The sequence below is a fragment of the Pseudoliparis swirei genome, chromosome 5 (genome assembly GCF_029220125.1).
Source record: "Pseudoliparis swirei isolate HS2019 ecotype Mariana Trench chromosome 5, NWPU_hadal_v1, whole genome shotgun sequence".
Lineage (NCBI taxonomy): Eukaryota > Metazoa > Chordata > Actinopteri > Perciformes > Liparidae > Pseudoliparis > Pseudoliparis swirei.
This window is the reverse complement of record NC_079392.1, coordinates 24,289,195-24,355,305: the sequence shown is the minus strand read 5'-3', so window position 1 is coordinate 24,355,305 and position 66,111 is coordinate 24,289,195. Positions and strand designations below refer to the sequence as shown.

Here is a 66,111-nt window from a genome sequence, read left to right as displayed (position 1 = left end):
TAATCAATCATGTGAAAGAATGTCACTCTTTTCTTTGAAGAAAATATTACTTTGTTTGAAGTCACTGAAATTGTTCAAACTGTAAAGATGAAAAGTTAGTATTTTCTGTATTGGTGTTTGATGCTAGTGTTTTTACTCTCAGTGTGTTCTGAGTGACAGTGTGTGTTACCTCAGTGAGGGTTGTGCATGTTGTTTGGGTGCACTGAGGTGATTTGAGCCATGTGTTAAGAGTTGTGTTGCTTGGAATGAGTTTTGCAGGTGATGTGAACTGTTTAGCTCAGGTGACTGTTGGTAGTGCAGACTGTGGTTAGAGTTTTGCACATGTGACTCCAGTTGTGCCCACTGTCGTTTAGCAATCGAAAAAAACTGTAATAGAGAATCAGGGAGAACATCAGGATGGAGTGAGGCCCGCCTCCCGGAGAGGGCCAAGAAATACATATTTATAGCATCACAGTATCCGGCTGAATGAGATCAGACTCGATAACTGCTCCCAGCAAAGAAAGAAAAGGATTGTGGGCTTTATTTTTCCAGGTGTTTATTTGTATTTATTATTAAATAAAGGCGGCATCGGTCTCGTTAGGATCAATACTTTCTGTTACACATGACGCCTGAGGAAGAGGAGCACGGTTATATTTCACAGCTCTCAAGAAGATCATTTGGGCTTCTGTTTAGTTGTTTTTGCACGTAAACATTTAAAACATGATTTATTAAACTTTGCATATTTATTTGACTTATTTTCGTTTATTGAAAAAAAAAATTTTATTATTTTAAATCTTTTTTTATTGATTTAGCAAACATAGGAATGAAGAATAATACCACCTCCAACAAGTTTGGGTATACAGAAATTTACATTCAGTCGGACACCATGTAAAGAGTTTTAAAATACAGTGAATAAACAACCACTAACAGCAATTTCAGGTATACATATAAATATAGTACGAATTAAGACGTGGAAATATAACTACATTAAAAAAAATTAAAATTAGGAATTATTTGCCTTTTTCTTTACAAACTGTCAATAATCTTAAGAAACTAAAAGGTACACTGGATTTTTTCAAAACGATCCAACTGAAAAACCCTTTTCAAGGAACGCTGACGACAAACAGCTGCAGGCGTCCCTCCTCCGAAGCCACGCCCCCAACATTATGTTTAGTGGTTATCGTTAGTCGCCACAGCTGTTAGCCGGCAGCGTGCGGGAGACTCTTGATTGATGATTGATGAGCAATTAATGATCGGGCGAGAACAAATCTAAGGAGCCAATCGATATGGGCCGACTGAAATGACTGGACGGATTTACTATTATTACCGAGTTAGACACAGATACCAGATATTATTTTGTTGTGTATTTTTTAAAAAATATTTTATACAGTCAATCATTGTAATAAAATACAATATTATTGAATATAATATACAAAGCAGACTAAAAAGTTATAGGTAGACGCACAAATGCATATATATTCCCATCCTAAATGATCAAATAAATCAGATAGTTAATATAAAATAAAGAAATAAAAAAATATATATATACACACATCTTCCATATACATACATATATATTTTGCGGTATCCAACTATCCAATAGAAACGCCATCAGCAGCATCTGTGTGCAGCAGAGGGAGGAGGAAAGAGTGCTGGGTTGAGGATACAAACAGTGTATTTGTGTCAAAGGGAGTGATATGTTAGTGGTGTGTGTGTGTCTGTGTGTGTGTGTGTGTGTGTGTGTGCGCTCTGCAGCTCCCAGATACACAAATGTCTGACACAAGCACTAAAAGGAAATTGACGGCCCGTATGAAGGGTTAAATAACCTAATGGTGACAATGGGGAGGGGGAGGGGGGGGGGGTGTCACATAGGAGACAGTCAAAAAGAAATTGTGTGGGGGGGGGGGGGACACTGGTGAGGTTTGAGACGACGGTGAAGAGGAAAAAAAAAGAATAGTCAGCAGACCAGAGGAGCTGCAAATGAGGGAGTAATAATGGAGCCGTGCAGGTGATGTATAATGAATGAAGCTTGAGAGGGGGGAGGGGGGGATGGGGTGAAGTGGGGGGGGGAGGCTGTTATCCGGGCTTTTTTGATTGGTCCGTAATGAAGAGACGGGCCAATCGGAGACGCTCTCCGCCTGACCCGGTGTGGAGGAGCAGAGAGCACAGAAGGTTCAGCTTGATGATTAATGACGTCCGTCTGTCCCCCCCCCCCCCCCACACACACACACACACACACACACACCTCAATGTATGAGTGAAACACAAAGCATGGAGGTGCTGAAAAGGTGAAGTATTAATATTCAGTATTTTCCCACCGGTCAAACCAGTTAATTCCAGTATGTGTGTATAGCGGCGCTCATGATGAGGCCGTGCAGCGCTCTGAATGAGCATCTCTGAAACTCCAACAGCGGATGCAAAGTGCTCGTCAGCTCCATGTTTTACAGGAATTCACTTCATTTGCATGTTTCACAAACAATCAGTAAAGTAGCTGGAAGCTGATTCATTAAAACACCGGTCCACATAATGCATCACATTGTTTTAAAGTAGTTTTTGGAAGGATATCTTTGTTTGTTTCTCCATCATAAAACAACCTGCAGACATTTAATGACAGAAGAAGAAAAAAATAAGGTGATGGAAAACAATTTATTTAGGTTATAGAGCCAAGAGTAAAGAAGCTTTCTCTTTTTCTTCTCATCCCTCTTCTCATTTTTCTAGTTCCACAATAAGAGGGTAAAGCTATAGCTTTACCCTCTTATTGTGAAACTAGAAAAATATGTGTTGAAATGCCAACTGACACAACGCATTCATTCAATAACAGCGGCATGAACAATAAAGACTAAAGACTGGATTCACAGCGGACTGCCGAGAAACAAACACAGATTTACCAGAATGGGCCACTCGTTCGCTCAGTTGTCATGACGACGGCCACCAATGAGTTGTGTTGATCGTGAGTGAAGATAGTATTTTACTGAATGAACGTTGTGCTGCGGTGAAGACTTTAAACTCGTGTTCACCGAGGTAATAAATGAGGTGAGAAGTCGTCTCTTTTCTCATAGACTTCTATACAATTTGATTTATTTCTCGGCCCCCTGCTGGCCGGGAGGAAGAATGCAAGTTGTATTTATTTTGGTCGCGTCCTCGGCTCGTGTTTCTACCAGCAGCCCGAATCCAAAAACCCAACGACAGTCCTCCACCCGTCTGTCTTGTCGGCCGACAGATGGAAGATGTGATCAGAGTAAATCAAAAACCCCGACGCGCGTAAAAAGAGAAGAAGCTGCGACTCCCTGGAAACCGACTCTGTGTCGTTAGAATAGAAAATGTCTTCATGTTTTCGCTTCACTGTGGGCCAGGCGGACTGTTGTGTTGTGTTGTGCCATCGTCAAATCAAACCAGGATTCAAGGAGCTTCAGATACACAGGAACCGACTAGTGCAAGGAAGCAGGATTCAAGGAGCTTCAGATACACAGGTAATGACTGGTGCAAGGAAGCAGGATTCAAGGTGCTTCAGATACACAGGTACCGACTAGTGCAAGGAAGCAGGATTCAAGGAGCTTAAGATGCACCGACTAGTGCAAGGAACCAGGATTCAAGGAGCTTAAGATGCACAGGAACCGACTAGTGCAAGGAAGCAGGATTCAAGGAGCTTCAGATACACAGGAACCGACTAGTGCAAGGAAGCAGGATTCAAGGAGCTTAAGATGCACCGACTGGTGCAAGGAACCAGGATTCAAGGAGCTTCAGATGCACATACCGACTGGTGGAAGGAACCAGGATTCAAGGAGCTTAAGATACACAGGAACCGACTAGTGCAAGGAAGCAGGATTCAAGGAGCTTAAGATACACAGGAACCGACTAGTGCAAGGAACCAGGATTCAAGGAGTTTAAGATGCACCGACTGGTGTCGTGTGTGTGTGTGTGTGTGTGTGTGTGTGTGTGTGTGTGTGTGTGTGTGTGTGTGGGAGGGGGGGTGACTCCATGGGCACTGTGATGGATTGCCTCTCTGAAGCCGTTTCTCAAGTTTCAGGTCTCTAGTTCCCAGCGTGGAAAGTAGGAAACACACAGTTCAGAACACACAATCACGTATATTTAAAATACACATGATTTGCATTTAATGGTAAAAAAAAGTACAAAACTACCCGGCAACGCGACTTAAGCCATTCGATTTCAAACGTCTTGAACTTTTATCACGACAAAAGGGAAAGTGATGACGGAGAAGAGGAGCGGGGGATGAATGTCCCCGGTTGAGGAAAGTGTTCAGCTCTGAGAGATGGAGTCAGACTCCACCTGGTGCATTTCACTACTGCAGCCAACTGTGTGCTCCTCTCTTCTCCCTTTCATCTCCCACCTCTAACGTATTCTTCTCTCTCTTTCTTCTCCTATCCTTTGTTTCTCCCCCCCCCCCCACCTCCTTATCTTCTCCAGCCACCCCACAGAGAGCTCCGTTTTTTAGAGTGCCGCCAGTCAACAAGGAGACGGTTGGATGGCAAACACAGGAACCCGTGGAGATCTGTCTGCTGAAGCCCCTCTCAGCCTCTCAGCCCCCCCCCCCCCCACACACACACACGCTTATCTGAAATGACAGCATGTGTAGATAGACCAGCGCGGGGAACAATTTGTACAGTCGGTGGAGCTAGAAATAGAGTGGATGTGTTTCAGCCTAAGGGGCCCGATGTCCGGCTAAGGGGGGGGGGGGGCTCATTCATTTGGGGGACGGTCGGCTCTATTCATCATTATCATTTCACTCCTGCCCTCTTTCCCCTCTTTTCTTGCGTCATACATTCAGGACACACTGTCTACCCAACATGTATGGTTAAAACATGATGATGATGGTTGTTTTAAACAAATATATATATATATTTATATATAAATATATATATAATATATATATATATACATTTATAGATATTTATTTATATATTTTGTATATATATACATTTATATATATATATATATACATGTAGATATATATATATATTATATATATATATAAATATATATATATATATATATATACATTTATAGATATTTATTTATATATTTTGTCTTTATATATACATTTATATATATATATATATTTATATATATACATATATAAATATAATTATATATATATATAAATATATATATATAAATATATATATATATATTATATATATATACAACACCTTTAAAGAGGAAGGGATGTGTAAAATACCTTACACCCTCTTTCACATTTCGGTATCTGCAGTGTCGGCCTGAGATAAAACAACCCAGTCAGATTTCTTTGTGGGCGGTCGAGGTCAAAGGTCAACTAGCCCATCAGATGTGGCTCCCTCTCCTTTTGTCACATGCAGCTTCATTAGAATACACACCGCTCCTCCATCTGAGCGTCTCCAGCCTGAGGAACCACGTTTGCAAATGTGATCCATATTTAAAGAGACGGGCCGACAAAAGGGTGAATAAAGGTGTGTTCACACAGACAGCGAGAGAAAACTAACGTGTTGGTAGAAACCCCAAATACAATATATATGTCCACCTTAAATAATTGTGTAAAAATACAGAATTTACTGTTCCATGAGACGATATCTACTCCTTTACTTCCCTTGATTGTCATCTCAAATTTCAGAAGTTGCACGTTACGTAACGCCAAATAACCGAGCTCCGTTAGCTTCCACAGAAAGAGGTGGGGCTTAATAATCACAGCTCTTATGCATATTTTAGCGTGAAGAGCCCGAGGCCGTACGAATGTGCTTCTTTTTTCACGTCGATCTTTCTCTTTCTCTCAGAGTTCAACAGGGGGAAGAAAAACAAAGAGCAATGGTGCCGTTGCAGTCATGTGTGATGTCAGATGTGTTAATGTTGGAAGTCGACAGCTGTAACATCTGCCGGAATTAGCTGCTCATGCACGATTAAAGCAACACACACACACACACACACACACACACTACAATCCTCTGATCTCTAGACCTACTTTTGGGCCGCTCCACTCAAACAGAAACAGGGCGAGTTCATTTCAAACCGCGCTTCCAGGGCGAACGAGCAGCACTCGTGTTCCCTCTCTGCCGTGCACGACTATTCCCGGTGACTTTGCTTATTGCTCCCGTGTTGCATGTCGTTGTTATTCAGCTCGTCTTTTCTTTTTCTTTTTTTACTGGAGAAATTATGCAACCCTGCAAGTCAATGTGACCCCTTCCCTCCCCTCCCGGTGCACACACTGTCACGTATTTTTAAATATCTTCACGACCACAAAAAAAAAGGTATGCACAAATAATTAAATACAGCTCTTTGTGGAGTGGAGAGTCTACCGGGAGCTTTCTTCAAATAGCAGAAGTCGTGTCCATATGGTCGCCCCCGGCAACTCCATCCTCTAATGATCCCTTTGGAGGATACATATCAGGCCTCAGACGCTCGTGGTGTGTGTGTGTGTGTGTGTGTGTGTAGGGGGGAGGATACAGAGCTGTGTGCACTTTACTTTCACGCCAGCGGGGAGCAAGACAGCTTCAATAGACACCAGGAAGCAGGTAAAAGACCACTTTCACAGATCCGGGACAAAGAGGCCACGCATGTTTGTCTAAAAAGCCTCAGCATGAACACTTGGTACACACACACACACACACACACACAGACAAAGACACACACACACACCTTCAGAAGTGACACTTCCCTCCTCATCCGCCCTGTGTCAGCGTGTCGTCTCCCCTCACACGTGTAACCTTTGAAGCTCCCCGACAAAGAGTCAGATGTGTGTGTCGCGTGTGCGAAGGTCTTAAAGTGTGTCGGGGATTAATTGACGCGGCCGACTGCATGAGGGCTTAGAGAAAGGAAATGTTATGTCTCTGTCTGGAGTATTGAATGTCATGTTGATAGCGTTATAATTTTCGAACGATTGTCACGTTTATTTGAAAAACCTCAGAAGAAAAAACTGGAAATCCATCGTTTCATTGAGAGTAAATATGTCGGTGGACACATTAGTCTCGAACGTCAAAGTATTTCTTTAAAAAAATTCAAATTCAGGGGTTCTTGAGTGAAGGTCGAGAGCTGATCTTCACGTCATTAAAGTGATTGCGGAGGCATGCAGTCAACCTTTTATAATGAGATTATTTTTTCTTTTGTTGTCAATCTAATGCATTTTTTATTTATTTATTTTTATTTAATTTTGTAAAATGAAAAATATTATACAGGTGGAGGCTTTAAATAAGAATAGTTGGATTTTTGTCTCTTCCTGCACTGAGATATTAATTTATCTCTGGTATGATTTTTATTTTTGTTTAATTTTTTGAATTGTGCAAAATTAAATGAAATGTAAAAGAAGATGATATAAAAAATTAAAAAAATACAAAAATACAAAAATACAAAATTATAACAAAACAATTAAAATGTTAATTAAAATATTGGCCTTTTACCAAGCCTTTCATACTTTAATAACCAGTAGAAATATGAGATAAATCTTGAAGTTGCGCATGAAGAATGGTGTCTGATGTCTTTAAAACAACTAATTTACTTTAAACTATTTAAAATATTTTCTAAATAAACTTCCAATTAAACCACCTTTTGGTCCTGTCATGTTATTTATGCTGGTGTAATGTGAATTTACAGATTTAAAAAATCCCATTTCTATTGTTCTGTTTGACGCTGAGCATCAGTATTTAAACCATGATTTATTTAGAGAGAATGTTTGGCACGCGCGATGAATGAAAATTGAGCGATAAAATCTTTTATGGATGAAAAAAATATCGGACGGCGACGAATCAGCTTTGAGCCGATCTCAAAGACACTTCATCAAGCGGGAAGGGGAAGATCACCTCGCTATAAATTATACAGAAAACTCAGCAGATGGATGTCTGTTGTCTCACGGGGGGTTATTCATCATTTCTGACCAACCATAACCAGCTAAATATTAGAGGATTTTATTAGAGCGAGAGTGAGAGCCATGAGAGAATCAAGAGGGAGAGTTGGACAGAGAGCGATGAGGAGGAGAGACGAGGGAAAAGAAGAAGAAAGCCCAGACAGCCGATGAGTAAGGGGGGGGGGGAGGGGGGGGGGGGGTTAAAAGGCAAAGAGTCAGTGAGACAGGAGGGGCAGAAGGGAATCCACATTATGGATTCCATTCTATTCCATAATTATTTTCCATTGGGACCAGCGTTAGCCTTTGTAGTGCTGTCCTGAAACAGCCGCTGTGTGTGTGTGTGTGTGTGTGTGTTCCAGCTGTTGAGCGAGAAGAGGACCCTCTGCTGCCGGTCCAGTGCAGTCCGGCTATCAGCACGTTGGATGATGACTCGTCAGTGTGTCACAACCCCTTCAGCTGGCGATCAGCCACACAAAACACTTCTATATTCACAGTCTGATTATCTGCTGTATAGGTGTGTGTGTGTGTGTGTGTGTGTTGGTCCAATCGGGTTGACCAAAGCAGGAGCAGCTCATTAGAGGAGCTCTGCTCATGCAGCATCTCCATGCTCTGACACACACGGGCATCAACCCCACGGACCGGTTGCCAGCAGTCAATTAGTTTTGCGTAACAGTTTTCCCACTTACTGGCGAGGAGGAGGTGTGTGTAGTCGCTGCTAACACACACAACACCGCAACCTCATTTGTTATTGAAAGAGTTGGAAAAGAAGCTGATTGGTAGCACAGGAAGAACCTGTTGGTGTGCAGCGACAGGGGAAGCTTCCAGAGAGGAAGCTGCTAGAGAGGAAACTTCCAGAGAGGAAGCTGCTAGAGAAGAAGCTTCCAGAGAGGAAGGTTCCAGAGAGGAAGCTTCCAGAGAGGAAACTTCCAGAGAGGAAACTTCCGGAGAGGAAGGTTCCAGAGAGGAAGCTTCCGGAGAGGAAGCTGCCAGAGAGGAAGCTGCTAGAGAAGAAGCTTCCAGAAAGGAAGGTTCCAGAGATGAAGGTTAAAAAGAGGAAGAATCCAGAGGAAACTTCCAAAGAGGAAGCTTCCAGAGAAGAAGCTTCCAGAGAGGAAGCTTCCAGTGAGGAACGTTCCAGAGAGGAAGCTTCCAGTGAGGAAGGTTCCAGAGAGGAAGCTTCCAGAAAGGAAGGTTCCAGTGAGGAAGCTTCCGGAGAGGAAGCTTCCAGAGAAGGACGTGAACGATGGCCTGAGCGCTCACGAATGCGATTACTAAAATCAAACAGTCGTTTCCAGCCTGTCTTTGTGTCATGAAGCACGAGTTTAAGAAATACGTTGAAGTGGAAACAAACGTTTTCCTCTCATTGCTGCTGGAAGAGAGAATAATTAACGGCGTGCGCGATCGAGGGGGGGGGGCTCCTGTCTGGGCCACGCCATTACCAGACTTCAAGTCACAACTGAATTAACAAAAAGAAATGCACTCCTCAGACTTAATTGAGTTTCCGTTGTTAATTGGCTCCACCGCGGGGGGAATCCAACACTCCGAACAAAGAGTTTCCACTGAGCGCGGAACAAAAGGGAACCGGAGAACATCTGCTGCGTTTATGGAAATGACGAGTTCTGCACGAGGGGCCTCTGTTACGATCTCAGACACTTAGGAAGTAGGACCCAATTGCACGACCCGGGAGACAGAGATAAAGTATTTGTAAGTACTTTATTTTTCGGTTCTGCAGTGAACAAAATGAAAGCGCTCACGTAGTGAGGGATCAAAATTTCTTTCAAGAGCCCAACATAACCCGACCTGATCATGGCAAAAGACCAGACGAACTGACAAGGAACACTGGGAGACAGGGGAATTTAAGCACATGGTAACAAGACACAGGTGGGACCAACTGACACTGATGAGCATAGGAGACAGGTGTGATGACAGGTGAAAACAATCAGGAAGCCTGGAATGAGAAACATAAATGACCTGAACCTCTCTAGCATATCTGTCGGTGCACAACAGTACCAACTCCTGATGGCCCAGGCTGATGATAAGAGTCTTGTCTACGATAAATGAAGCAGCTATCCAGCTTCTACCAGGAATTGCTTGCCCTCCTCATTACGGACGATTTTACAGGTCCTGAACGTTGGGCACTCTCAAGGCGGACCCACAAACTCGGAGCCAGTTTCTTTGAGGCGACATGAGGAGGGAGACCCCCCTATGAACGTCCGCAACAGCCTTCATCCGAGCTGAAGGGCTGGAAACCATTGACACAATGGAATGGAGAGAGACCTCGCGTAGGGAAGGGTATTCCAGGTGGTCTGTCTTCGGAGACGAGACAATCAGACGCCCGACTGTCCATTTGACTGAGGGTGATATCCTGATGACAGGCTGTCGACAAAACTCTTTCCAGAAGGCGGAAATGAATTGTGGACCTGTCGGAAACAATGTCGATTCATCATGACCTCTGCGGTGACTTTGGCAGGATCCATTTGGATATGATTAGGTGAGACTATGTATCCTAAGAAAGACACCTCTTCTGTGTGGAACTGATTATCCAGTAGTTTCTGCAAACTTGGCGGACATGGTTAACATGAGATTAGAAAATCAGTATGTCATCCAGATACACAAACACTGAAATATTCAAGAATTCCAAAACCTCATTCACAAAAGCTTGAAAACAGCTGCATTGCACAGTCCAAAGTTGAATCCAGTCTTCCACTCATCCCCTTGTTTTATTCTAACCAAGTGATATGCATTTCTTAAATCCAACTTGGTGAATATCTTGCCCGTTGAAGCAGTTCAAAAGCAGATGACATAAAGAATCGCTCCGGCTGGAGACGATGAGCGGTAAGAGATCAATGGGACAGTCAAACATTAACAGGGATTAAAAGTTTACCTGCCCTTAATATGAGGATTGGATCTTCAGGAAACCCCAAATAAAAATATGCTGGTGCGACTAAAACAAAAAAAATGAAATTGCATGCCTCGGCATGGTCCTTATTTATAGTAATCCGTATGGGCTCAGTGCAATGGGTAACAACAAAGCGGCCCGTCAAGGCACTGGCACTAACAGGATTAGGATATAAGGCTTTACTCAGCCCCCCTGAGTCTAACACACCCTGGTCAGTGGTCAGGGAAGTGAAACTTGCCTCACCAGCGCCCGCCTTGACTGCGACTGGTCTTTCTCGCCCGGCATGAAAGCTGATGACCCGCTGGGCTGGAAAGAAACAGCAACCCTCCCAGACGGCGCTGCCTCCTGGGTCGGTAACATGAGCTGGAAAAAAATCCGCTGGCCGCGGCGCCCCCGCGGCGGGGAAGCTGGATCTGTAACATATTCGTTCGCGCTCTCTCCTCTCTTTCGAAGGCGGCGATATCGATCCGGGCCAGCGGCGAGAGGATTCCAGATCCGGTGTCTCCAGTGGAGCCAGCTGGTCCTTTATCGAAGTCCTGTCATGAAGGCGCGCGTAAGAGCCGGAAACATTCATCCGCTGTCCGCTGCTGCTGTACGAAACTCGATGGCATAATCAACCACCTGACGTTGAGCTTGACGTATTTGAAACAGTCGGCCTCGGCAGCAGGCGAGAGGTCAAAAATCGCCTCATAGTTCGCCAATGAGTAAACATAGTTTGCGTTCTAGACCATTCTGTACCAGAAAGGCTGTGCGAAGAGAGTCGGAAAAAAATCTCCGAAGAGCCAGCCGTAACGGGGAGAAAACAGCCTGACTGGGTCGCCAGCTGGAGTATTGACAGTGATGAAAAATCGTCACACCCTGTACCGACAGAGGCGTGCGTGCTCTTGTTTTGGTCGGGTTGGGTCCATAGTGTGGTTGTGTTGTTCTCATCTCAGACACTTTAGAATAGGGACCCAATTGCACACCGGGGAGACAGATAAAGTATTTGTAGTACTTTATTTTTCGGTTCTGCAGAATGAGAGAAAGCGAACATAAGCCTCGAGTTCTGGACCGGAATATTATATCCAGAGCTTCCGTCCGCGATCGTTGTCTCTCCTTTCACCGCGCCACCGCCGCTTGTTTATTTATGCTTGATTCGAGCGTACGCAGCACGTTGTCGAGCTGCTCCAGAAATTCTGGATGAAGTCTCCTTCAGGACGCCGGCTCACACGCCACGCTCTGTTTGAAGCTGGCAGAGCAGGACAATTAAGGATGTATGAGACTTCTTTCTCTTATCTTTTCTTCCGCTCTTCATCCACCCATCATTATCCTCCATGCAGCACACACACACACACATACACACACACACGGCAGTGCACGTGCCCTCGTTCTCGATGCATTTCTTACAGCGTGAACACGTTCGCAGAAGCGTAATCGGTTTAATTTTTAAAAGTTACAGGATTTGATTATTTTAACTCGGCAGAAGCGGAAGTTAAAGCATCAGGTAGGCTGTGGTTTTTGTTTGTTTTTTGAGGTGTGGGGGGGTAGGAGGGGCTTGTTATCTTGAAGTAGCGTGTAGTTCTGGATGCTGCCACCGGGGGGGGGGGGGGGGGGCCAAAGTGCAGACTTACTGGTGGCTGTGAGAGGCTGTGACGTTTCCCGCTGGCAGCTGATTGGTCGAAACTCTTTTTTATCAGTTTGTGCAAAAAATATATAAACTTGATTGGATTCATTTTTGGGGTCAATTCAGCAGCCAATCAAAGCGCTACGTTACATCTCTGAATCATTATACAACATTTATGTAAATACTGCTGACGGGAAGAAGTTGGTTGACATCAGCTTCTCCACAAAAAGCACAGTTTTTTTTTTATTGCAGTTTTTTTTTAACCACAAATCCGAAGTTTCTTGGAAATAAATGACTGTTTAAATAAATATAAAGCGTGGTTAGACTCCTCGTCCGCGGTGGCTCCCGTTCAGACTCGTGGTTTTAATGTGACCAGAACCCCAAAATATAAAATGTACCATCAAATAAAGATTGATTGATTCACCTTTATTTTTTTAATAATGTAATTACATTTTTTTTCAGAAAGCAGAAACATCTGGAATCAAACTTATGATGTTTTTATTTTCCTGTTTGCTTTTTAAACTAGTGCGTCTGCTCCATTTGGCATCCCCCCTTCATTTCTCCCGGGTCGTGTGTTTATAACTCTCTGCCGTTCACATCCGGACGTCTCGACGACGGCGACCGTCAAAAAGATGAAGCGCTCGGCAGAAAATAATTTCACTGTTCAAAAGTTCAGAACGATAGATTCACACTCGTCTCCTCTCCTCGTCTCCTCTCCTCGTCTCCTCCCCTTCTGTCACATATTTCATTCTTTACTTTTTCTTTTCATCCTTTTTTTTATGAATTTGGAGGGAGGTGACAAGGAGGGAGTGGGCGGTTGCGCTTCACCTCCTCCTCGCCATCGCTCTGTGGAGGGGAGGGGGGCGGGGGGGGGGGGGGACCAGGACCCGTTAGCTTGAATGTGACACAGGGCCCAGTTTTTATATTATTGTCGTTTTGGTTTAACAAATTCGACTAATGTTAGCGTCAACAGAATCTTAAAAAATTGACAACCGCCATCTGATCTCTGTGTGTTTAATATTGTGGCTCTCCTCTGTAAACGTGAACTATCTTTAATGGTTCGAGACGCAATCACTAAGCCTCTGAGAGTCGATTATGTTTCCCTCCATAACTCACAGCTGAGCTTCGGTGTGTGTGTGTGTGTGTGTGTGTGTGTGTGCTTCCTGAGGCATAAATAAAACAACAAGAGAAATGAGCAACAAAGAAAGAGTTGTTTTTCCTCTCCTGACGAACTGTGTGACAAATCAATTCATTAATCCGTCGATCAAAAGAAAATCAATCGCCAAACATCTTGATAATTGATTCATTGTTCGTCATTCATTATGTATTCATATTTTGCAGCTTCTCAAATGTGTAAAATTGTGACTTCCCTGTGTGAAAAGCTGAACATCTGTAGACTTTATCTGTCGGACTGAGTCGGGTCTCTGAACGTCTGATCAAGGCCGCCAGATCAATTTGAAGAACTTCCTCCCTCCACTTTTATTCAACATTCAATTCAGTTTATTTTGTATATCCCAATATCACAAATTACCAATTTGCCTCAGCGGGCTTTTCAATCCGTGCACATACTTTACATCCCTGACCTTTGACCTCTCATCGGATCAGGAGAAACATTCAAGGAATAGAAGAAAAAAACTACGAAAAAAGGGAAGAAACCTTCAGGAGAGCAACAGAGGAGGACAGAAGAAGAGATGTCATGTGACCAGAATGACGCATCACAGAGTTACATAAACAATCAATGAGTATGACAGAGTGTGTGAATCGTGTGTGAAGGCATGGACCACGATCCAGACCTCCGTGATCATCTGCAGGACTCCTTTGATCCCAAATGCTCATATCAATCTAACAATTGGAGCCTATATTCATACCTTTGACTATGAAAGGTGCTACAGGAACTATTGTAGTTCTGTAATGCAACTTCTGGACTTTACTCACGCCAGTGAAGTAACAAAAAGTTATTTTACGATATAAAACTTCTACTTATTTCAACCCAAACCACGTCAAAGTCCTTTTGTTGCGTAAGTAAACTCACAAACTAAACAAACCCACGTCAGGTTCGTTGTGAAGAGATTGGATGCACGAAAACACGTCACAGGGCGTCCTGCACGTACATTGATGAGGCGTTCAGGGCCCCTGTCTCGGTCCAGGTCACCCGCCGTTTCTCTCGCCTCGCTCCTCGTCGCCGCTCGTCTGTCACTATCTAATAAAAATCCCCAAAATGGCCCCAAAAAAGTGCCTCAGATTCAATTCCCTTCCCGCTTTGAGTCGCGCCATCGTTCCCGCCTCGGTCTGTTAGGGAGCACAACGCGCTATTCCTGGAAATAATGTACCCTTCGAGGTGGTTTTCAGCGTCACTAAAGAGACACACACACACACACACACCTGTCTGCAGGAGCACACGCTGGAATCTTCTCTCGGTCTCTTTAGTGAGGTTTTTAACACTCGGTTAAGCGAGCGCCATCCGGGTTACGGGCCCTCGTAAAGGTTTTACAGGGTGTACATGAGCGAAGGGAAAGAGGCCTTGAGGTGACGAGGAGAGGAGATAAGGGACCTGAGGAATTACTTTTCCTCCCAGATCCAATTATTTGACAAAGTTCATTAAACATCGACATATTAAAATGGCTGCTGTTAGGTAGTTACCGTTCTTATGGGGGGGGACAGGAAGCCGGTTTTGTGAAGTTCACGTGACGCCATCGTCGTGGTTTCAGTTCACGATCTTTTTCCGCCGCGTGGCAATGACCGTTTTTACGTCTTCCCGTGCTTCTCTCTCTCTCTCGACGACGGCGTGCAGCTCAAGTCGCCGACGATCTAATTTCCCATCCTAATCTCCACCGCCGGGTGGAGGAACGCGGCGTTCCGGAGGGCGATGTCTTCGCCTCGCCGCGAGACCGCTTCCTGTCCACGTGAAGAAGGTACATCGAGTTATTTCTTCTTCTTCCCCTTTTTAAATATATATATTATTTTTTTGTTATCAATTTACCCTCCGTGCACATCCGCCATCTGGCAAATGGGCCGTGGCGGGCGAATATAGCAGTTTATTTCCATTTCACTGAGTTTTTGGAACGTATTTCCACCGATAGAGAGGAAATCATATTTCAACCAGCGGCTCTCAGTCCCGCTCCTGGCGTTGATGTATCACTTCGGTCTCCGGCATTCCCATTCACTTCTCCGGTGATTGCATTTGGATTCCGGCACCTGCATATAGGAGGAAGAAGAAAAAAAAGTAAAACGCGAGAAAAAAACCTGAAAAATACAATTATACCGTTTTTTTCTTTTTAAATATGCCCCGAGGGAGTTTCAAACGGGATAATCCTGTGTGAGACGGTGTGTGTGATCGACACCGAGAGAGCATCCAGTCTTCACGACGACACACACACACACACACACTCACACACTGCGGATGTGTGCAGATGTGCAACGTCAACAATCATGCATTATAATTGACTGTAATTAGGTGTGTTTTTAAATGAGACACATTCAAAAAAATGCACCGCTCACTTACGGGAGCAAGAGGAAGCGCAAAGACCCCGGCGTGACGGCGAAGGGACGCGGTGCGTTTTTCCGGCACTATCAATCTTACAATTACATTTTTTTAAAGATGAGAAAAAACACGAGGAGAGAGCGGCGGGAAAACAAAACAGCCCGTAATCACACCCTGTCGGAGCCGCGGAGAAACGCAGCGTCGGCGGTAAAACCCGTGAACACGCTCTCGCGCTCTCAGATGACGAAGTTTGATTTGACTTTCCGCTCATTATTTCCAATCTGCTAAATGAACACCATGTAGAAGGTTTACACAGAGAGGGGGGGAGGGGTGGGGGGTACCTGTGTGTCACTATCGGTGAGCACAGAGGTGCAAAAAAGATCCGCATGTTCTACTTTAAAGACGTTGAAGTGGAGGCACGGGGACGATGGGGTTGGGTGAAGGTAACGGTTTTTATTTAGGAGGACACTGATGAGGTGGACGGGGGTGGAGAGCGTGATGAGGAGGCCCCTCCCTTCACAGAGAGAGAGAGAGACGCGGTGTCTGATGTGCTCGTTCCGTCCAGTCCGCCTGCCCAACGCGCCACAGGTGTTTCATAAGAAACCGTGAGTGAGCGTAAAAAAAAAAAAGGTTGCAAAAATAAAAAATAAAAACCGACGAGGGTGTACTCTGAGGAGGAGGAGGAGGAGGAGGCCGCGACCAAAGGAGATGACCACATTATGCAGGAGGGAGGGGGGGGAGGGGAGTATTGAAATGCATTGAAAGAACAACCCGCCTCTCTCGTGGCCACGCTGTAATTCTCCAGAGAGGTTTGAGCGACCTGGGATCGATCCAAACAATGAGGCCGCGTTGCCCCGGCGACGGGGGCCAAGGACCCCGACTTCTGCTACCAGCACCCTCAACCACAAGAACGACCACTCCACCCCCACAACCCTAAACACACACACACACACACATCCTCCACCTCTATTATTTCTCCATCGTTCAGACTGTGGGTGTCCTGTCAGCTGCAGCCCCCCCCCCCCACCTCTTCATGCAGCGCTCCAATTACAAAGCTGTCTGCACAGATTATAGAGGCAGCCCATGTGACAGCAGCTAAACACTTCAACACACACACACACACACTCACACACACATAAACTGCGCTGCTGTTCTAACCCCATCGGCCTCTGCACGGGCACATCCCCCAGAATGCACTGCTCCAGAGCAACTCACCCGACATTCACGGCGACACGAGTCCACGTCTGCAAACATCTGTCAGCACAACACACTTGACCCCGTATCGACCTACACACACACACACACACACACACAAGCAGGTGTTTTTCCGCCGCTGTCTGTCACATCCGGGAAGAAACAACAAGCCCTAACGAGAGCGCCGACACCGAATTGAAGGTGCCATCTTTTTTTAATTTTTTTTAATTGTAATTGTTGGAGAAACAATTTGCCAGACATCGGAAGCTCGGCCTCAAGAGAGAGAGAGAGAAAGAGAGAGAGAGAAAGAGAGAGAGAAAGAAAGAGAGATCATCTTCTCTCCTTCTCTTCTGTTGTAGTCTCCCTCTTTTTAATATATTTTTTTTACTCCCCCTATTTCCCACTCACCTGTCTCTTATCTCCCGTCTGTGTGAGTTAGGGCCCGACGCCCGGGGAAAAAGCTATTTACCTCCCTCGCCCCTTTTCTTGAACTCCGTGTTTCATAAATCGTGAACGTAGGGAGCGCTTAATGCTGCTGTTATCAGGAGGATGAAATCTTTCATTTCCTTTTTTTGAATTGTCGTGGCGGGATTATTGCAACGAGGAGAAGCTTTCCTTGAAATATATTACACGGACGTTTAAAAAAGACGCTCTGAGAGGCTGAATTTATGGGACTCGCGCTTCTTTAGCTTGACTTTAATATTCATAGTCAACCTGAACGGCTTCACCAGCGCTGTGTTACGGCTGGAATCTGGAGATATGACACGCATTATGACTCAATGTAGAGCAATATATACTGTAAACGAGGTGGTATGTTGTAGTCATTGAAGTCTAACTTTAGGAAGACTGTCAGTATAAATGCATAACACACTTTTTTTTTTAAAGTGTATTTATTTGCAGATAACATTTATTTCTTTATTTCATTTTTTGTTCAGCCCATTATTATCACAAATTACAAATGTGATATGATATATATATATATATATTTAGATACATATAATATATTTTATTATGTATTTTATATATATATATCATATATATGATATATATATATATATATAGATATTTAGATATATATAATGTCTAAATATATATATATATGTATATATATATATATGTATCTAAATATATATTGAGTTGTTCTTGATCCGATGTGAAAGGTCAAAGGTCAGGGATGTTTTATGTGTACAGATTGAAAAGCCCTCTGTTGCAAATTTGTAATTTGTGATATTGGGCTATAATAAATAAACTGAATTGAATTGAATATATAATATATATATTATATATATATATTATATATATATATATATATATATATATATTTCAGACCTCCATGCTCAATCAGGCAAATGGAGGTCTATGTGCTCTTTGTATCTATATTATAAAGCAGGTAGGCCGAAGCATCTTTATAGTATCGCGGGTGGATAAAGGAGTGTTTAGAAGGATTCAAGGACAATTTATTCTTATTATGCAACACAGGGACGCAAAATGAGATGCAGTTGCTACACAAGAAAGACACGACAAACTAAAATAGTCGTGTATTGCTTGGAGCGTGAGCCACAGATGCATTTTGTTGTGCGACCCTGCGTTGCATAATGACCCTAAATTGTCCTTGGATGCGTAGCAGCGAGGCTAAACAACTACTTCTCACAGGCTTCATCGGGTTTTGGTTGCTGGTTTGTCATGTGCAGTTATATGTCAGCTCGAGAATATGAAATGTTAAATAAAATAACTTTATTACATTCTTAAGGGTACACAGTTCTCTCATACAGCTCAAAGATGGTGCGATGCTTCACCTCAAAAGACACATTTGTGTTCAGGTTCAACTGGTTCTTTGTGGGTTTAATTAATTGGGGACATTGGTTGCCAATTTCTCAAAAGCCTTGTTTTATCTATATATCTCTCACACACACACACAGAGAGAGAGAGAGGTTTAATTTTTTTTTCTTGGTCCTGTTCCATCAACTGTAATCTCGAGGAAAAGCTTTCAGTCGAAAATTGAGTGAATAATTAAAAGTGCGTGCGACCCCTTGTTGCGTCCCCTTGTGGCTAAAAAGAGGTGAAGACCACGACAACCACGCGTAAGACCTGTAATGGTCAAATATAGTTCTGTCTTGTTGTGTGAAAGTAGAGCGAAGGTGATCACGAGTTTGTATGGATTTAGGCTAGCGGGAAAATACGAGGTAGACCATGCTGACTGATGGCTTTCCACACAGGTGGGGGGGGGGGGTATAAGGTCTCGAGGTCTTGATCAAGATAATGGGCTGACCGTTTCCAGATGAAGGAGTTGTCGTATAATTCAGAATCAAGGCCGGGGCTTGGAGGCGTGACCTCATTTTGCATTCGAAGGCCGTGACTGCGGCTTCGTTGAATCTGAATTCCCTGAGAAGCTGCGTCAGAACTTTCCTTCTTGCAAGAAATTAAAAAGGTATGAAGGCAACTTCTCCGGTCGTCCATCAACCCTCTCGGTAATTTAAAGCCGTGAGAGCACGGACGTCCACCTTTACGCCGCCTGGGAGCTTCGACTCGGACAGCCAATCAGATTCCCCCGGCTGCTCCCCCCTTCGCCCGCGAGGTGGATGACCGACACGTGGTCGAGCTTCGTAATGAAGGCGGCGTGCGTTGCGCTCCGCGGTTTAGCCGTTTAATTAGAGGAAGCTCAAACTGGGGACGTTCAGCGAAGGAGCTCTGCCAGAAGAAAAGAAGAAAAAAAGAAGCAAGGTGGCTCAAGATCCGAGGGGGGGGGGTCGGTGATTGCTCAGCAGATGTGCCTCGAGTCGGACCCCCGAAGAACGGCCAAAATGCCGCCTCCCCAAACCAAATGATTTACGAGCAACCCGGACGGCATCGCGTCGTTCTAATTTCCCGACGTTCTCGACACATTTTCGAAGGGAAAAGACGCCCGAGGCGCTCGAGCGTGCGTTAAATCATTAACCGGGCGAAATGAGAAAAACAAACAGGTAAAAAACTTCCGACAACCGAATTTCCCGAGTTCAAGATCTCGTTTGGTTGAGACCTCGCGGCGCGGGCACCAGAGCGACTCCACTCCCTTCACGGCGACTGACTCCCCGGTTGACCCGTAAACATTCATTTTTCTAAAGCCGACTTCTCCGTAATTCAACTCAATTCAGTTTATTTGTATATCCCAATTTCACAAATTACTAATTTGTCTCGGAGTGCTTTACAATCTGTACACATAGACATCCCTGACCTTTGACCTCACATCGGATCAGGAAAAACTCCCAAATAACCCTTCAGAGGGGAAAAAAAGGGAAGAAACCTTCAGGAGAGCAACAGAGGAGGATCCCTCTCCAGGATGGACAGATGCAATAGATGTCATGTGTACAGAAGGACAGATTTAGAGTTTAAATACATTCAATGAATGTGACAGAGTGTATGAATACTTCATAGTAGGCGTATTCCACGATGGAGACCTCCACGATCCATCAGGCAGATGGAGGTAATCAAACTACAAAGTTATTTTTCACGGACCGGCAAATGGGCTCGTGCTGCCGCCCGGGCCGGAGAGCCGAGTCCCTCCGCCGCCGGCATCGCGGCCATTAATCACCAAACTCATTAAGACAATCTGCACAAGTGCCCACCGCTCATAAACTCCGGAAGAGGCCGCAGTGACTCCTTTACCTCCGCGAGCATCTGCTTATTTACTCCTCGATACCGCCGGCCCGCCCATGCACCGAGCTCCAGAAGACGCTGTTTATCTCCATCGTCTCTGTTCTCTTGGCAACGCGGCAAACACATTCTGGTTCTTAACTCTGACGCACTTCCCCCCCCCTCGAGAAGAAAGCACTATTATCACGAATTTCTCAAAAGAAATGAGCAATACACACCATCTGTCAAGAGCGACCCTGGTTGCGTTGCCGGGGCCTGAGAGGATTGCCGGAGGCAAACTGCAGATAGTGTAGCCGCCGTGCTTATCCGTTCCATCGCGTAGAAATATGTACACGGCTAAAAAATTTAAAAAAGACGCCGCACAAAAAGGACAGCTGGCACAATAGGACCCAAATTGAAAAGACATTTTTTTTTTCTTCAGTTCAATGCGCATACGTTTCAATGAAACAATATCTCATGGTCACATTGAGGCCGTGAAAAGGTTTTTATTTTTAGCTAACGCAGGCTCCATTAAATGGAACATTTGGTGCACTCTGTTGCCTATGGAAGCCGTTATATAGCTTTTATCATCTGAAAGAGGCTCTTGGTAATAAGCGAGAGGGAGACGCTGGAGAAACTGAGGAAAAGACTCGAGGAAAAGGAAAGAGGCTTCATTTTAGAGAGCCATAATAAAAAGAGTGTGTCCTAATTGACAGAAACCTCGAATAAAATACCAACGCCGCTCCCTCAATGTTGATCCTTTGCACCTGACGGTCTACAGGTCACGTGTGTGCCACTCAAGTAACCGCGGCGATACGCACAGCGTGGAAATTGAGTCACTGCAGCGAGATGAAAAAGCCAGCTGGGGTTAAACCCCCGAAATTAAGTTAGCTAACTCCTAATCCGATGCCTCATGGGACAAAAAAAAGAAGAAAGAAAAAAAACCAGAGGTGACGTAAACACAAGAGAGCAACAGCAACCGCTGTGGCGTCGGGAGCGGATTTAAAGCCACATCAGTGTTAGAGGTGAAGATTACTCTCTGACGAGCTCAGCCAGGAGGAAAAGTTTCACTGGGACCAAGTTGACCGTGAGATTTTAGAACGTAATCATAGCCAATGGGAGATTTTGGAGGCAACAACAACAACGAGGCGGCCCAGTCATGAGAGCAAGGCCTTGTTAGCCTCACGTTGGTAGAGTGTGAGATGTTGTTTTTTATTTTTTCAACGGAGAGAAAGAACTAGGCCCAAATTAAAGATTTAGATTGTGAAATTATGGGAAGATCAGAACCAATTTAACTGTCTGTTAAACAAAAAAGCCGCAAAAATGGCGGAGGCTCCACTCAGAGCCAAGTGGACAACTTTAGGTTAGCCTTCAGGTCACAGCCAGGAGCTAGTTAGCTTAGCTTAGCATAAAGACTGGAGACCGGAGGAGACCAATGCTGCCTGGAAACACTTCGAAAGCTCCCTAACAAACACGCTGTATCTCATGTGTTGTGTTTTTTCACTAAACCGGACTATTGGGGTTGTGTTTACGATAAGCTTCCCGATGAAACGCCCCTCTCTTTTTGTATTCACGACCTCATAAGTGGTAATTGAGGTCGTCGGAAAGGGCCGAGGCCGAATCCTTTTCTTTGGAGGCTGATAAGTTGGAAGTTTCGTTGAAAAGAGGGTTTTTTTAATCGTAGTTTCAAAATCCGTCTGAGGATAATGTCGATTGGCGTATTTCATGCGTCGCGTTACCCGCTCGCTAACTCGCTAAACTGTTCAAGACGACGACAATAACGTTAACGTTGCGGTTGTTCAGCGGTTTACCCGCCGACCGTCGACGGTGTCCGGCTATTCCTTTTGTTTGGGACACAAAGACACAAAGAGAGCCCATGTGGGTTTTTAGCATGATGGCTTTGCTCCAGTGACAGTTGTAGCTTAGCGTCCTCATTAGCGGGCCACCGTGGGTTAAACGCACCTGGGACCTTCATGGCGGCAGCCAACAATTCGCCCGTGTGAGGTCCACTTGAGGGTGAGAGGTTTGGCAGCTGGAATGTTCAAGATGGCCGCGGTCCAGAATCTGAGGCACCTGGCAAGATGAATTGCCGAGCCAGCGATTCTGATTAACAACTCCGCAAACCTCCCGATGGTATATAGATCACGGCCGTTAACAATTACGACGCACATATTACCGCCGCTCTAAATCACGATTTAATACTCCATCAGACCTGACAAAGGGGAACATTAAAAATAAACGCTGAAAAAAACACGAAACCTGCAGTATGAACCAACGTTGTGGTGTAAGTGCAACGCCCAAAATGTGTGTGAGTGTGTGTGTGTGTGTGCAGAGCTGATTGTGGAAGGTGTAAAGGGGTCCAGTCCAGTCATCCCCAGCCCCCTGCGCAATTTTCTTGGAGGTTGGGTTTCATCAGATTTTGTATTTCAGACCTATTGATTACCTGCAGTGAGAGGCACTGTGACAAAACCTCAGCAGGAGTTCTCTATCTGCAATAAACCACACACACACACACACACGTTGGGTCTGCTGTGTTATTGTTTTCCCTGGTCATGAAAGAGAGATGCATGGATACGCTCACTATTTAAGGGGATGCTGGTATTGGTTCTTTGATGGGATTATCCAATCTGCTGTGAATCAGATCAGTTTACCGCAGACGTGTAACATTCAAAGATGTCCTCTACTTCATCCTGTATGCTTCATTTGAAGTTTGCAAACGTCGAAGCTGATCGGTAGCTCAGTACCTTTCTTTCCTAATCGTTTCCTTTCTGACCTTGACCTTTGTGTCTCCCGTGAAGAAACAGGTACAAACATGGAGTATTTTAACCGGACAGATTATTGGGCACACGGATTGGATATAATCTAATTTAATGTCATGTTTTATGCTCCTAAATATTTATTAGGACCATCCATAGATGGAGACAACAAGACTTAACTTTCATTTTTGGGTCGCCAGTCAACAATTCGGACGGAACGTGACTTCCATCTAGTGGCGGGAAGGCGAAACGAGCTTTAAGTGGTGTTAACGCCACTGTCGTAAAACAATAACAAAATGCTTTACGGCGATTTGAGAATTTTTTCGAAATCAACATGGCATCCTCGTTAATTTGCAGCGAAACTCAGAGCAGGTAAATACTAAGTACATATGAATTGTGTGTATCCATTAAGACCAAGCCAACGGCCCGAACAGTCGTGTTTGAACGAGCTGTCTCCCGTTAATAAAACACTAAAGACGCTGTAACAAGATGTCAGCCTCCCTTTCCGCTGCAACGTGTAAACTCCGTGTGAACTCCGCGTTTCAGGGTGAGCTCGGTGCTCAACAGAGACGTGAAGCAGTACGGGAAGAAGCACATGTTCGACTGCAACGAGGAGACGTGCTGGAACTCAGACCAGGTACAACTACAGCTCTGGTGTGGTTTATTTAAGCTAAAATATGTACAAGAAAACCCACATACAATAGTTTCATACGAACAGGAAGTGATGAATACTCAAACTGCGACTTTAGAATGCAACCTAAACTATACGTTTATACTTAAACTTCTACAAAAGTGCACAATTTTTTGTTTTAATTCCATCCACAATTTGTTTTTGTATTTTCTAGCTTTTTCCCCGCATTGCATTGTGGGAGACTAGTGTGCATCTTTTATTCATTCATATATTTATATATATATATATATATATATTTACACGTGTGGCATTTATAAAATTTTACATATATATATATTTTTTTATTAATTCAACAATTGTACAATTTTATAAATGGTCAATAAGCAATGGTAAAAAAACTTTTAAATACATATTTAATACAAAAAGGAATATTCTTAGCAAAGTTTACTCCAACATGTAATGACAGAAGTCTTTGAGACAACTTCACACTGAACAATAGAGCGAATAGCTCGGCTATTGTTCTCACAGGATGGTGAGAAAATGTTTTTAGAGAAACATCAGCTGGACATGAAGACCCCTGGAACAAAGTCACAGACCCATAAGAGATATTTGTCAATACAGAAGAAGAATACCTGTTCTTCATAAAAACAAATATAGACTAGTGTGCATTGACAGCCTGCTAGAAACATTAAGCGTTCATCTGAAAACACAACGGCTGATTAACACTTTAGTAATCTTTTTATTGGGAACACACTCTATTTTGGAAACCTGCTTTGATCGGCTGAAGGATGGAATCGAGATAATTGTACTCAAACTCGTCCCCCGGGGGACCTGAGTGTTTGCTTTCCCTCGTGAGTCATCCGCATCATGTCTTCGACAGGGTGAATGTCAGTGGGTGTCTCTGGAGTTCCCCCAACCGGTCAAGGTGTCCGAGTTAAAGCTCCTGTTCCAGGGAGGCTTCTCTGCAAAAACATGCAGACTGCACGGTAAAGCTCATACGTTCTCCGGCTGTAAAACCGTTTGATCTTCTAGTGAAGATGAGAAATGAGAAGTTAGGTGTGGGAAGATACGGGGAATGATTCTCCTCCTTGTGCCCTCCGCAGGTTGCCCCAAAGATGGGGCCTTGAGAGAGATCAGCCATTTTTATCCAGAGGACGACAACTCTCTTCAGATATCCTTCTGTCTTGCTGTGCAGCATTTTTACAGAAAAGCATTGATGGAAATTTTGTTCTCAAAATAGGAGAGAAATATTGTCTTTTCTATGTTATATAACACATTATTTACTAGTAATCAATGTAGCTATATTTAAAAGGTACAGTGTGTAGGATTTAGGGTGATCTGTTAACAGAAATATAATATTCATAACTGTTTAATCACCTGAAACTAAGAATTACGGTGTTTTTTGTTTGCTTACAATGATTTCTGGCTCTCCGGAAGATCTTTCACGTTTTGTTCTGTCACCTGCAGGCCACCATAGTTTTCTGACATGGTGGGAAATGGATGTCTGAGGTGTGTTGCAGTGGTTGCAATCTGCAACCCCACCACTAGACGGCACTAGATCCTCCACATTGCTCTTCTAAACTCTTCAATTAAATGTGTTGATCATCATTTACAACCACTGATCATATGGACTAACACTAATCTCAAGACTGAGCCAAACCAATTGGTTAAACCAGATATTTGCCATAAAAATAAATGCACTTCTGCTTTATGACATTAAAAGTCACCAGGGTTATCACGGCAGCTCTGGCTGTACCCGTCACTCTCGAGCCGCAGGGCGTTTCCTGTTGCCGCACTCGATGGTTCATAATAAGCACCGGACAATATATTTCCCTTGCTTGTTTTTTCACTGTCTCCACGCTTATCTCGTTCTTAACTCCACTCCCACAGCTTTCCCATACAGGAGGCGCCCGCAGTGGACAGAGTAAAAATAAAGTTTGAGAACAGTGCAGACTTCTTTGGGAGAATCATTGTTTATTCCTTGGACGTCCTGGGAGAAAAAAGCTCATGACCATTTTTTTTCTGGTTATTCCTCTCGTGAGAGAGAGGAAGTGACTCCTGAGTGAAATACAGGACGAACGGCGGTGTGGTGGCATAGGGGGGGGGGGGGGGCGCCACCACCACCACCACCACCACCACCCACCTCCACGGACTGATGTGAACGAGGCCTTTTTTGGTATGGACGCTCTCGGGGAAGTCTCTCCTCCAACGCAGATGTAATGAGCTTCTTGTGATAATAAGAGCTCATGGATTCACGCTCCCCGTACTTATATTGCTTTTTGAGTTGAAGCGCATTATCAGTGGAACACGAAGAAACAAAAATACAGTTTTTTTTTAAAATTCAAACTTGTTCCCTGTCCTTTTTTGTTGTTGTCCTCCAACCAAACACAAAGTGCATTGTAGTCCTTGTTAGTACATTTCAAAACATACAAGAGAAAACATGCAAAAGGAATAAACAGCACAGATCTATTGCAATGCCTCGTGACTGTGACCGGGGTCTCGGTCTGTGTGACCTCTCACCTTTGTGCATTTACAACAGTTACACGATGTCATGGAACTAACAAGACAACAGGCTCATGTTTGTTTTAGATCAGTCGAGGAGGCAAGTTCAATGTTGTTAATGAGGTATTGGTTGTGTGTTTGTTTATGTATAAACCTGAACAAGTGTGCACACAACCAATTGAGCGTTTGTATTATATGTTCTTATAATTGTGTTTAAGCCATATAATATGAAGCCATTAACATTGTTAATGGCTTTATATTACTTCTAAGTACATGTTTTTTGTATACCATTTGGAATGAAAAACTATTTCTGTTATCAAGAAAAATAACATGGATTATGTTCGTGGTCAATTTGACCCCAGGAAAAAAAAATCAGAAATGTTTAGAGACGTTAAACATTGAATGGGGTCAAATTGACCTCAAAGGTAATAGGAGGGTTTTTATTCATTTAAAAGGCTATTTAGGTAGTCAACAAACAAACCTAAAGTACCTGGCACTTAAACTTGGGAAACAATATTAATTCTAATAATTTTCTGGAGGTTTTAATTGCTGGGGTCAAATTTACCCCATGGGTAAAAGATGTTAGTACATTTGTAACTTTAGGAAACCAAACTAGATGCATGAGTAGCTTTGCTGTCGTTCATCTTCTTGTACTTTGAGGTAATTACACTGTTAAATACACCGACAGTTGTGTACGTGCACTTCGCCCCCGGAGCATCTTCCCGGTATTCACCGTCCAGGCTCGCCGGGCGCACGGTGACCTCGTTCCCACGCTGCTTGTTGGTCAGAGTGGTGGAGTGTGTGAACGAACCCTCTTCAACCACATCCATCCTTTCTGGAGACCCAAGTCGACGAACCACAGTCATGTCAGTGCAAGTTGAGTTAAGTAGGTCAAAGAAATGTCACGGATAGAAACAATTTGTTTTAAAGCACGTGATACCATTGGACCGCTCATCCCTGGACTCTGATGGAAACATCAGCGTTGGATGACATGATGGCCATCTGCAACCTCTTCATCACCTCTGACCTCCATGATCACTGCAATACAAACAATACAATAACTACTTAATAACATGGCACTCTAGGAAAAGTATTTATTTATTTTTTAACTGCATTATCCGCTCACCACATCCAGCCCCGCAGTCTAATTTGCGCCAACTTCCTTTTGGGAAAACTGAAAGTAAATTGTTTCGAGTTGCACGACGGGTTTTGATGGCCATCGAAGTGTACAGAGATACATTAACGTCACCTGTCGCGCGGCTGCTTCGCTATTTCACGAACATCAAACATTTTAACGAGAAAACCCCGTTTTGATTCAACCCGTGTGACGCCTCACTGCGCCCGGAACCGATTTATCAAAATCGATGTTTCCGCCCGGAAATGTTATCGTGTGGCACACAACAACATCAACACGGAAGAAGCCAGAAGTCAGCTGACACAAGTCGCCTCACAGCTGCATCGTGTTGCTCTTTGTCTGCCAGTCGTAACTTGCCAGCGCTATGGAGGACCAGGAGCTGCAACTGAAAGTGAGACGAGGTAAACAAACTAACCGGAACACAAAGATAACACTGTTAGCTTGTAGCGCCGCAATTGAGCTAGTAGCTGCTAGCTCACGTTAGCCGTCGAACTACAACTGTGACGTAACGCCTCCGCAGTGTGTTTCACGTCGTTATCTGTGTTTGCTCCTTCTTCGAACATGGGTCGTGTACTCTCTACATTTCTCTGCCCGTCTTTGGCCACACAGTGACCGACAAATTCACGGAGAGCATGTACGTGCTGGCGAACGAGCCGTCGGTGGCTCTCTACCGGCTGCAGGAACACGTCAGGAGGTCGCTGCCTGAACTGGTGCAACACAAGGTAATCACCCTGGGACGTGTGCGTCTGAATGTTGGAGAAACAAACTGCATTTAAACTAGCCAGCCAGTTAAGGGGGAAACGTGACGCTACAAAAAGTGCACAATATGCAGTTATATGAATACAGACAAACACGTGTTGACACTCTGCCATGTCATTTGTCTCCAAATGCTCTTGTATATTTTTCTTTCTATTATTATTTGAGTTTATTAACCTCACATTATTTATTTCTCGTACTTTCTCTCATTGCCTGTATTTATTTCTACCATCGCTCCTCAAAAACATAATTTAACTAGAATGGGCACTCGGTTGAGCGCATACCTTCGCATGTCACAAGATTGGGCATTGCCTTATGAACATTTTGGCATTAGTTGCATGCCAATTGGATAAAAAATGACCGTGCTATGGTAAAAAGTAGATTTTGACCTTTTCATGACTTTGACCCGATCGATCCCAAAATCTAATCAAATGGTCCCCGGATAATAACCAATCATCCCACCAAATTTAATGCGATTCGGTTTAATACTTTTTGAGTTATGCGAGTAACACGCATACAAATGAATAAATAAATACACGGTGATCAAACCATAACTTTCCACATTTTCACTACGAAAATCAAATTAAACAGGCTGGCGTTGAATATTCTGTTCCAACTTTGAATGTTGTTTTGATTTTCCTGAATAGTTGATGTTATTATTGTTGATGTGATTTGATTTTTGTTGTCATTTCTCACACAGACTGACATGCAGAGCTGGGAGGAGCAGAGTCAAGGGGCCATCTACTCTGTGGAGTATGCATGCAGGTGAGCAGAGGCCGACGCCGCCGCCGCCCAGTCATCACCGTTCACACACTTTCATTGCTCTGTTGTCGTCGTCTTTTTGTTGTTGCAGTGCCGTGAAGAGCATGACGAACAGCAGCTTGTACTTCAAAAACATTGACATCCTCCTACGTCAAGCCATCAGCATGAAGGAGCAGATTAGCAACTCTCAAGGACGCAGGTAGGAGGCAGCGGTGAACATGAGACCCGGTGATGTCCTAAGTGTAGGGAGATCAAATGTGGTCGAAGGTTTTCTTAATTAAAACATTATTTCCTCCTAATTCAGATATACACCAACAATTTTACAGCGGCCCAGTTAGTTCTCGTGGCTCGTATCTATCTCAACTCTTCCATAGACGACACATGCTCACAGGAATGCACCGACATTTTATTTTTTATATATTTTGAAAAAAGTGCGGTTCCTGGGGGTACAATACATTCAAAAGATTAATTGAGAAGTATTGTATTGTAGAGATATATATATATATACACGCGCGCTCATCACAACCCACCCCAAAAATATCCAAATATTCACTTGTACTTTCACATTTTCCCATAATATCTTTTGCATAATTTTCTTTAAGCGAGAGACAAAAGTGACCTCGGTTGTTTGTATTCATTATTTTGCTGCACATCATACCTTTTGTTCATATGTGACATTTGTTTTATTTAATACTTCATGATAATTTGTATCTGTTCATGTTTTGGGACATCAGCCATTTACAATATTTTTTCTTCAGTTAATGCCATTTTAATAGCCCAATAACTGCAAAAATATTGACTCTTTTGTGGTTAGTGGGAGCTTCATGTTTTCAGTTTTATTTGTCTGCTGTCTTTTCATTTCGCCCCCTGACTCCTGCATGAAGCTTACATGACGTGACCCCCCCTCCCAGTCCCCTTGTCTCTGCTCCACATTCCACTTCCTCATGACCTCTGGACTGAGGTGTCCAAGGTTAGTATTTCCTCCAGACACGATGTAATCACATTCCTGTATTTTATATTTTCTTTTGACAGAAATGATGTACATTGAAAGCTAACCGTTCATAAACGTTATTTTAATTTCCTTTTTTAGGTCTTTGAAAAACATCCTGCTTTTCAAACTGAATTATATTTGTCTAAAAATGTATTAATTTGTTGATATGAAATATTGAACGACGCATAACAACGACACATCTGTACACGCATATTTGGCAACAAGCCACCATATACAGCAGAATAAAGTATTCACATTATTGTAATTAAAGCTATACATTTTATCAGATTCATACTCATAGATTTATAGTGAGTTTTGAATCGAGCTCATTCACCGAAACACATATTATTCAAAGCTTGTGCTCAATATTTCTTTTTCCATACACATTTTTAAATCCTCTATAATAATCAAAAGGAGAAAGCTTGGATAGGTTTTTTTTTCTCTGCGACCGGTTGAACATTTGCAATCGTACAGTTCCACATCTGTTTGAAGTGACACCCGTCACGTCAGCCGCGTCTCTAACCACGAGCTCGACTTCCTCCGCGTTCAAACCAGAGTGGAGTCTTTCGCGGAAATCCCTGACTTGCGTGCGAGTACGCTCCTCATCTCGTTATTGACCCCGTTCCAGGGTTTAGTCTGGGCCTGCAGCAGACCGGATTCGGTCGAGAGGGACCTGTGCAGCCGGGAGCCGCTGCCCCCGCTGCTGTAGCCGTCTTTATCGCCGGCGTGGCCCCGCGAGCCTCCGGGCGGCGAGTACTGCCGCTGGTACTGCTGCGGCCTCGGGTCGCCACACGGCGGCGGGTAGGACATCTGCTGCTGGAGGCGGGGCCGCGGCCGGTCCACGTCGAGTTTCAGCTCGCGGTGCCGCGAGACGAGCGCGTGTCCGTCGCCGTGGTCGTTCCGGAAGAGGGTGTCGAGGTGGTCGCCGCCGTAGTGCTCGGCGCCGCGGCAAGCTTTGACCAGCGTGTGGATCACGACGGCCAGGAGGACCAGGATGCCCGAGGAGAGCACGCAGGCGCTCGCGATGCCCGTCTCCACCTCGAAGATGAGGAGCATGAAGATGGACATGGCTGCGGGAGGAGGGGGGGGGGGGGAAACGGAGGCTTCAGAGACACAATCACAAAATGACCGGCAGACAACATCCATCCAGCCTATTAACTTTAAACCAAAGTTATTTTTAATTTGCGTCTGGATTTGCATCACTTTTTTATTTATTTTTACTTGCTCCACATTCCAGATGCTTCAAGAGAAGTAAAAAAGTGTTTTGTTGTTGTTGAAATGTCTTTTAAAGGCTATTCTTAGATTTATTGTTGTGTTTATCTGCAGGAAGAGGACGATGGACTCCGGCATGCTGAAGGACGGGGGGGGAAAGCACGGCTCTGGGATGTGACGCAACTTCCCCGGCGGCGGCGGCGGCGTTGCTCCGGCGGGTCCCTTTTCTCTCTGCTACCTCCTTGATTGAGGCCGAAGTGGGCGTCATCACAATGGAGTGACTGCCTCCGGTGACCCCCCCCCCCACACACACACACACCCACCCACTCCCCCCTCCCCAGTACAAGCCTCTCAGTGGAACAGAGCCGCCCCGCGCTACCAGGTTCAGCATTAAAAACACTCGAGTCATGGACGCTGCTCAAAGAATGCATTGTTCTGTGTGGGACTCGGAGAGAAAGCAGCCGTGCTGTTTTTTGTTTGTTTTTGTGCCTCTGCTGTTGCACGGCCAACGTTGTGGGACGCTAAGTTTTCAAGTCTTTGTGAATGTTGTTTACCAAAAGGCTTAAAAAGTCACCTGCATGCACATTATTAGAGGAAAGCGTACAAATGTAGGCTAGAAAGCCGTGGCGGGGGGGGGGCCTGTGTTTCAGGATTAAATGGCGACATAATCTTAACAAAATAAGATGTTTTTCACCATTTTCTTACCTGCCAAGTAGACAGAAACCCCCATGCAGAACAGTCCGATGGCCACGTGCCGCACGGCTCTGCTGTCGAGGAGGAACCAGTCTGCTCTGGAAACGAATGTCGCACGTTTACATTTTGACTTTATCATCAGTGCATAAATGAAGAAAGTTTCATGCAACAATGTACAACTTTTCTTGCTCCTTTTTTTTTATCTCCAGAACTGCAGGGCCTAAATAATTGTATTATTGTTTATCTTGCTGTGTTTAAGTGAAGGACTCTTATTATTACTAGAATTCCCATTTTCTTCCGATGTGGCGTCTGTCGGTGGGGAGGTCCCGGGGTCTGTTGTTGGGTTTTGTAAACCGACGTGGGAAAGGGCCAACTCCAGTCGGTGCTGGGTGAATAATGAGAGGAAGGCCATTGTTTCGTGGGGATTCATCGGGTTGGAGAGGTGGGGGTCGGCCGACAGCGTCGCGGTGTGGCCCGCTGCACTCTGACACGTACGGAAAGCCCTTTCATACGTCTGAAACTGTTTTAATGAAACGCAATGCAGCTGTGGATTGGCACCATGAAAGAATAAACCTACTAAATAAATAAAATGCTATATTCACTCAACGTGTGACCCGAAAAAAGTTAATGTAGGAAGCAATGCAGCTCTAGAGCCTTTTTAATAAGTATTACCTTTCTTAAAACGTGTTATCTGGGAGGTATTTATTAAATTCAAGGGCTTTACTTTGTGGTGTGTTTGTTGATCTCCTTTAATAACAAGTGGTTGCTCGTTTGCATATGTGGACTAACGCAACACAAACTGCAGCCTCAATAAAGGTGGATTAGCATTTCCCCAACTGTCAACATAAACAACAAAAAGGATTTATTAGGCTGCAGGAGCGGGGTTATATACATATATTATTCATCACACTTGAGTAGTAAGTACTCATTCCTAGTAATATTAAAAGTTAAATGATTTATTGTGGCCACACGTGACACTTTCAGGATACTTTTAATGCTAAAATGTAGCAACAGAATTAGCTTTCAGTTAGCACCAGAACACCTGAATTTCTACTGCTTATAAATTAAAACAGTTTGCCTGTTTGATCAATATTGAAGTATTTATTCTTTTAAACTTAAAAAAACTGATTTATATGTCGCTTTTCTACCTAACAGTTTATTTCTAGGTGCATATATATATTAATATAGCAATTAGGTGCGTTCACGGGCATCACGACTGACCGGAACTAGCTGTTTATGGGCTATTTAAAGAAACTGAGGGACGCTGCAGGTGTTTGTTGTTGTTTACTTGTGGTAGAAGAGGGGCCCTACACGCAGGCTACACACCTGTCCGTGTCCTCCTCGGCTCGGCACACCTCCGTGGAGACGTATCCGTGCAGCACGCAGACCACCGCGGCGCTCAGGTGGAGGCTGAGGGACAGCGCGCAGAGCACCGTGGACACCGGCAGCAGGGCGGCCCACACCGGGGCCGGCAGGAGCAGCGAGGCGGCCGGGGGCGACTCCTTCACCGCCGTCTGCTGCGACTGGAGCTGGGAAATCAAAATCACCGACAGAACGGACATGATGGCCGATAACACCCCGAGGAACGACATGACCACCAGAGACCGCTGGCTGTACCCGAGCGACATGTTGATCCTCCCCGGGTCGGACTCTTTGGGGGTTTGTATTTTATAACTTCTCCAGTAGCGATAAACTCCTATAAAGTTGTGCTGGCATTTGAAAAGTGAATAAAAAATGTCAAAAGATGAAGTTAAATGTTCCTCCTCTCTCTCTCTGTGCTGAATAGCTCCTCGTCCGCCGGCTGTGGTCCGAGCATGTGACGTGGTTCAAATCCCCAGATTAAAAACTTCACAACAATGGGCTTTTTCTTTTCTTTTCTTTTTTTCTTCTTCTTTTCTTTTCCTCCTGGATCCTCGGGGGGGGGGGGGGGGGGGGACAATGTGTGGACGCGCTCCCGGGAGAGAGGCAGTGCCCACGGGCTGAACTCACGACACCGTGACGGAGCGAACAAAGGGGCCTTAAAGGAGCGCAGCGCCGCCACACGACGTGGGCCTGATGAAGATGTATTGTAAAATTGCATATAAATTATATTAAAAAAACATTAACTTCTTAGGCCGATAATGCAAAAAGAACATCAGACATGAAAGTCCTCATAAAACAGATTAAAGGATTATATAGAGTGGACACTTGTATTGTCTTCTTTACACATGCATGAACAGCATGTGACTCCACTTACTCCACGTGCAGGAGGAGACCCCGTCAGGTGTGCATTACACATCACTTTTAAGGAATTCTCTGCAGCTCAGCCCTCCTGGTTGGAGAATACAAGCTTTTATTTTTCATGCAGCTTCTCTCTGAATCTAATTAGCGTTGCCGTGGAAACGTGCACAGTTTACCTGGGATGCTCTTCTTCTTTTTTTTGCATCCACTTATTTCACAATAAACAACAGTCATCTATACACCAGGGTTCTTATATTTATATATACATATATATGCATATATATACATATGTATATGCATATATATACACATATATATAATGTATATATATATATGTATATAGATAGATAGATAGATATGTACTTTATTAATCCCCAAGGGGAAATTTGTCGTAACAGTAGCAGCACCAATAAACTAAACACACAAGAATAAAAAATAAAATATAAAAAACAGGGATGAAAGATAAAGATGTATACAAGAAGTATACAAAGTAAAATATAAAATAAAATATAAATGTATCTATACAACATATATGCATACACAATACACAATACAATACTAATGACAAATTAAATTAAATATTAAAATATTAAATATAGACAGTGTGCAAAATGCAAAGTGTGTGTATGTGTGTAGTGTAAATGAAAATGAAATGTGTGTGTATGTGTGTAGTGTAAGTAAATGAAATGTGTGAAGTGCAGATCAACATAGTGTGAATATGAAGTTATTATTGCAGTTATTGCACTATGATCTGGCAAGAGGTGATCTGTTGTAGAGCCTCATAGCCGCCGGCAGGTTCTCCTGTATCTGTCCTTGTGGCAGCGGAGCGTGAGGAGACGTCTGGAGAAAGTCCTCCTCTGTCCCTGTAGGAGGTGGTGGAGAGGGTGGTCCGGGTTGTCCAATATGGACAACAGTTTCTTCAATGTCCTCCTCTCCACCACCTGTTCCAGGTGCTCCAGCTGGCAGCCGATGATGGAGCCAGCCTTCCTAACCAGTCTGTTAGACGGCTGGTGTCACCGGCTCCGATGCTGCTCCCCCAGCAGACAATGGCAAAGTGCAGTACACTGGCGACAACCGACTGGTAGAATAACTCCAGCATCTTGCTGCACACATTGAAGGATCGAAGCTTCCTCAGGAAAAAGAGTCGACTCATCCCCTTCTTGTACACAGCGTTGATGTTGGCCTTCCAGTTCAGTCGGCTGTCGATGGAGACGCCCAGGTACTGGTCCTCCTCCACCATGTCCACGTCCACGCCCAGGACACTCAGAGGTGGAGGAGCTGTCGCCTTCCTCCTGAAGTCCACCACCATCTCTCTGGTCTTGGCCACGTTCAGCCGAAGGTGATTCTCATCGGCCCACTTTACAAAGTCACTCACCACTGCCCTGTACTCCTCCTCCCGTCCATCCCTAATACACCCGACCACTGCAGAGTCATCAGAGTACTTATGCAGATGGCATGACTCCGTGTTGGACTGGAAGTCACTGGTGTACAGGGTGAAGAGGAAGGGAGACAGAACAGTTCCCTGTGGGGCTCCAACATCACTGACCACCGTTCCAGACAGCACACGGCCCATTCTGACAAACTGTGGTCTACCTGTGAGGTAGTCAGTGATCCAGGAGATGGTGGACGCATCCACACCGACCACCCGCAGCTTCTCACTCAGCAGCAGTGGCTGGATGGTGTTAAATGCACTGGAGAAGTCAAAGAAAGTGACTCTCACAGAGACACCGGTTCCATCCAGGTGCGACTGAGCTCGTTGCAGCAGGTAGATGATGGCGTCGTCCACTCCCAGATGAGGCCCACATACATTATATATATATATATTATATACATATATATATATAATGTATATATATATATATGTATATTATATATATATATATATAATGTATATATATATATATATATACATACAGTCATGGAAACACCTGGAAAAGTCCTGCAGTTTTTAAATGGTTATTTCCAGGCCTGTAAAAGTCATTCAAAGAAATTAAATCCCAAAGCTTGTGGGCATTTCTTATATATTTATATGCTCATTCACGCGGTAAATATATGCTTTGGAATTCTTATTATTAGTTTAAATACTATAATTTCTCACTTTTTCATCTAAAAGTTTAAAACGTGGTTATGGAAGTTTGGTTTAAAGTCCAAATCCATCGGTCAACATGTGTCTGAACCCTGATACACTCTGCAACCATAAGAAGAGTTACGTGTGCCTTATTTCACAGAATTAACATCCACTATTATCTTGATATAGACTTCACGTCCACGCCGGACCACAAACACCTTCCAGTCTGTGATGCGTGTCACACACAGGCCTCGTTGTTCTGGTGGCGTTGGGGTTTGATGGGGGTGGGGTGAGTGAAGGTGTAGCCACGGTTCTGTGGAGATGAAGATAAGACTGCGCTGTAAAAGGTACAATGTGAACAATAAGCTCTCACACATGTACACTGACCATGAGGCTATTTCTGCATTCGACAGCCTCACCGCAGCTCTGAGAGGACCTGAGAGGACCACATGCTCGGAGGACCGCAGCCCGCCAGCCGAAAGAGGAAGTGAGAAGTTTCAGGAAAATGAAAAAGACCAAAAGATTTAAAAAAATAAAAAAATGGACTTACGAAAAGTTCTCAAAGGCACCTTAATCTCTCTCTCCCTCTCTCTCTTTCCCTCTCCCTCTCTCTCTCTCTCTCTCTCCCTCTATCTCCCTAAAATGCACGAAAGAAGAAGAATCAGGCGCGTGCAACGAGCAAAGATATTATCATTTCCTCTCTTTAGTTGCAGGTGATTAGCTGTTTTTACAGTATGTGTGTGTGTGTGTGTGTGTGTGTGTGTGTGTGTGTGTGTGTGTGTGTAGGGGGGTGCGGGGGAGGGGGTGTTGGCTCGATGGAGCCCACGCAGATGAATCCTGGAGGTGAAGACGGTGGCAGTCTGCAGGGATGTTGCTAACTATTGCATCAGATGCACAGTTTGAGCCTATATACCTCCCGGGGATGTCTAATTGTGTGTGTGCGTGTGTGTGTGTGTGTGTGTGTGTGTGCGTACATAGCTGAACGTGTGTGTGTGTGAGGGAGAAATAAGAGTTGTTTTGCAAACTATTAGCCCAGATGAACCGTGCTAATAAACGTGTCGCTGTATTATATTTAGGAGTGCTTTGTGTCACATCCCAGAAATAGTTCATAAAGCAGCTCATGATGATTCAGTTATTACCTCTAAATATATCTATTAAGACGACACCACGTCTGTCTTCGCTTTGCCTCTCAGCATTTTTGGACGTGTGGAAAACATTATAAAAGAGTCATAATTATAATACACAATGAATGAATCCATGTATATTTGCAATCTAACATGGCCGTTGAACTCAACTCTGGTTATTTTCGGGGGCGTTGTAGCCCGTTGTCAGGTGTTCCTGTTATTTTGTCCACTCTACGTGCAGAAGTGGACTCAATCTCAATCATATGTGTTTCTGTTTAACACAGGAATGCATTCTGATGATATACCCATGATGCATTGGGAGAGGAGAGGCCACTGTCATGTACTGGACGGAGGAAACCGAGGCCATAAATATGCAGAAATATATATATATATATATCAATAAATATATTTGACACTTAATTAATGTGGTCAGAGTGAATGTCACGAGGCCTTTAATGCACACCGTTGTATTTTTAGTAGGGCTGTCAGCGTTAACGCGTTAATCTATTCGATTAATTTGGCCGCGTTAACGCACTAAAATATTTTAACGCAATTAACGCAACTTTGTTGACTTCCGATGTGCGTTGGAGTTGTTGCACTCCTGTGAGTGTCAAGCCGCGGCAGTCCGCCTCCTTCCTCCCGTCTGCTCCTCCATATTCACAGAGAAGCAGAGGGCGACGTGTCGGTGACGCGGGGCGGAAGGTGAAGGGGACGTTTGTTTTTTTCTCCGCCCCGATGCGCGCGCACACACACCGGCATGGAGCTCTGCGGCGCGCGGGACGGAGAGAGAAGAGTGACCGACACGTGGAGACAGAATGACATGCTGCTGGAGAGACGACCAACAACAGACGTTTAGTTTAATACAAGAACAAAGACGTCTTTAAGGAAAGAACCGTACATTACTTCTGCTGTAATCTGGCGTGATAGAGAACATGACAGGGGGGCGGGGCCTCACCCTGATAGAATGGTGGGGGAAACACTGGGATGTGTCACATGCAAAAGACTTTAAAAGGTGAATTTACATGTGTTTGTAAAATCGAGAAAATGAGCCCAGACTCCAGAGGGTTAACATTACATATTTGTCAGTTTACCAAGGCCACTGGTTCTGCTGCTGTTCAGTGTTAAAGATGACAGGACCAATCTCTAACACACCTTTTCTTACTAATCTGAATGTTTCACTGAAGAAACAATTTATCATCCACAATATTAAATACCTCACTGACATTTTATAGGTAGGAGCCTCTTTGAAAACACAGCTCTGTGTGAAGTTTTGTCTTTAAAAAAGAATAAAATTAAACAAGTGTCTAAAATACACGCTGTCTGGAGGGATTACTCGTTCATTTAGAAGATTTAGACTTTCGAAGAAAAAAACCCTTTTAATCGCGATTAATCGCGATTAATTAATCGCAATTTCAAAATGTGCGATTAATTAGTTTATTTTTTTTAATCGATTGACAGCCCTAATTTTTAGATCTAATGAGACTCGGTGCAGCGTGAACTCATTGATCCGGAGCTCCGTCGTTGAGAAGAACCCATCGTCGAGAGACGAGATGCAAAAAAAATAATTGTTTAGTAACCATTAAATGCTTTAAAATATCCAAAAATCAAAAAACAGAGTGCAGCTGGATAAAACCTGTGAAGTAATATTGAAAAAAAAATAACAACAGCGATCTAACATGATTACAAGATCTCATTCAAATCATAATTTCCGTGTGTCTGAGGGACGAGGGTTCCAATCCTGGGGATCGAGACCCTCCGTGGGGCCGCGAGGTGAATCTCAGGGGTCGTGACCTCAGCAAAAAATTACATGAATGTGTCATCTTTTCTCTCATTTTAAGAGCCTAAAAGTGGAAATCGTTCACAAGTATACTGACAACACATGCAACCTCCCCCCTCCCTCCAACTGACCTCTGACCTCCACCTGAGACTCAAAGGCCTAAAGACGCTCCTCCTGAATCAGGGAGCAAGTTTTCACAATTCCAAAGAAGAAAAAACTGTGCGTGAGTATTTCGGTCTCGCCGCGGTCCTCCGTCATTCCCACGGAGTCATTCGACTTCCTTTACCAACGGTTTCGGTTTCTGCCACCTGGAGCCGCCCTCCGACGTTCACCTGCCAACACACATCACTACAAATACTCCTCCAGGCCCTCTGGTGCCATCCTCCTGGAGGAGGAAACGGTAGTTAATGTTGTTTTATTGCAGTGTTTTGACTCTGCCTTTACATAAATGTATGCTTCCATTGAATCTATTAATTCACAATTAAGTCAAGATATTGAGAACGGTTCTCATTATGTCATTATAACCGATTTTTTCTGATGCATTATGAGATATATATGTCAAAATAAGAAGGTTTCTCATTAATTGAGACGCAAATTCAATATTCCGGCATACTAATTCAATATTTTGAGATTCTAAGTCAAGCCATTGAGAAAGTGTCTCATTATTTTGAGGTACTAAGTCATTATCTTGAGACACTAGCTGATTTTTCTGAGCTACTAATGCATTATTTTGAGATATATGTCAAAAATACTGAGAAAGTGTCTCGTCATTTTGAGGTACCAAATATTTATTTTGAGATACAAAGTCAATATATTGAGGAAATGTCTCATTATTTGAGATGCTAACCTGTTCGGGCTTTATAAGTCAGTATTTTTTAGATGCTAAGTCAAGATATTATTCTATTTTTTCATTATTTTGAGATCGAACATTATTATTCTGTGGTACAAAGTCATCACTTTTATACTTTGTCATTATTTGGCGATACCAAGTCGAAATATTGAGAACGTTTCTCATTATTTTGAGATTACGAGCAGAAATAGATTTGGTATTTCTACAAAATCAATATATAACTCTCTATACTGGAAGAGAAAAACAACTTTTGAGATACTAAGTCATTATTTTGAGATATAAAGTCAAGATATTATTAAAGTTTCTCATTATTTTGAGACACAAAATGATTATTTGAGATACTTATTCATTATTTGGCGATACCAAGTCAAAACATTGAGAAGGTTTCTCATTATAGTTTCTCATTATGCGCAGAAATAGACTTAATACTTCAATAAAATTAACTTAAAATAACTCTCCTCGGGACACCATCCAACACAATGGTTGGTGATCTTTTTACACACACACAGATAATAGCCTACATAATAATAAAGAAAGTGTGTGTGTGGTGCGTTTGAAGGCGGATGGGAGGCGTGGGAGCTCGTCCAATGGCCCGGCCGAGGAGGAGGCGTGATGACGGAGCCAGAGAGGCGGCTGTTGGGAAGCAGCCTCCGGACTCTCAGCCATCCGCCCGGTGTCGCACCAGGTGAATATATATTTATTTACACCAGACACCAGAACCACACCAGGCGAGCCTTCAGCGAGACATCGGTGTGTGTGTGCGCGTGTTTTTTTTATTGTATTTATCTTTTTATTTCCTGTTTGTTTGCTCTCGATCCAGCGGCTGAAAAACTCCGTCCAGAGAGTTAGACCAGCAGGCAGCAGGTGAGGTTATATATGTGTTGTTGCTGTTTTCTTGTTGTTGTTGTTGTTATTGTTGTATCTGCGTTCTTGATGCTTTCTGTGCGGACGCTTTTAAGAGCCACAGCGTGCGTGTAAAGTACACGTTGTCTTTGAACGCAGCCGATAGAAGAGGCTATATTAGACAGGGATGCTTGGCAACTCGGCGACAGGCGGGCTATTCTTAAACGCTCTATTTGTGATGACGTCACAAGTCATTAGGGCTAATTACGCGCTCACATTATTTCAAGCTGTGTATTATTATTTTTTAAAGAGAGAAAAAACGTTGTTTTTATTTTTAGCGTCGAATGGCGTCAACAAAATGATTCGATCGGATTTAGACACATGACTCTCTCTCCCTCTCTCTCTCTCTCTCTCTCTCTCTCTCTCTCTCCCTCTCTCCATCTTTCAACCTGTTACATCTTCACACCGCATCCCTGCTGTGGCTCGCGCGCCGTGTGCACCGCTCGTGAGATTAATAGAGATAACACAAATTCATAACGACGTGCCGCATGTTGAAAAGAGACCTGAAGGGTTATTTGGGAGTTTTTCCTGGTCCGATGTGAGGTTTTGGGGCAGGGATGTCTATGTGTACAGATTGTAAAGCACTCCGAGACAAATTTGTAATTTGTGAAATTGGGCTATACAAATAAACTGAATTGAAGAAGAAGAAGAAGAAGAAGAAGAAGAAGTGGAGGAGAAGTTTCCTCCCGTCGGTATTAAGCGGTGTCTCATCTTCACAGGAACGACTTCCTTTAAAGTCAGAAACTAGTTTCTCTCTCTCTATTTATGGAAAGATCACATCTCTATATTGCATATGGCGATATCGAGACAATTCAATTATCCGCCGTTAAAATTAGACAAATATTTCCTCACCATTACTCTGCAAAGGCCTGGTGAACCCCACAAACTGACACACACACACACACACACACACACACACACACACACACACACACACTCATTTAACCTGTTATATTGATGCTAAAAAAATGAACAAAAACCTCGGTAAGAGAAGACGAGTTACACCTTCCTCTTTCAATACGTCACAGTCGTTGTCACCATCTTTGGCCTCCGCCGTCATAACTTTACGGTCTGGACTTCTTCGTTGGTTTATGGCCTTATTTCAGGGAAACATATTCATTTAAACTGATTCAAGCTTTTTAAATGATTAAAAAGATCTTCTCTCTGGCGACGATCACGAGCGTTCTATCGTTTGTTCCCGTTGTCCCGGCGAGGTCTCCGGTGATTGGGCCACAAGCTCCCCGGGTACGTCAGAGTTGTTGCCACGTGCGTCGCCTCTGGGAAGAAGCATCGTCTTGGGGGGGGGGGGGGGGGGGGGGGAAGCCACACACTGAGTTTGTTTCAGATTCACATCTCTCCGCTGTATTTTTTTTCTCGCTGAATGGTAAAAGAAAGACAGAAAAAAGACATTTTATTTTGCACGTTTTCTCAGCGCCGACCTCCAAAGGTCACAGGCGGATGAAGAAGTGTGTGTGTGTGTGTGTGGGGATATCTGATGCGTGAAGCGCGGCCTTTTCCCGCTCCGTCTCGACAGACCTACGAAAACCACATGGGCTCCTCCAGCCGGCTCCACGCCCTGCTGCTGGAGGCGGAGCTACGTCTACCCAGCCGGTTGTGTGTTTTGGGGTTTTTATATATCGGAGAGGAACGTTCCGTGTAACCCCGGAGATGAAGATCTGCCTGGCCTGGTCGCACGTCCCACTTCCCTCTCTCGTCTTTGACGTGAGGATAGACGGCGCGATGGAGGCCCTCGGCCTCAGAGCGCTGACTCGGCGCTGTGGCTGGAGGTGCGAGTTCCTCACGCCAACACGGGGGGTTTGTGGCCCTTTTGCGGCTTCGTCGGCGAGGTGTGCGTCTCATCCAGTCTCATGACCTTATAAGGTCACGATGGTTGGATTCCTCCGGGGAAAAAAAATGCCCCCGGATGCCATGTGTGTGCCGAGCTCACGTTGAGGGACGGCGGGGCCCTTGAGGGGCCGTGGGAACATGGGAGCCGGATCCATCAGGAGGACTAAAAATAGAGACGTCCAACACGGGTCCAGTAGTGAGGGGAAAACCAGATCTGGAGAGGAAACGCCGCCCAACGTGGAGGGAACCGCCATGCAGCGTGTGTGTGTGTGTGTGTGTGTGTGTGCGTGTGTGGGTGTGTGTGTGTGTGCGTGTGTGTGTGTGTGTGGTGTCACCCATGATGCATCTTTAGCATGTTCTTCTCTCTTAGTGTCGAGAGCTCGATACGCTTTTTATTTTTCTAGAACAAAAAACAAAAACATTCTCAAGATGACCACCATCCATCTATTTCTTCTCATTCTTCTTCTTCTTCTTCTTCTTCTTCTACTTCTTCTTCTCCTCCTTCGTCTTCTCCTCCTTCGTCTTCCTCCTGGCTGTGCATGAAAGAGGAGTGGGTGGCTTTTTAGCTTTCGGCCATCTTTTTGTGTGGCTTTTTCTTACGCACCGTTTTTCCTCCTCTACCGTCTGGTTTGTAGCTGTAGCCGAGCTTACCGGCTGTATTTATAACCTCCCAGTCCCTCGGGGGGGGGGGGGGGGCATGCGGTGCAGCCGAGCACCGAGAGCCTCTGCCGGCCCGGGGGTGACCCAGACTGTGGGGGTGTCAGACTGCGTGGACCTGCCGGCCCTAACTTTAGACCGCACTGCCTCATGGCGGTAAAAATAAATACCCCCCCCCCCCCCTCCTCGCCGAGGAGGACAAGAGACTCGAGTCATTTCAACCTCACGGATGACTTTTTTTAATTTTTCCCACCAGAATGTCAGAGGAGTGTTATTGAATCTTCACAAGTCGGCGACCTCTGAGAAAACTAGATGTGACACGTTTTGCTTAATAAAGGTGTTTTTAATCTCACATTCGGGTGATCACTGCAGTGTGTAGCCAAAGAACTAAAACATATTCACTTGTGTAACTTTGTTATTTTGTGTTTTCACAGAGTGTCAGACAGAAGAGAAAAATGGGAAGGAAGAAAATACAAATATCTCGGATTCTGGACCAGAGGAACCGACAGGTGAGCAAGATCTCACATGTATTTATTCTCTGCATGTTTACCTCAGCAATAATCTGGACGTATGATACAGGGGTTACAATACATCTAAATATGATGCAAGTTCATTCTTAGTCGACTAACTCGAGCAGTTTGATTTTAATCGACAACTCTGTAAATCTGAATTTCTACACACATGTTGTTTACCTGAAGTGTGCTCATATTTCCATGTAAATAAGTCATAAAAACTGCCCTCTGAGGGGTACGTGAGATTTGTTTGAAATATATATATATATAGATATAATAGATAAATATAATATATAAATATTAAATATCTAATTATATATATAATATATAAATATATATTATATATATTATATATTATATTTAAAATCAGCATCCATTAAAAAAGCCTTTGAAAATAGTTATTTTATAAATATTCAATAAAATGAATTTTATATATGCAAAATGCTGCGTATTACATTTTTTTATTCGTCCTAAAATGCTCTGCACTGGTCAAAAATATATATATAAATATTTTAGTGAAAAAAGGTTAAGAACCACGAATCGACTGAGAGGGGCACATGAAATTGTCACAATATGAAGAACGCGCCATGTATGTATAAATAGCACAACTTCTTATCGTGTAGTTTGTTTTTCTTAAAATTTAGTTTTACACTGAAACGTTATTGTCCTACGTTTATATCATATCGTGTGATTTCTGAATGCAAAACGTACTGAGAAGGATGAATATGTGATCATAAGTTTATATCTCCAGTGTCATGAATTTTTTCCTTGATTCATGCAATAAATCAGAACATATATACAGCACATATATATTTCTGTATTTAAATAAAAAAGATTCAATGCATTCTGGATTCAATACAACAAATCTTTATTAATTTTGCAAGCTGATTATGGCTTTTATATTCCAAAAAAATATAAACAGCATAAAATAAAATCTTATATTTCCTTTAGACCAAGTAAAAAAAATTTAAAAAAAGATTTAGTTTAAAGATTTTATCCAGGCTGAAACCAGAAACCGGCTCAGGTGTTTTAATTAATCTGTCAAGAGTTTTAATACCCAATTATACTACTTTTATACTTTTTCATGATATTCTAATATTTATAGATAGATTTTTTTTAATTGTTTAAGCTTTTCATAAATAATCAAGAATAAAGGAAAATAATAGCAATATATCAGTTGATTTGTAATGAATTGATTATGATGACATTTTGTTTTTTTAATTGCATTAGAAAATAAAGAACTTCATCACAATCACTAATTTTTTTCTAGTTTCACATATATATTTTACAGTCGCATTAACAGCGATTCAGTCCGGGGTTCCAAGAGTTTCAAAGTCTTAAAATCTCAAATCAAACGTGCCGATCATAAAATCCAGTTCCCATACGGGATTAAAAACAAGAGATTGTTGTAAAATAGAAGATTTGTAAATTCACGTGCAGGAGATGCAACCCCATGTGCAGGTCACTGCACAGAGAGTGAAGTCATGGAGTAACACATGATGTGTACAGATGCATGTCCTGCAACATGCAGCAGGGACTTCACACGAGGGGTTAAAGGAAATATCACATTTTGATGTCTAGCTATAGCTGCACGTTACAGTAATTACAAAAGCTTCATTTTCTCACTGGCTTATCGAGGGCCAGGTGGGCGTCAGAGCCGCGACGGGGGGGGGGGGGACTCGAGCGTCGGGGACAGGAAGTCTGCTGTGGATTTAACAAAATGTGAAGGATCTAATGGTGAAAGGGAGATTTATTATTTATTTATGTTGTCAATTCCAAAAGGTCAGCGGTGGCACTCTTTCACCAGACGAACAGAATGCACCGAGCACTCTCACAGAGCGAGGATGTGTATAAAGTCTAAATAAAGAAGTGGTCGGTACACGGTAGAGGAAAGCTTCTTCTTCTTTATCAGTTTTGGTGGAAGATGAATCCGATAAAGCAGATTATATAGACAGAGAAGTTACATGCACAGATATTACTGGGACACAGAAATGTTCACATCACGCTCGTAATCTATGCTAATCGGTATTAAAAGAGAATAACAGATCAATCATACACACAAGAGATCAACGAGGACGAAGAAGAAAAAACGTGTTAAACTGAGCTGAAAAAATATGATTTGTTTCTCATATCTGATCTTCATGGCTGAATGTGTTTTGGTTGATAAGATTTTGGGTTGTTTTTTGGGGGGGGGGGGGGGACTTGAGGACAGACCGCAAAGGCTTCTGGGAAAAACGTGTGATTTCAGGCTGTTCAATGTAGCGAGCAAACAGTTTGGATTTGTGTGTTTTTCTTTTCCATTAAAAAAAGAAGAATATATATATATATATATTATATATATATAGAGAGAGAGTTATTTATTGTGAAAGGTTTTTTTTCTTTAAAAAATAATATATTTAATATATATTATACCACATGAAAGGTTTTTTCAAAGGTTTTTTTTCTTTAAAAAATAATATATTTAAAATATATGTTTTTAATATATATATATATATATATAAATGTTGAAGGTTTTTTTCCTTTTAAAAAATATATACAAAATATAATATGAAACAAATTATATATTTATATATACATATTAAATAATCATTAATCTAGTAACATGGAAAAATAATAAAATGCTGATTATGTGGGAACCACAACACACTTAGGCGATATTTATACCCGCCAAAGCATGTTTCCACATATTTGACTTTTGGATGGCTTCAGGGTTGCCTCGTTCCTTTTAATGAGACGAGACACACACACATACACACACACACACACACACACACACACACACACGCACACACACACGCACACCTCTGCGTGTTTCTCTCTTTAGGTGACGTTCACCAAGCGCAAGTTCGGCCTGATGAAGAAGGCGTACGAGCTGAGCGTGCTGTGCGACTGTGAGATCGCCCTCATCATCTTCAACAGCACCAACCGCCTGTTCCAGTACGCCAGCACCGACATGGACAAGGTGCTCCTGAAGTACACCGAGTACAGCGAGCCGCACGAGAGCCGCACCAACACGGACATCATGCAGGTGGCGCAGCGCGGGGGGGGGGGGCGGGGGGGTGCGTTCGTTATGTCGCTCTACTAACTCTGGGTTCTCCACGCGCACTTCCGGTTGCTGCGTCAAGACGCTGCGCAGGAAAGGTTTCGAATGCTTGGAGCTCGACAGCGAGGAGAGCATGCAGGCGATGGCCGCGGAGAAGTACCCCGGAGGAGGGGAGGGCATGGACCTGTCGCTGGCCCGCCAGCGCTTCTACGTCAGTGACAACACACACGTGCACACGCACACACACACACACACACACACATGCACGTACACGTTAACACACAACACACACACATAAACACACGCACACATGCACATACACGTTAACACACACACATAAAAACACACACACACATGCACATACACGTTAACACACAACACACACACATAAACACACACATGCACATACACGTTAACACACAACACACACACATAAAAACACACACACATTCACGTTAACACACAACACACACACATAAACACACACACAGGCATGCACATACACACAGATAAACACACACATAGACACACACGCGCACACATAAACACGTGGATAAACACGCACACACAAACACATACACACACATAAACACATGCATGCACCTACACATTAACACACACATAATTACACACACTTAAACACGCACACACATAAACAGACACACACAAACACATTAACAAACACATTAACACATACACACACATAAACACATGCATGCACCTACACATTAACACACACATAATTACACACACTTAAACACGCACACACATAAACAGACACACACAAACACATTAACAAACACATTAACACACACATAAACACATGCATGCACAAACACGCACAAACACACACACATAAGCACACACATTAAAACACTCGCACACGTACACACACATATACACACACACACAGGGATTCTGATCCTTCCCGTGATGGTTAATGAATTGAAACCCGTGAACGTGATGAGGCGGTTCCTCCTTTAATCCTCGTGGGTTCTGCTCTTCAGGCCCCGGCCCTCCTCTCACCGGAGGCCCAGTTCCTGGTGTCTTCTGGCTGTGAGAACGGCTTCCCCAACTCCTCCGGGCCGGGCCCAGCGGGCCCCCGGCCCGCGGGCTTCAAGTCTCTGAGCTCCAGAGCCGCCAGCGGCCCCGCGGCGCCGCTCGCCCACACGGCCTTCATGTCTCCACACTCAGGTGAGCGCAACGGTGTGACACACACGTCCTCCCTGTGGTTAATGTCCTCCATGCTGTGTGTGTGTGTGTGTGTGTGTGTGTGCGTGTTTATAACAGAAGTGAATAGCGATGGCAGGGAAGAAGTCGACTCAGATGAAGATTTTTCCAGCATTTATTTATTTACTCCTGCAGAAGACAATAAGACACACATTGTCTTCTGGTCTCTCTCTCTCTCTCTCTCTCTCTCCACCCGCTTCCCTCAGCAATATATTACTATTGTGTGGAAGACAGGACGTTAAAGGACATTAAATCGAAATTATATCAATTCTTATCAAAACCATGACTCGTGACATACAAAAGGGGGAAACAGCGACCCCAAGTGGACGAAATAAGTAACTGCGTGAGTGAGTTACAGTGACTCAGCAGACGCGGCGAAAATTATAACATTAAAACACACATATTGTCTTCTGGTCTCTCTCTCGCTGTACATCCGCTTCCTAAACACGCTAAACAGACTTTATACGGGGAAAATATACAACAGAGCGGCCGGAAGTAGCTAGCTTAATATAAATGGCGCGAAAGAGGCTGAATTAAACAGCCTCAAAATGTATATTTTAACCGACACTGTGATCGTATTATCGACCACATTCACATTTATAAAGAATATAACAAAATAGTGCAACATAATTTCCCCCCCACAACTTACTTATCCTCAACAATAGAGAACTATTTTGAGGAAAGACAGGGCTACAGAAGCTCAGGAGGGTCAGAAGAGGCGAAACTCAATTTCCGCAGGAAACAGAATTTTCTAAAAACACACAAAAAAATCTCATTAAAATAAAATGCACACACACTCAACAGGATCGTTGAATAATAAACCAAAAATTTAAGACAATACATTGTGTATTTTGAACTCAGTCCACACATCTGGTCGGTCTGTTTTATGAAACTGGCCCTCCACCAGTGTGAAGAGCGGCTGTAACCAGTTCTGTGGTTTTTGCCTCACACCCGCCCGTCGAGCCTCTCCTCCCGGCTCTCTCTGTTCTGAGACGCCGCTCCTCTCCCTCGGGATTTTCTAACAGCTGACTCCGATTTTTGGGATCAGTTCAAAATGGATATTCCGTCAGGTCACCAATAATATATCACAAACATCGACATGAACTTGCAAAAGCGTCGTCCATCGTCCTCTCAGGATCAGATACCAAATCAAGGGGCACGACCTAAAAGCAGAATTTTTTTTTGAATTCATCACACTTGTGCACAGAAACAGAGCGAGGTGGGAAAGGAAGAAATATCACAGAGAATAAATTATCCCCCCGTGACTGAAACCAGCTCACATCTCTTTTCACTTCCCGCTCCTCTCTTCTTCTTCTTTTGTGTGTGTGTGTGTGTCGCTGCATTAGGCATCGGCTACTACAACCTAAACCGAGCTCTGGAGATGAAGAGCCCTCCTCCTTCTCCTCTTCCTCTGAACATGGGCACCGAGAACCTGCGGGGGGACGCCGCTAATCAGGCCATGGCGGCCCCGCGCGCCAACCAGAGCTCCGCGGTGAGTTCACGGTCACTGTTCACTATTCTCCTACACGCTTATTACACGCATGTTGTCGGCGCGTTGCGATGACGTTCGAGTGTTTGACGGTTGCTCTTTCCCTCTTCCCCAGAGGGGGGTCTTGTACCAGGGCCTGCACAGCCTGGGGGGCTACGGCCTCCCGTCTCCCGGGGCCTCTGGTGCGTCCGCCCCAGTGGTGGCTGGGTTAGAGGAGTCTGTGTGTATTCAAGAAATAGTCCTTCACAGAACTCCTGAGTGTATAGATTCAACAAATAAGACTCCACTTGTTAATTGATTATTAGTTTTAGAGCTAGATTAGCTGTTTCCAGTCCGCTAACCAGCTGTTTATCTTCTTACTCAAACGTGTCCAGCTGTATCGTTTCATAGTGGAGACTATCCATCCCCTCTTTCACTGATTATTTGTTAAACTCGTTTGTGTATTCTTCTTTTTAATATCTTTCTCTCTCTCTCCAGAGTACAGCCAGTCTGGTTTATATCATTCTGTTAGTCTACAACGAGGAGCAGTGAACCCCTGGCAGCAAGCACAGCCTCAGGACTCCAACGGGCTGCACATGAGCCCAGGGTGAGGAGATGGTGGATGATATGTGGGATAAGGACCTCTGCGAGGAGGAATTATGGCAGGAAGTTGAACCTGCACTCTTATTCACCTGTATTCACTCTTGCGGCGCAACGTCTACATCAGGCGCCAAACAAAAATAACATTTTGTATGCATAAAATTGTATAAAAAACTATTTTCAGCATCAGAATGCAAAACAATAAGTTAAGAGTATGACAGATCAATGGGATACAAAAAGAAGCAGAAAAATAGCGTATATATATATGTATATTTATATATATATACGCTATATTTTCTTTCTTATATATATATATTTTTTTTTTTATCTTTATAATCAAAAGAAAAAGATTAAATAAATAACAGAATGTATTCAAGAAAAAATATGAATCAAACATTTTAAATATGTCTATTTTTAATGATAATAATAAAATAATAATTTAAATATGAAATAAATCAAGTTAATAAATAATATCAAGGAGAAACAAAGAAAATGAGAGACAGGATATAATAAAGAAAAAGTATGTAAATCCATAATACATGAAAAAAGCGAAAAGATATATGTAAACAAAAAAAATAACTTAATGATTGAGTGCAAATATGTTCTTAATTAAATATGAAGCCACACATTCATGGTTCCTCAACTGTTTTTTATTTTTCTCTTATCTTGTTTAAATAGAAGATTTGTGTAACTCATCCAATCAAACCAGCCTATTAAAAAAAAAAAGTCTAACTACATAAAACTGTTATCAAGCTGCACCAACTTAATAAATACTGACGTCGTTCAAGCGTCTCTCTTGTCGTGCTGTTCCCAGGATGTCCACTGGGGGGTGCTCCTTCTCCTCCCAGTCTTGCTCCTCGACCTCTCCGCAGATGCCCTCCCTCAACCTCAGCATCAAATTGGAGCGCAGCTCTCCGGAGCACACGTCCTCCTCGCCCGTCTCCCCTCCTCTCCACCACCTCCGGCAGCACTCCCCGATGAGCAACCCCGACTCGGCTCGCCGAACGCCGCCCGCCGCCCTCGGGGCCAATGAGACGAAGGACTTTCCCAAAGCCCGCTACCCGCAGGACGAAGAGGACGGAGGGCAGCCGCTCAGGCAGCTGGAGATAAGTGACGGGTGGCAGAGATAGCTGATGCTGCAGTCTTAACACCATCTACCATCAATCAGCCATCATCGAAGCCAGTCACACACACACACACACACACATATATATATATATATATATAACGCAGAAGATGGCGAGATGGGGTCAATTTGTGCCCGTCCTCCCAGAGAGGAAAGCCTCTCTTTGTCTCCTCACACAGAGCTGGTCTCTCCTGGGCGAAGGGGAATCTTTTTCTCTGCATCACTTGACTTTTTATTTTTGTTTGGATAGGTTTAGTTTTCTGTGTGGCAACGACAATATAATATGAAATGGTTATATTTCTGCTTATTTGCTGTAGGTTGAAATCGTGGATAAGCTAAGCTTTAGTTGTATTTTTCCTTCTTTTTTTTATTTTTTACTTTACCCCGTCAATAAAGTTATGTGAGTCTATAACTTAAGACCAAACTGTTTAAATATCCTCTCCAAGCATTGCAATCAAATGCTGCAACAGCCAAAGACAGGTGTCTCTATTGGGTCTCATTTGATTTAAATTATATTAATCATTTGAAGGGCTTTATTTAGGAGCTGCAGATATTGTAGGCATAGTTGAGCTTCACAGACATCGTCTCATGATATTTAGAAAATGTGTGCGTCGCCGCGTAATGAACGACTTTAAATATTCATATTTTCATTAAAACAAATGTTTTATTTGAGGAATGTTTGGTTTTCATTATATCTGTAAAAGTACTCTTCACTGTATTTATGTTAATTTTTTAGTTTTGCAAATTCAACTTTTGTTCTACAAATGTGCTCAGAATTTGGGGTTGAATGAAGTTCCACCTCTTGTCCACAAGGGGGCATTTTATTTCACAAAATTAGGATTTAAACTAAAGATTGAGTCCTCACCCTGAAGACCAGCACATCCTCACACACTCAACTCAAGTGCTGCTGTGGAATTATAACTTTTTCATTATGATCAGTATTCTGATGTTTTTGGGGGTGGAGGTTTTTTATTTTTTAAACAGAACAAAGATTTCTATTTGACATTTGTTGTGATTCCTTTGAAATAAAAACGGTTTGCTTTGTACGGTGGCCTTGCCCTGCTTGTTATTTTCCACAAAAGGACATTTTCCACTGGCTTTAAAGAAGAAATGTGACTTTTGACCATGGACAGATCAAATATATATATACATATATATATATATATACTTAATATATTCAAATATATGTATATATATTAAAAGATATATATTTATATATAAAGACATTTTTATATATATATTCTATATATAAATAAATATCAATATATAGAAAAATATATATGTAGATATGAATATATATATTTATATACATTTATATTTGAAGACATGCTTTTAAGTGGCTCATTCTTGTTCCTCTGGTTTGGTGGCAGCAAAAAAAAGAAATCTCTATATTTTTTAAATATATATATTTCTATAAATAGATAGCTATTTTTTTACATTAAGCACAGAAAAAAGGCTCATTTCCACATGGCTGTCTCCCGGTGACTCTCCCAGTATGCCACCCCGATGGAGCCTTCCCACTCCTGGACTCTGGTCTCCCCTCCCTGAACGACAAGAGGCTCCCACCGGGGTCATGTCTGGTCTGCTCCCCTGAGACCGGGCCCGTCCCAGTCTGTATAGGGCACGTCTGGGTCCTGCACACACACACACACACATGCACAAAACATCCTGGTTTCTATGGCAACCACAGCCCGTCTGACTTGGCCCCTCTGCACAGATGCAGATAATTAATGTGATTATATAGATACGTCGACCTCGTCACCTTCCGGTTCATCGGGCTCAGAGGAGCAGAGAGAAACTGGAACTGAACTCCTCAATCATGTCGAACAATAACTGAAAATGACTTTCTTTGGACATTTATGTAACACTTTTAATAACGCCAATGTCAATAATGCATATGAGCTACCTTATGAGTTATATATATATTATGCTTTATAATGCTTTACTACAGTAATTAATCATAAATAATTTTTACATCATAAAAGGTCAAGCTTCATAATACAGTATTTATCATTCCTATGGTTGGAAAACATTAGATATTTTATAATGCATTATTGTGTGATTATAAATCATTATATAATGCATTATAAAAAGTGGTCATTGTTTGCTTTAAGTGAATAAAAGAAAAAATCAAGTCAAATGAGTTCCCAGCAGTTATGAAGTATGATACTTGACCTTGAAGTCATTATAAAGTGCTAACTATATTTTAACTGGTTATATAAGCTGATAACATGTTTAAATGCATTATCGACATAAGTGTTTAATTATGACGACAACATGTACCGCTAATACAACACATCCTAATGCTGCATCTCAAACCTCTAATAGATGTGATGTCAGATTAACAACTGGTTGAAGTCCTCCACTCAGAAGGCCCGCCCCCTCCCTGAACCAGAGACACTTCGAGGCTTTTGATTGGACGTGGAAGTCCAGACGATATCGTCCATAAATCATTAAGACTTCCAAAGAGCCTGGGCAGCTGGAGAACATTCCAGAACTGTTGACGCACGACTGGCATGTAAGATATGAATGTTTTGATAATGTCTCGCGGACCCTGAATCACTCAAAACTTTGAATGTTTTTTTTCGGGCCTCGCTGACGGATGTAAAAGGATTTGGAGGATTTCCAGAAAGACACTAGTTCCTGTTGCCCAAGTTGAGCATCGACAGATATATTATAAAGTGGTTACAAATCAACTTCTCAGGAGGTTGAGGGTAGTGTGTGTGTGTGTGTGTGTGGGGGGTCAGAGACCAGGACCGTGGCGAGACACCCCATTATCATGCATGATGCCTTTTGTCAATTGAAGCAGCGACTTCTTAAAAAGGAAATCCCTTCAATCAGCAGAATGTCCCACGCTCCTCGAAGGGAACATCAAGCGGAGATGAGACTATAATAATAATAATAAATGGTTTATTGAGTCACACAAACAAAAATCGTTCCGGTTAAAGCCAAAAATGTGCACAGCATGCATTCAAAAGAAAGGAAATCTAAAAAAAGAAGTTCACAGTACGAAGATGTCAGAGCATTCAAATCCAATTATACCATCTAAAAATCAAAAGATTGCCACAAAACAATACACATTTTTTTCCAGAACAAAAGCATCTGTATCCTTTCTAAATAACAACAAAGTTATTAGGGGCAACGTTTCATAAATAAATAAATAAAAATCCACCGACGCAAAAGCGCACGCACACACACACACGTGACTAGTTGGCAATAAAAACAGAAAACTGATGATTAAGACACTGCAACTAAAATAGTTGCCAGCGAGTAGTGTTTGAAAATAAAAAAGGGAGAAACAGAAAAAGATTTGGAGTCTTCATTTCATCCACTAACGGATTCCATTCGCTCTAAAGACGGATGATTGGGGAGAAAGGAGATTTTAAAACAGACTCAAAATCCCCGACCTCCCAGGCACTTAGGAACGCCGGAGGAAACTCTGGGGACGAAAGCAGCCGCTCTGCATCTCAGCATCTCTGAAGCTCTGCATCTCTGCAGCTCTGCATCTCTAGCCGATGGATCTGAGCTTTACGACAATATTCAGCAATCAAAACGCTACAGCGGTAAAACTAGAGGACGGAAGAAACAAACATTGAGCACTCTTGAAATCGGTTCCTTTGGGGGGGACAAAGAGTCCCTCGCAAAATGACAGCGCCTTACCTGCACGGGGAGGAAGTACTAACACATGTATTAAACATGAGACAATGCAGCATTTGACAGTGTTCTGTTCAGAACTATTCAGGAGACATTGGCATAGATACATCTGAAAGGTTAACGTTGAAATGGCTGGAAGATGTGGGGTGGGGTGGGGCGGGGGGGGGGGTCTGTATCATAAAGTGACATCAGCTGGATATCTTTGGGCTTGAGACTCCCTTTTAAACCCCGTTAGATCACCATGGTAACCGATGCCACGCGGCCCAACCGGCTCCGGAGAAGGTGAACTTCAGAGGGTCGGATCAAAAACCTGCCGACCTGCTGTTTTTAAGGTGGATCCCTCACACCAACAAAAATAATATGACAAAATATTACATTTCTAGTACTGCTGAACACGTCAAAAATACCTTATAAGTCTTAAACTTATGTATGGCTGCAAATATGCCATATAAAGCTTCTTGTGAATACTGAATGTCTCCTTTGAACACCACAACAAATGTCATATGAAGTAATCCTCTCGTGGTTCTTTTGATGTTGCACGTCAGTAAAAGCTACTATTGTACTTGAACGCACCAGTAGCCGAATCAGACCATAACAAAAAAGGTGTCCGAAGAGAGCCAGACTAACAGTTTGACTTTGTGATACAGACCCCGAGTCTCTCTGTTGTGTTATTGACACAACGAGCCTGAAGCAACAACACAGTGTCCATCGCCTGTATCCTCCCAAAAAGAAATCATCAAAATTAAAAAGACGTGATCAAACCTCCCGTCACCGCCACAACCGAGGTGGCCGGTAGCTGCCCGTTTGGATCAATGTCCCGCCGAGTGTTTCTGTCGCGCCGTCTCCCTCGGTTAGTTCTGCATGAGGTACTGGTGGAAGTAGATGCCGAACAGAGAGCTGATGAGCTGGCAGGCGGCCACCCACCACGTGAAGAAGGCGAACAGACCCCGCAGGAAGAGCGGCGTGAGGACGGAGCGCAGCGCGGCGAAGGCCTCCGACAGGCGCGCCACGGTGGCCTGGATGTCCTCCTCCGGGTCCTCCATCCCCTCCTCGTCTTCGTCGAAACCGCCGGGCAGCACGGGCGCCACGGTGGGCAGCACCAGCGCCGGCGTCACCCCGGGGGGCTGCTCCACCCCGGGGACCCAGGAGAAGTTCCCTACGAGGCCGATGGAGAACAGGCAGCCGTTAGATTTGGGGAGAAAAAAGAAAGGAAGTCGGTCGCCGAAAGAAACCATTTCTTGTGACGTTTAGATTAGATTCAACTTTATTGTCATGACACAAAGAACAAGTACTGGTGCAACGAAATGCAGTTAGCATCTAACCAGAAGTGCAAAGCAGAAGAGTGCAGAGTATGTGCAAATGGTAATATAATAGAGATAAAAGTGCAGATGTGACATAGATGTGTGAAGTGCAGGTGAAGGTGGCAGTAGAGGTTATGAAGTTAGAGATGAGGTAGGAGACAGGATAAGATGTAAATACTATGAATATGGACTACAATATTACATTTACAAATGATGTGTCTAATATGTAATATGTAAATGTTTCACCGTGACATAAATAAACATGGGAAATTTGCTTGAAACACTCTTATTTATATATCCTGTAACTATATGGCCACAGCCAGCAGCAGATCGTTAGCTATCCAGGTTAGCATTAACACACCTGAGTGGAGGTCGCACATCTAAAACTCATGAATCCACATGATATGTTTCATTTATTTAATCTGGAATAAAACCAAGTTGTACATGATGTTATAAAGTGAACTATTTTTGGCAAGAAGCAGCAGAGTGTGTATGCTAAGCTGAGCCGAGTAACTTAATATTTAACATATATATATACGAGCGAGGTATTGATCTCATCTAACTCGACACGAGAGAGAGAATTAAAGATATTTCACCAAATGTCCAACTCTGAATCTATATTTTTATTATAAAAGCGCCGACACATGAAGATCCTACGTTCCTCTAATGCAGCGCCCATGATGGCGGTTCTTTACTCACCCAGTGCCTTCAGTGCCAGCGTGGAGAAGAGGATGAGAAACACAGGAACCAGATACTGGAGGGTGATGACGGTCAGGTAGCAAAAGATACGAGTGACCTGAAAAACACATTTATTCTCAGTTAAGTTTTCTTACTGCCCAGTAAACATTTTCTTCATGTAAAAACTTCAAAAAGGTTCCTAGCTGAAGTCCTGAAGTAAATATATCTGACCTTCCTCTGAATGTCGATGGCGGCGATACGTCCCGCCTCCTTCTTCATCTGATCGACCCACTTCTGAGCCAGGTTGAGGTAGGCCTGCAGGTGGTACCGAGTCACTAACAGCCGCAGCGCACACGAGCCCACGACGATCCACAGCCGCACGGTGTCAAAGGTCTCGCTGGAAACTCTGGAAGGAAAAGAACAAAAGAGTCCCATCAAAAAAAGTCCTCACTCACTTCGAGGACTTCTTGCACGAGTACCGATTGTTCCCGTCTTGAGAATTGAGATGTCCTCTCAATATCTGAACACATGCACCGTGCACTCACATGGTTATCGAGGTCTTTCCCATCGGAGCGTTGGCCAGGAAGTCCCTCGCGATGGGTTTCACCCACAGAATCACCACGACGACGGGAGAGAGGAAACTGATGTGCAGCAGAATCCTGCAGGAAACGTGAAGGACATCCATGAGGACGTGATGTTTTGACTCGGACACGGAGTACTTGTCGAGAGTCGCTCGTCGCCGTGGCGAATCCCTCGGTTCTTACTGGATGAGCGGTCGGTCGGAGTTCAGCTGCACGGCGTCTAGATGCGTCTGAGCCAGTCGCAGGCCGGGGAAGGCCAGCAGGGCGCCGATGTACGCGCAGAAGGCCGCCAGGCCGAGCTTCACGGTCAGCTTGGTCACTGGGATTCTGGAGAGTCAAAACAACAACAGGAGGCGTCTTAATGCGTCGCGCGACGCCTAATCGGTATTGAATGAACTCGTCTTCGCAGGATCGGAGACTCACGACCAGTCGGCGTAGCCCTGCTGTCTGGCAAAGACTTCCAAGTTGTCGAAGAGGCTGGAAAAGCCGGACTCCAGGCCGAACTCCAGGTAGTCCTCCCTGACCACGAGGACCAGCATGGCCACGAGCAGCGACAGGAAGCCGAAGGCGAGGCACACCGAGCGCTCGCCGCCCTCTTCAGACTGGAAGTAGTGGCTCATCAGAGTGTGAAGGGTCTTTCTGAGGGGCGTGGGTTAAATTCAAATAACCAAGCGGGGAAAAAATAGCATTCGTCCAGTCAAAGTTTACCCATGAGTTAATCGGGCCACTGTCTCTTCACAGATCTATCCGAGTGGCTTCACAGCTGAAGGATACACACTGAAGACAACAGTCAGGACGCACCAGATGGCTCCCAGATTGACCTCTTTGCTGGCATCCACAAAACTGCAGTAACCCTCAGTGAACAAGAAGACACCCGTTGCATAGACGGAAAAATCTATCAGCCACTGGTACTCCAGGAAGAAGCGCAGCACTGGAAGGAGACACAAGGCAAAAATACATCAGACGGACCAGAATCTTTTACCTGTTAATCAAAATTATGATCCACGATTAGTTATCAAGCAGGAACTAGGAAACAATGTAAATACTGCATTGAAAGTCAAAAGCTGTGCTTGAGCCGTGTGTGTGTGTGTGTGTGTGTGTACATGAACAATGTCACCGTGATATGGATAAAGAAGTGTGTACTGACCGAGCGCGTCAAGAGCGTTGACGGGAGCTTTGTCCAGGTGAAGGTCGATGTCTTTGGGCACAGTGAGAGGCTTGCTCTCCCCGTTCTGTCTCCTAGAAAATCAACCAAAAAAAGACTCATAAACATGGTAGAAAAGCAACAAAGAAAACACAGACACACCGGCCGTTATTGACTTTAAAAAAGAAAACTAAGTGGCCTCTTTTTAAGAAGTACAGGACAGCGTCCTTAACTCTGTAGCTTTATTTCTGGGAGTGCAATAACTAGAAATGCGATGTAGTTAGTTGTGACTTCTTCATCTTCAGCCTCTTCTCTCCCACCTGTCTCTCCTGGTCTGTTTGGGCATCTGCTTCCCCGCCAGTGCACACAGCTCCCCCTCCGACGGGTGTCTGAACCGGAACAAACTGAAAGCAGCGACACATGTATGTAATCGCATATGCAGCGCACAGCATACGCAATAACGTCACTGTAAAAACAGGGTTCTTACACATTTTGACCAATGGATTTCCAGGACTTTAAACCAAATTTTCACGACCAAACTGAAATCTCGGAATAAACATGCACAATTTAGGAAAATGTTGCGTATTGAGAGCGTACGCCGGCTTATATTTTGTGCGTCTTTCATTAAAAAACATATTCGTTATTTCAAACTCGGCGTAAATGAACACGTGATTATAACAACATCTCCATGACTTTTCCAAAACATTTATGATTTACGTTTTTTCCATGGCTTTTCCTGGCCTGGAAATGACAATTTTAAAATTCCATGACTTTTCCAGGTTTTCCATGACCGTACGAACCCTGTAAAAAGGTCATCTTATACCTGCCGTTGCACAGGAGCCAGCGTGCAAAGGAGTAATGCGGAGCCATCCTCTGCATGATGCTGGCGGCCAGCAGGCTCACCACCAGCTGGATCCCCATCAGCGCCTGTCGGGAGAAAGAACACACAGTGTGAGCTCCAACTCGAAAACACAGTATTTTTTTTTTTATACATGAAAACCAAGGTGGTGTGTCAGTAAGCTGCTGGTCAGAGAGCATGAGAGCCGTGGCAGTCGGTTAACCCTCCTGTTACCTTTGGGGTCAATTTGACCCCATTCAATGCTTAACGTCTCTAAAAAAATGATTAAAATAAAAAAAATTGCTTCATATTTCATGACTTTTCCTAATTTATTGGGGACAACTAGGAAAACATACAATTCCCATGATATGTTTTCAATGTCCTGTACACAACTTATACATTTGTAAATTTGACCCCAGGTGTAAAACATATAAGAAATATCAACTTTTTTATTTCTTTAAAGGGCTATTTAGGTAGTCAACAAACAAACATAAAGTGACACTTAAACTTGGGAAACAATATTAATTCTAATAATTTTCTGAAGGTTTTAATTGCTGGGGTCAAATTGACCCCACGGGTAAAATATGTCAGTACATTTGAAGGTAACAGGAGGGTTAAGGTCGTATTTCACGCTGACTCGGCAGAAAAGACCCCCAAGAAAGCTCCAAGATCAGGCCACTTTTTTTTTGTGCCAAACTACAAGGTGAGTTCCTCCACACGTCACAAGCTAAGGTTGAAGTCAGGACACACGCATGTCGTGCTAAAACAGCTAGCATAAATAAAAAAAGATTCAAACAATGCATGTCGAAAGCTCCTGTCGAATGAATGAAAGTTTAGCAAATGCCTAACGTGCTAAATTTAGTTTAACTTCGCCACCTGTCAGCGCTGCTGCGCTGCACACGTTAGCTTAGCGAGCTAGCGTTAGCACGCCAGCTCGAGTTAATGAAAACAGCCCCAAAAACGAGTTTTACAACCGGCAGTTGGCGCCGGTGACGCCGCCTCTTGCGTACCGGCGTGTCTCCGGTTCGCTTACCATCTCTTCCCCGGAAAGAACGGCGCGGTTAGGACCAGAAAAAGGTGCCGACGAGAGCTCCTCCACATGCAGGGAAAAGTCTGGACAGCTGAACCAACTGGCAGCAGAAACAGCTGAAGGTCCCGGATGTTGGTAGTAGCAGCAGCGGAGTGCGCGCTGCCTTCGAGTGCTCCCCGGAAAATTGTAAATTGGAAGACTTAAAAAAAAAAGTTGTTATATATATACATCTTTATTAATATTGCGCATGTATCATTTAAAACAATTATCAATAACAAACGTAAAAATGAATTTAAATACATATAAACTAATATGCCGGGGGGGGGGGGGGGGTAAATAATAGACAGAAAAAACATTTAAATAAATACATTTAAAATATATTTAAAAGAGTGCATTGAATGGACAAGTTGACGTCCCTCTTAACAGCCGCCATTTTTTTGATGGAAGAAGAGAGGAGTTGATACAAGGATAAATCTATATTTTTATGGAAAGTTTCCTTTCATGTATTTCTTCACCCATTTTGCATCTGTATTTCTGTTTAATATTCCCCTGAAAGGATGCAATAATTGACCATTATTCAAACACAAGGCAGTAAAAGACAGCCATACAATATGTATCTGAAAGCATGAGGCTGAAACGTTTTTAATTGGCATTGAGGTATTAATACTACTGCAATGAGCATATCATTCAATATAGCTTCAGGCTATAGGCTACATCATTATTATGAAATTTGAAATACTATTAAAATGCAATCTTACTATTGCACATACAAAGTTTGCCTGTAAAAACATTCAGCAGAGAAGAGTACAAGTTAAGACATATTATCTGCCAAATAAATAAAAACATGTAGAAATAAAGCAGCCTGTTTATGTATCCAGCTGAGCAGCTTTAATTTCAACATGCTCCCACTGCTCATCTGTAATTAAAATGTAAAATGTTATCCGCCTTAGTTCCTTGTTCTTCCTCAATAACCCTGAACACCTCCGTGAGATCCTCCTGATGATAATCTCCGTGTTTCATGCTCCCGCCATCATGCATCTTAACATTTCACCGGATGGAAACAAACATTATGCAAATGGTGAAGCTTAAAGTCTCAGATATGCTCCTCTTACTCTTTGGAATTAAAACACACAGACACCAGGGACAGGAAGCAGGGATTTTCATCTAATCATGAACTAAAGTGTTATTTTTTCCCCTTTTGAAATACTTTACAATACCAACATCGTTATCTTCAAGCCCGTCGTCAACAGTATACAACGTATGTTTGATGTATTACGTTGTTTGATCTCTTAGCCTCAGATTATTATCAACCATAAGGTGTTTGAGAAGGGGCGACAGCTCTGTGTGCATCCTCTGTGTGGGGTGTGCATGGTCACTCGGGATGACACACACACACACACACTGGCCTGCACATGCATTATAATGTCAGCTCATCCTCTGTGAAGCGGAGGCCCGCGTGCCTCCAACAGTGCGGGGTGTGTTTTCCAGCAGCACGCCCTCCCAAAAGAACAATTTCCAACAAAAAAAGACCCATTCACCGCATTCAAATCTGTGTTTAGCATGTGCGTCCATGTTGTTTGGGTGGTCTGCAGAAGTCGATCGAATCCCCACCTTCCGCTAATTGCCGGCACCTCCTTCTCTGCTCATCAGAGGAGTCTGATCCTTTGCCCCGCGTGAATTTGCGCATGACATTTCAATGAGAGCATGTGAATTCGATCAAATGGAGCTTTGTGCGACGGAGCGACGGCCTCCTCTCCGGTGGCCCGTGTGTGTGTGTGTGTGTGTGTCGGTACACATGGATCATGTACATTTGGGGGTTCAGCTCAGTATCAAACTCTGTGTGGTTGAGCTTATGTTTGTACCCCGGGGCAATTAGTTCGTGACATTCTGAGCAAGATGGGGAAATGGAGCGATCGCGGTTTAATTACGATTTTAATTTTTGCACCTGGCCTTGAAATAAGTAAAGGCGCATGCTCCTGCATCTCCTGGCGCCGCTAAACAGATAATATATACAAAGTATGGAGGATCGGACATGCACAAAAGTTCAAGTCCAAGTTAAGTCTGAAGTCTGTGAGGGGCACGTCCAAGTCTTTGAGAGTGAAGGGAAGGTCTTTGACCTAGAGGTCAAGTCTAAAGTCTGTGAGAGGCAAGTGAAGGTCAAGTCTCAAGTCTTTGAGCTGGAGGCAAGGTAAAGTCTCATGTTTGCATAGGTCAAGTCTTTGAGAGGCAAGTCCAGGTCAAGTCTCCAGTATTTGACCTAGAGGTCAAGTCTCAAGTCTTTTATTGGCACGTCCAAGTTAAGTATCAAGTTTGCATTAGTCAAGTCTTTGAGAGGCAAGTCCAGGTCAAGTCTCCGGTATTTGACCTAGAGGTCAAGTCTCAAGTCTTTTATTGGCAAGTCCAAGTTAAGTATCAAGTTTGCATAGGTCAAGTCTTTGAGAGGCAAGTCAAGGTCAAGTCAAGGTCTTTAACCTAGAGGTCAAGTCTCAAGTCTTTGAGGGGCAAGTCCAAGTTAAGCCTCAAGTCTTTTATTGACAAGTTCAAGTTAAGTCTCAGGTCTTTGAGCTGGAGGCAAGGTAAAGTCTCAAGTCTGTATAGGTCAAGTCTCTGAGAGGCAAGTCAAGGTCAAGTCTCCGGTCTTTGACCTAGAGGTCAAGTCTCAAGTCGTTGAGGGGCAAGTCCAAGTCAAGTCACCCGTGTGGGACTTAACTGCAGCTTGAGTCCAAATCTCAAGTCCTAGTCCCTGTATCTCTGGTTTTGACTGATATGATGAATCAGTGACCTTCTTGACCTTGTGACATCTTGCAACGTAAAGACATCTGTCTCATTTCACATCCTTTGATTTTTAAATGCCAACATTTTGCCAATCGAAAAATGTCCAGAAATAAATCGAACATTTGCCCAAAACCCGTCAGTCAGTGTCTCCGGGTTCCATAACCATCATCTTTGACTCAAAGGCTCATCCCTCCGCCATGTTAGCCATCTGTGGCTGAAGTGGCGGGGGCAGAAATTACTGCGGAAAATGGACACAAATAAAATGCTAATTCCCCGCGGGCTACAAGTGGGCCCCCACTCCCCCCCGCTCAGCTCGGGGGGCCTCTCGGTTCCCACACCACTTCCCTGTGTCTCTCCCAGGGTGCTGCTGGGATACCGGCGGCTGCTCCGGACCCCGCAGCGGGGATGCGGCCCTCCGATTGGCTCGTCTTTGTTTGCACGGCTTTTCATCGGCCCCCGATTTGAATATATGCAAATGTTGCAATGGTTTGCCCCGTCAAAGGAGACTCCCACCGCCGCCGCCGCCGTGTTCCCACCTCCCGGCTCCCTTCCTTTTCCCCGCTCTTTTCCTTTTTGTCTCTGCGCTAACTGCGGCGGAGAGCGGTGGGAACCAGCTACACAGGGCCAGATCTGCTTTGTCACAGGGATTTATTTAGCAGTGAGACTCGTGACTGTTAATTGCAGAGGCATATACTGTATGTTATAAGGAGGAGAGAATAAAGGTGGAGAGGTGATGCACCCTGCACTCGCGAATGTGTGTGTGGTGTACGAATTGGGCTATTGTTCATGTGATGTCGTTTATACCTGCGCTACTCACCTGCTGTGACACTTCATAATGTCTTCCGTGAAAAATGCCTGTGATAATAATAATAATAATAATAATAGTAATAATAATAATAATAATAACAACACGCGTTTTGGAGAAAAGTGTGAAAAATATTGTTTTACAAAATTAAAAATGGAGGAAAATCGAAGTAGGCGGAGCTTAGGGGTTATATTGGCGATGTTGTAGAGCAGGTTCAAGCGGGCCTGCATGCAAAATTTCAAGTCAATCCATCATTGGCGAAAAAAAACTTGGGTACAAAAACTCTAGGGGGCGCTAGAGAGACATTTCTTGATAAACCAATACGAAAACTCAAAAATCACAAAAAATGTTGTGTGTGAAATTTCACTTTTTTCTCTGTTCACGAATCAGTGGAGAGATTAATAATAATAACTCTTAGAAAAACCATATGTTCCTCTATGACGAAGTCGTCACTAGGATCCTAATAATAATCACCGTTAACATGGAACTCGTCTCTACAATGAGATGCAGACGTTCCTCGGGGGTTCCAGACTCAGGAGCATAGGGAGAAGGATCTGGGCCGGCCTCGGCCTTCATGTGTTAAAGCCGTGGCTCGGGCTCGTCCTCATGACTCTGGATTTGGGCGCCGTGAATCGTTGCACACTTAAAGCCGTACTGTAATTACAAATGCATGCCGCTAATCGTCTTTCACTGGGTGTTTACGGCGTAGACGATCCCGTGGGTGCTGCACAGATGGGCGACACACAGAGACACACAAGAAGGTGTCATGTGGCACGTTTTGCTTTGTTTGACACTATTTCCTGCACTAAATGTTAATTTACACTCAAACAACATACAGTACTTTACATGTTTCACTCTTTGTTTCATTGAAGCCATTTGCTAAAATCAAAAAAGTTCATTTGATTTCTCATTAATGTTCACTCAGCACCCCATAAAGACAGAAAAAGGTGCTTCTACGCAATACTGAGAAAAGGGTCTGAATACTTATGACCATGTGATATTTCAGTTTTTCTTTTTTAATAAATTTTCAAAGATTTCTACATTTCTGTTTTTTTCTGTCTAGATGGGGTGCTGAGTGAACATTAATGGGAAATAAAATTAACTTTTTTGATTTTAGCAAATGACTGCAATGAGACAAAGAGGAACAAATGGAAAGGGGTCTGAATACTTTCCCTACCCACCGTATTAGACCTCTCTAACGTGGACTTGCAGTCCCCCTTTACACAAAGTATTACTCATTTATCTTTAAAATCTTAAACACGTGTATCTTCCTTCTCCTTCATTTTACATCCTCACCTTTGAGCTGGATGTTTATATTTAGTTTTTATTAAAAGGAAACATATGTATTAATGGCTTTAATGTGACTCACCGCATGCTTCGTGAAAAGAAGAAGCCTTTTTATATTTTGTTAATCCAGCCGCACTCAAGTGTCCATCTGTAAAAAAGCTGTTAACCTGTAGTGTATTGAACTTTTTCTCCGCCCACCGGATGAATAATTAATGTCGTGGTTTTGTAATAATTGTAGTTATTTTAGAGTTTAAAAAAAAGAAGAATATATACAATGGGTACGGAAAGTATTTAGACCCCTTTAGATTTTTCACCATGTGATATTTCAGTTTTTCTTTTTTAATAAATTTGCAAAAATGTGTGCATTTCGGGGGTTTTCTGTCAAGATGGGGGGCTGAGTGAACATTAATGAGAAATAAAATGAACTTTTTTTTATTTTAGCAAATGGCTGCAATGAAACAAAGAGTGAACATTTATAAAGGGGTCTGAATACATTCCGTACCCACTGTAAATGCTTCCATTATATTATATTTTTAGGTTTTTACCCCAGATATTGTCCTT

General features: G+C 43.5%; 5 protein-coding genes and 1 long non-coding RNA gene across 8 annotated transcripts; 3 read left to right on the top strand and 3 right to left on the bottom strand.

Annotated features, from left to right (window-relative positions):
- The first annotated feature begins 23,662 nt into the window (after positions 1–23,662).
- nr2c2ap (nuclear receptor 2C2-associated protein) lies at positions 23,663–26,450 on the top strand. Its single transcript, XM_056414969.1, has 4 exons — positions 23,663–23,721; positions 23,896–23,986; positions 24,861–24,966; positions 25,084–26,450. The coding sequence occupies exons 1-4, from the start codon at positions 23,684–23,686 to the stop codon at positions 25,218–25,220; spliced, it is 372 nt and encodes a 123-aa protein (XP_056270944.1). The 5' UTR covers positions 23,663–23,683; the 3' UTR covers positions 25,221–26,450.
- Positions 26,303–27,690, bottom strand: LOC130194086 (uncharacterized). The gene is made up of 2 exons (XR_008831790.1): positions 27,609–27,690; positions 26,303–27,520 (listed from the first exon to the last, which is right to left on the bottom strand). It is a non-coding gene; the product is annotated as an uncharacterized LOC130194086 (long non-coding RNA).
- Positions 27,691–27,881: 191 nt separating this feature from the next.
- On the top strand, positions 27,882–32,203 carry borcs8 (BLOC-1 related complex subunit 8). Of its 2 annotated transcripts, XM_056414967.1 has the most exons (6): positions 27,882–28,018; positions 28,227–28,339; positions 29,074–29,138; positions 29,227–29,334; positions 30,020–30,105; positions 31,453–32,203. In XM_056414967.1, the coding sequence occupies exons 1-5, from the start codon at positions 27,982–27,984 to the stop codon at positions 30,081–30,083; spliced, it is 387 nt and encodes a 128-aa protein (XP_056270942.1). In that variant the 5' UTR covers positions 27,882–27,981; the 3' UTR covers positions 30,084–30,105; positions 31,453–32,203. The 2 variants fall into 2 exon arrangements, with proteins under 2 accessions (XP_056270942.1, XP_056270943.1); XM_056414968.1 differs by lacking the exon at positions 30,020–30,105 and having other exon boundaries at positions 31,453–32,136.
- Positions 29,528–33,819, bottom strand: tmem221 (transmembrane protein 221). Its single transcript, XM_056414966.1, has 3 exons — positions 33,358–33,819; positions 32,044–32,129; positions 29,528–31,196 (listed from the first exon to the last, which is right to left on the bottom strand). Exons 1-3 carry the CDS (start codon positions 33,657–33,659, stop codon positions 30,673–30,675), a joined length of 912 nt encoding a protein of 303 aa, XP_056270941.1. The 5' UTR covers positions 33,660–33,819; the 3' UTR covers positions 29,528–30,672.
- A 6,854-nt stretch (positions 33,820–40,673) lies between these two features.
- On the top strand, positions 40,674–52,503 carry mef2b (myocyte enhancer factor 2b). 2 transcript variants are annotated; one of them, XM_056414853.1, is made up of 10 exons: positions 40,674–40,755; positions 40,891–40,934; positions 43,913–43,987; positions 46,815–47,018; positions 47,116–47,244; positions 48,041–48,227; positions 49,610–49,755; positions 49,868–49,934; positions 50,230–50,338; positions 51,146–52,503. In XM_056414853.1, the coding sequence occupies exons 3-10, from the start codon at positions 43,934–43,936 to the stop codon at positions 51,459–51,461; spliced, it is 1,212 nt and encodes a 403-aa protein (XP_056270828.1). In that variant the 5' UTR covers positions 40,674–40,755; positions 40,891–40,934; positions 43,913–43,933; the 3' UTR covers positions 51,462–52,503. The 2 variants fall into 2 exon arrangements, with proteins under 2 accessions (XP_056270828.1, XP_056270829.1); XM_056414854.1 differs by lacking the exons at positions 40,674–40,755; positions 40,891–40,934 and adding an exon at positions 43,766–43,815.
- Positions 52,504–54,350: 1,847 nt separating this feature from the next.
- tmem161a (transmembrane protein 161A) lies at positions 54,351–60,770 on the bottom strand. Its single transcript, XM_056415289.1, has 11 exons — positions 60,687–60,770; positions 59,639–59,742; positions 59,136–59,219; positions 58,819–58,910; positions 58,446–58,602; positions 58,095–58,310; positions 57,855–57,998; positions 57,636–57,749; positions 57,322–57,496; positions 57,112–57,208; positions 54,351–56,267 (listed from the first exon to the last, which is right to left on the bottom strand). The coding sequence occupies exons 1-11, from the start codon at positions 60,687–60,689 to the stop codon at positions 55,963–55,965; spliced, it is 1,491 nt and encodes a 496-aa protein (XP_056271264.1). The 5' UTR covers positions 60,690–60,770; the 3' UTR covers positions 54,351–55,962.
- Positions 60,771–66,111: the final 5,341 nt, after the last annotated feature.

Coding starts and splice junctions, on each gene's coding strand:
- nr2c2ap (XM_056414969.1), top strand. CDS start 23,684: ATGGCATCCTCGTTAATTTGCAGCGAAACTCAGAGCAG. Junction 23,987..24,860: donor CGTGCTGGAACTCAGACCAG/GTACAACTACAG, acceptor TGTCTTCGACAG/GGTGAATGTCAGTGGGTGTC. Junction 24,967..25,083: donor AAAAACATGCAGACTGCACG/GTAAAGCTCATA, acceptor TGCCCTCCGCAG/GTTGCCCCAAAGATGGGGCC.
- borcs8 (XM_056414967.1), top strand. CDS start 27,982: ATGGAGGACCAGGAGCTGCAACTGAAAGTGAGACGAG. Junction 28,340..29,073: donor CTGAACTGGTGCAACACAAG/GTAATCACCCTG, acceptor TTTCTCACACAG/ACTGACATGCAGAGCTGGGA. Junction 29,335..30,019: donor AGCAACTCTCAAGGACGCAG/GTAGGAGGCAGC, acceptor TCCTGCATGAAG/CTTACATGACGTGACCCCCC.
- tmem221 (XM_056414966.1), bottom strand. CDS start 33,659: ATGTCGCTCGGGTACAGCCAGCGGTCTCTGGTGGTCATGTCGTTCCTC. Junction 32,130..33,357: donor GCCGAGGAGGACACGGACAG/GTGTGTAGCCTG, acceptor ATTCGTTTCCAG/AGCAGACTGGTTCCTCCTCG. Junction 31,197..32,043: donor GGTTTCTGTCTACTTGGCAG/GTAAGAAAATGG, acceptor CTCCTCCCGCAG/CCATGTCCATCTTCATGCTC.
- mef2b (XM_056414853.1), top strand. CDS start 43,934: ATGGGAAGGAAGAAAATACAAATATCTCGGATTCTGGACCAGAGGAAC. Junction 47,019..47,115: donor CCAACACGGACATCATGCAG/GTGGCGCAGCGC, acceptor TGCTGCGTCAAG/ACGCTGCGCAGGAAAGGTTT. Junction 50,339..51,145: donor GGGCTGCACATGAGCCCAGG/GTGAGGAGATGG, acceptor TGCTGTTCCCAG/GATGTCCACTGGGGGGTGCT.
- tmem161a (XM_056415289.1), bottom strand. Junction 58,603..58,818: donor CAACGCTCTTGACGCGCTCG/GTCAGTACACAC, acceptor GTCTCCTTCCAG/TGCTGCGCTTCTTCCTGGAG. Junction 56,268..57,111: donor GCTGGCACTGAAGGCACTGG/GTGAGTAAAGAA, acceptor TCGGCCTCGTAG/GGAACTTCTCCTGGGTCCCC.